At 43.2% G+C, this 72,089-nt stretch overlaps 2 protein-coding genes across 2 annotated transcripts; one reads left to right on the top strand and one right to left on the bottom strand.

The window, feature by feature from the left end:
- Positions 1-26,974: 26,974 nt before the first annotated feature.
- LOC311323061 (pyroglutamylated RF-amide peptide receptor) lies at positions 26,975-37,187 on the top strand (the record flags this gene model as incomplete). The annotated part of the gene is made up of 6 exons (XM_084455201.1): positions 26,975-27,305; positions 33,687-33,845; positions 34,163-34,224; positions 35,644-35,876; positions 36,293-36,390; positions 36,667-37,187. 6 exons carry the CDS (start codon positions 26,975-26,977, stop codon positions 37,185-37,187), a joined length of 1,404 nt encoding a protein of 467 aa, XP_084311327.1.
- Positions 37,188-43,166: 5,979 nt separating this feature from the next.
- On the bottom strand, positions 43,167-68,446 carry tnfrsfa (tumor necrosis factor receptor superfamily, member a). The gene is made up of 10 exons (XM_084449609.1): positions 68,214-68,446; positions 51,843-52,017; positions 49,887-50,018; positions 48,570-48,681; positions 47,916-48,055; positions 47,672-47,773; positions 47,535-47,581; positions 46,956-47,246; positions 46,746-46,782; positions 43,167-45,967 (listed from the first exon to the last, which is right to left on the bottom strand). Exons 1-10 carry the CDS (start codon positions 68,244-68,246, stop codon positions 45,666-45,668), a joined length of 1,371 nt encoding a protein of 456 aa, XP_084305735.1. The 5' UTR covers positions 68,247-68,446; the 3' UTR covers positions 43,167-45,665.
- Between the last annotated feature and the right edge of the window lie 3,643 nt (positions 68,447-72,089).

Below are 72,089 nucleotides of genomic sequence, written 5' to 3'. Positions count from 1 at the left end.
CTGTTGTCATGCCAACAAGTTTTTCCCAAATCTTCTTTTATTCCTGTTCATTTCTTGTGCAATGCCATTTGTAAGAAAGAATCCCTCTCTTATTTTTAGCGAATGCACCTTTACTGGAGGTTTGTTCTGTCCTTGCATCTGCATAATGTTCATGAGATTATATTCCACCACCTTGTGGGAACACATAAGTCCTTTGTAGAGAGTAGAGAGGTGGCATAATGTGTGATATAATATTTGTATATTCAAAGTGAACGATCTTAAGCTAGGATAAAGAGAGTCGTGCCCTTCTATTGAACTTTCTCAGTCAGAGCACAATGAGGCTGTGCTGGCTGGCAGTGTACCTGGGTGCACTGACCCCATTCCCCCCTGCTAAGGGGGATAGGCTGAGGGAGGATAGTTACATGGGACGCTGCAGGGGCCTTCTTCTAAATGGCCGGACACCCCAGGGTTTGGAGACATCTCAGAGGCGAATTGACTACTTATGCAAGTGCTTCAGTAGCAAGTGTGTGTTTGTGGCAGTCTTGCCCAGTCAGAGACACTCTCCTCTCTACTGGGCGTACAGAATCCAGGACGAATGTCCCAGCTTCTCCCACCAGGATTTCTTGGATAAGATCGATAGCTGGTACATCCCATCATCGGTATGCTGAGACATTCCCGATTTGTTTAAATATGTTTTTCCATATTTTTGTCAGCTTTCTGTGTACTTCAACCACTGAATTGCTTGTAACAAAGGAAGCTATGAATGGCCATCTGCTGTGTATCTAAAAATGACTCATTGGTCAAGTGCTCTATGATGACAACAGTGCCACAGTGAGAAACAAGCCAGATGTAGTAATGTTGTCCCCCACTCATGGTACATGTCCCTTTATAATGGAGTGGAAACATGATGTTTTCTTCAGGAATATGAATATGTGAAATATTTTAAGTGTTATTCATTTTATGTGCATAGTATTTAACTCCTGGAGCTCTAAACTCTGTGTGAAAAGTAGACGGGCCCCTGAGCACTTTCTTTATATTCTGAAAATCCAGAAAAACATACAAATAAAATGACTCAATTGTCTGGCAAAGATATGCGAGAAAAACTGAATGCAAGGCTGATAGGATAAATAGATACATAAATGCATACTAATAATCCTCTTAAACTCTTTTTTATTTTATTTTATTTTTTAAATTTCCCTCTACCCAAGGATATAGTTAATCTGCTTCAGCGAGAGAGAAGAACCATAATGACTAGCAGGTGGAACTCAGGCTTATCATGTCCTGTCACACATGTTGTGAGTGGAGAGTTCCTGGATGAAGCTGAGACAGTGGCCATGGACAACATGTATGTCAAGGAAAACCACAAAAAAAGGTCTGGTATAGTTTGGATCGCATACCACCATGTCACCACCACAGGACGGTCCTTCCAGGGAGCTCTGGTGCGAGAGACCACAAGTATCAAAGGCTGGGTGCAGAATACGTTGGCTCAGCTGGAGAAAATGCTGACGGAAAGCTATGCAACTGCCAGGCCTGTAACAATTTTCCCTTGTGGCCAAGAAAATCAAGAGCAAAGATCATATGAAGACCATTCAAAGGATCTAGGCCTTGGAACTCTCAAACAGATTCACAGAAGACTGAAAACACAGCATTTGGAGGCGGTGCCTAAGCAGAAGACAAAATTAATCATGGATGTCTCAGTTCAGATGGTGTTGTCTGGGCCTCATTCATCAGACAAGGGTTTAGCCAGACAACAGGACATTTTCCAACTAGAAACTCTTTATTCTAAAGACTCACCAAATGAGACACCTTTTGAGTTGGAGATAATTGGTGAGAGAACTGACGATTCAAATGACATTCCAGTGCCAGAAATGGACAAAGGTGCCCTCACAGATAACCGTCAAACAGGGCCAGCTGTCTCACACAACAACATGCGCAGGATGTATGGTTTTAAAGGAGCATCTACTGGAGATATCAATGGCTTTAAACTGTCAAAAAAATTAATGGGAGCAGTGAGAGAGAAAAGAGATTTCCTAAGCCAATCGCAACATGAGATGCATCTGCCTCTGGTAAAGAAGAGAAATGGAAAACCAGATGAAGCAGATCTAAAAGAATATTCAGAGCCTTTGCTGATTACTGAACGATTAGAGACCGAAACTACTGAGAAAAGGGAGGAACCATTAAGAGTATATGTAGACAAATACTTGCCTAGCACAAATAGTCTAGAGATTAAGATGAATGAAATGTCGAAGAATCCATCAACAGAGTACAGAGATGAAACCTCACTTATGGCAAAAATCCCAGATAGTGTGACTGAGGAAGTGATATTGACAGCTGATAGAGGGTTAGGGTTATCTTATCAACCACCCCCTGATCGAGTGGTACCAGATAATCCCACAACAGAATCATTAGATGAAACACCGCCTTTTTCTGTGGAGCCAGATAATCCACCAATAGATATGTTAGATGAACCATCCCCTGTCACAGAGGAAACAACAGAACCATTGGAGGAAACACAGTCTCATTCAGAGGAACTAGGCAATTCATCAACAGAATCATTAGATGAACCACAGCCTGTTACAGATGAACCAGAAATTCCACCAGCAGAAACAATTCAAGAACCGCCAACAGTTAAAGAGGAATCAGAAATGATAGATGAACCGCCACTTGTTACAGAAGAATCACAAACTCCAACAACGGAAATGATAGATGAAACACAGCCTGTTACAAAGGAATCTGAAATTCCAGTAACAGAACCATTGGATGAAACATCGCCTATTAAAGAGGAATCAGAAATTCTAACAGCAGACATGATCGAAGAAGCACCACCTGTTACAGAGGAATCAGAAATTCCAACAGAGAGTATACCTGAACCACCACTAACTACAGCGAACGTGAAGATAAGGCCAGATGACAATATATATGAGCTTTCATCAACCATAGTTTCAACACCCAATTGTACAGAGGAAAAAGAGAATGAAGCAACTAGTTTTGGAAAGTCAACATCTCCTGAAGAAAGATTTGAAACGGAACATATCACACCTACTAAAAATATGTACACAGTCACAGTAAGAAGAGATGAGCATACATCTGCAACTGGAACCCCAGCACTGGACAACAGAAAAGAAACAACAAGGGTGACCACTGAGAGAGCAGATGAACATACTGTTACAGAGGAATCAGAAAATCCAACAAGAGAAAGTATAGATGAAACACCACCTGTGAAGACAAAACGAGAGAATGTAAATATATATGAGCTTTCACCAACCACAGTTTCAACACCCACTTGTACAGAGGAAATAGAGAATGAAGCAACTAGTTTTGGAAAGTCAACATCTTCTGAGGAAAGAATAGAAACAGAGAAATCAGAAATTGCAACAACAGAACCATTAGAGGAAACACCACCTGTTGCAGAGGGATCAGAAATTCCAACATCAGAACCATTGGATGAAACACAGCCTGATACAGAGGAATCAAAAATTCAAACAACTGAACCATTGGAGGAAACACAGCCTGCTACAGATGAAGCAGAAATTCCAACAAGAGAATCATTAGAAGAAACACAGCCTGTTACAGAGGAATCAGAAATTCCAAACACAGAACCATTGGAGGAAACACCACCTGTTACAGAGGAATCAGAAATTCCAATAACAGATGCAATAGATGAAATAACGCCCGTTACAGAGCTATCAGCAATTCCAACAACAGAAATTATAGATGAAACACAGCCTGTTACAGATGAAGCAGAATTTCCAACAACAGAAATGATAGATGAAACACCACCTGTGACAAATGAATCAGAAATTCCACCAACAGAACCATTAGATGAAACATTCCCTGTTACAGAGGAATTAGAAATTTCAACAACAGAAATGATAGATGAAACACAGCCTGTTACAGGGGAATCAGGAATTGAAACAACAGAACCACTGGATGAAACACAGCCTTTTACACAGGAATCTGAAGTCCCAACAACAGAACCATTAGAAGAAACACAGCCTGTTACACATGAATCAGAAATTCCAACAACAGAACCACTGGATGAAACACAGCCTGTTACAGAGGAATCAAAAATTCAAACAACAGAACCATTGGAGGAAACAAAGCCTGTTACAAAGGAATCGGGAATTCTAACAACAGAACTATTAGAAGAAACACAGCCTGTTACAGAGGAATCAGAAATTCAAACAACAGAACCATTGGAGGAAACAAAGCCTGTTACAAAGGAATCGGGAATTCTAACAACAGAACTATTAGAAGAAACACAGCCTGTTATAGAGGAATCAGAAATTCCAACTACAGACCAATTGGATGAAACACAGCCTGCTACTGAGGAATCAGAAATTTCAACAACCAAATCATTAGATGAAACACAGCCTGCTACAGAGAAATCTGAAATTCCAACAACAGAACCATTGGATGAAACGCGGCCTGTTACAGAGGAATCTAAAATTCAAACAACAGAACCATTGGAGGAAACACAGCCTGTTACAGAGGAATCAGGAATTCCAACAAATGAAGCAATAGAAGAAACACAGCCTGTTACAGAGCCATCAGAAATTCCAACTACAGAACCATTGGAGTTAACACAGCCTGTTACAGAGGAATCAATAATTCCAACAACAGAACCATTGGAGGAAACACAGCCTGTTACAGATGAAGCAGAAATTCCACCAACAGAACCATTAGATGAAACACAGCCTGTTACAGAGGCATCAGAAATTCCAACTACAGAACCATTGGAGTTAACACAGTCTGTTACAGCGGAATCAGAAATTCCACCAACAGAACCATTGGAGGAAACACAGCCTGTTACAGATGAAGCAGAAATCCCAACAACCGAACCATTAGATGAAACACAGCCTGTTACAGAGGAATCGGAAATTCCAACAACAGAACCATTGGAGGAAACACAGCCTGTTACAGATGAAGCAGAAATCCCAACAACCGAACCATTAGATGAAACACAGCCTGTTACAGAGGCATCAGAAATTCCGACAAAAGAACCATTAGATGAAACACAGCCTGTTACAGAGGAATCGGAAATTCCAACAACAGAACCATTGGAGGAAACACAGCCTGTTACAGATGAAGCAGAAATCCCAACAACCGAACCATTAGATGAAACACAGCCTGTTACAGAGGCATCAGAAATTCCGACAAAAGAACCATTAGATGAAACATCTTCTGTTACAGAGGCATCAGAAATTCCAACAACAGAACCATTGGAGGAAACACAGCCTGTTACAGATGAAGCAGAGATTCCAACAACCGAACCATTGGATGAAACACAGCCTGTTACAGGGGAATCGGAAATACCAACCACAGAAGGATTGGAGTTAACACGGCCTGTTACAAAGGAATCTGAAATTCCAACAACAGAACCATTGGAGGAAACACAGCCTCTTACAGATGAAGCTGAAATTCCAACGACAGAACCATTAGATGTAACACAGCCTGTTACAGAGGCTTCAGAAATTCCAACAACAGAACCATTAGAAGAAACACAGCCTGTTACAGAGGAATCAGAAATTCCAACAACAGAACCAATAGAAGAAACATATTCTGTTACAAAGGAATCAGAAATTCCAACAACAGAACCATTAGAAGAAACACAGCCTGTTACCGAAGAATCAAAAATTCCAACAACAAAACCCTTGGATGAAACCCAGCCTGCTACAGAGGAATCAGAAATTCCAACAACAGAACCATTGGAGGAAACACAGCCTGTTACAGAGGAATCGGAAATTCCAACAACAGAACCAATAGAAGAAACATATTCTGTTACAAAGGCATCAGAAATTCCAACATCAGAACCATTGGATGAAACACAGCCTGCTACAGAGGAATCAAAAATTCAAACAACAGAACCATTGATTGAAACACAGCCTGTTACAGAGGAATCTAAAATTCAAACAACAGAACCCTTGGATGAAACCCAGCCTGTTACAGAGGAATTAGAAATTCCAACTACAGAACCATTGGAGTTAACACAGCCTGTTACAGAAGAATCAAACATTCCAACAACAGAACCATTGGAAGAAACACAGCCTGTTACAGATGAAGCAGAAGTCCCAACAACCGAACCATTAGATGAAACACAGCCTGTTACAGAGGCATCAGAAATTCCAACTACAGAACCATTGGAGTTAACACAGTCTGTTACAGCTGAATCAGAAATTCCACCAACAGAACCATTGGAGGAAACACAGCCTGTCACAGATGAAGCAGAAATCCCAACAACCGAACCATTAGATGAAACACAGCCTGTTACAGATGAAGCTGAAATTCCAACAACAGAACCATTGGAGGAAACACAGCCTGTTACAGATGAAGCAGAAATCTCAACAACCGAACCATTAGATGAAACACAGCCTGTTACAGAGGCATCAGAAATTCCGACAAAAGAACCATTAGATGAAACATCTTCTGTTACAGAGGCATCAGAAATTCCAACAACAGAACCATTGGAGGAAACACAGCCTATTACAGATGAAGCAGAGATTCCAACAACCGAACCATTGGATGAAACACAGCCTGTTACAGGGGAATCGGAAATTCCAACCACAGAAGGATTGGAGTTAACACAGCCTGTTACAAAGGAATCAGAAATTCCAACAACAGAACCATTGGAGGAAACACAGCCTCTTACAGATGAAGCTGAAATTCCAACGACAGAACCATTAGATGAAACACAGCCTGTTACAGAGGGTTCAGAAATTCCAACAACAGAACCATTAGAAGAAACACAGCCTGTTACAGAGGAATCAGAAATTCCAACAACAGAACCAATAGAAGAAACATATTCTGTTACAAAGGCATCAGAAATTCCAACAACAGAACCATTAGAAGAAACAAAGTCTTTTACAGAGATATCAGAAATTCCAACAATAGAACCATTAGAAGAAATACAGCCTGTTACCGAAGAATCAAAAATTCCAACAACAAAACCCTTGGATGAAACCCAGCCTGCTACAGAGGAATCAGAAATTCCAACAACAGGACCATTGGAGGAAACACAGCCTGTTACAGATGAAGCTGAAATTCCAACAACAGAACTATTAGATGAAACACAGCCTGTTACAGAGGAATCGGAAATTCCAACAACAGAATCAATAGAAGAAACATATTCTGTTACAAAGGCATCAGAAATTCCAACAACAGAACCATTAGAAGAAACACAGCCTGTTACAGAGGAACTGGAAATTCCAACAACAGAACCATTAGAAGAAACACAGCCTGTGACAGATGAAGCTGAAATTCCAACAACTGAACCATTAGAAGAAACACAGCCTGTTACACAGGAATCAGAAATTCCAACAACAGAACCATTGGAGGAAACACAGCCTGTTACAGAGGAATCGGAAATTCCAACAACAGAACCAATAGAAGAAACATATTCTGTTACAAAGGCATCAGAAATTCCAACATCAGAACCATTGGATGAAACACAGCCTGCTACAGAGGAATCAAAAATTCAAACAACAGAACCATTGATTGAAACACAGCCTGTTACAGAGGAATCTAAAATTCAAACAACAGAACCCTTGGATGAAACCCAGCCTGTTACAGAGGAATTAGAAATTCCAACTACAGAACCATTGGAGTTAACACAGCCTGTTACAGAAGAATCAAACATTCCAACAACAGAACCATTGGAAGAAACACAGCCTGTTACAGATGAAGCAGAAGTCCCAACAACCGAACCATTAGATGAAACACAGCCTGTTACAGAGGCATCAGAAATTCCAACTACAGAACCATTGGAGTTAACACAGTCTGTTACAGCTGAATCAGAAATTCCACCAACAGAACCATTGGAGGAAACACAGCCTGTCACAGATGAAGCAGAAATCCCAACAACCGAACCATTAGATGAAACACAGCCTGTTACAGATGAAGCTGAAATTCCAACAACAGAACCATTGGAGGAAACACAGCCTGTTACAGATGAAGCAGAAATCTCAACAACCGAACCATTAGATGAAACACAGCCTGTTACAGAGGCATCAGAAATTCCGACAAAAGAACCATTAGATGAAACATCTTCTGTTACAGAGGCATCAGAAATTCCAACAACAGAACCATTGGAGGAAACACAGCCTATTACAGATGAAGCAGAGATTCCAACAACCGAACCATTGGATGAAACACAGCCTGTTACAGGGGAATCGGAAATTCCAACCACAGAAGGATTGGAGTTAACACAGCCTGTTACAAAGGAATCAGAAATTCCAACAACAGAACCATTGGAGGAAACACAGCCTCTTACAGATGAAGCTGAAATTCCAACGACAGAACCATTAGATGAAACACAGCCTGTTACAGAGGGTTCAGAAATTCCAACAACAGAACCATTAGAAGAAACACAGCCTGTTACAGAGGAATCAGAAATTCCAACAACAGAACCAATAGAAGAAACATATTCTGTTACAAAGGCATCAGAAATTCCAACAACAGAACCATTAGAAGAAATAAAGTCTTTTACAGAGATATCAGAAATTCCAACAATAGAACCATTAGAAGAAATACAGCCTGTTACCGAAGAATCAAAAATTCCAACAACAAAACCCTTGGATGAAACCCAGCCTGCTACAGAGGAATCAGAAATTCCAACAACAGGACCATTGGAGGAAACACAGCCTGTTACAGATGAAGCTGAAATTCCAACAACAGAACTATTAGATGAAACACAGCCTGTTACAGAGGAATCGGAAATTCCAACAACAGAATCAATAGAAGAAACATATTCTGTTACAAAGGCATCAGAAATTCCAAAAACAGAACCATTAGAAGAAACACAGCCTGTTACAGAGGAACTGGAAATTCCAACAACAGAACCATTAGAAGAAACACAGCCTGTGACAGATGAAGCTGAAATTCCAACAACTGAACCATTAGAAGAAACACAGCCTGTTACACAGGAATCAGAAATTCCAACAACAGAACCATTGGAGGAAACACAGCCTGTTACAGATGAAGCAGAGATTCCAACAACCAAACCACTGGATCAAACACAGCCTGTTACAGAGGAATCAAAAATTCAAACAACAGAACCATTGGAGGAAACACAGCCTCTTACAGATGAAGCTGAAATTCCAACAACAGAACCCTTAGATGAAACACAGCCTGTTACAGAGGCATCAGAAATTCCAACAACAGAACCATTAGAAGAAACACAGCCTGCTACAGAGGAATCAGAAATTCCAACAACAGAACTATTAGAAGAAACACAGCCTGTTACAGAGGAATCTGAAATTCCAACAACAGAACCATTTGAGGAAACACAGCCTGTTACAGATGAAGCTGAAATTCCAACAACAGAACCATTAGAAGAAACACAGCCTGTTACAGAGGAACTGGAAATTCCAACAACAGAACCATTAGAAGAAACACAGCCTGTGACAGATGAAGCTGAAATTCCAACAACCGAACCATTAGATGAAACACAGCCTGTTACAGATGAAGCTGAAATTCCAACAACAGAACCATTGGAGGAAACACAGCCTGTTACAGATGAAGCAGAAATCTCAACAACCGAACCATTAGATGAAACACAGCCTGTTACAGAGGCATCAGAAATTCCGACAAAAGAACCATTAGATGAAACATCTTCTGTTACAGAGGCATCAGAAATTCCAACAACAGAACCATTGGAGGAAACACAGCCTATTACAGATGAAGCAGAGATTCCAACAACCGAACCATTGGATGAAACACAGCCTGTTACAGGGGAATCGGAAATTCCAACCACAGAAGGATTGGAGTTAACACAGCCTGTTACAAAGGAATCAGAAATTCCAACAACAGAACCATTGGAGGAAACACAGCCTCTTACAGATGAAGCTGAAATTCCAACGACAGAACCATTAGATGAAACACAGCCTGTTACAGAGGGTTCAGAAATTCCAACAACAGAACCATTAGAAGAAACACAGCCTGTTACAGAGGAATCAGAAATTCCAACAACAGAACCAATAGAAGAAACATATTCTGTTACAAAGGCATCAGAAATTCCAACAACAGAACCATTAGAAGAAACAAAGTCTTTTACAGAGATATCAGAAATTCCAACAATAGAACCATTAGAAGAAATACAGCCTGTTACCGAAGAATCAAAAATTCCAACAACAAAACCCTTGGATGAAACCCAGCCTGCTACAGAGGAATCAGAAATTCCAACAACAGGACCATTGGAGGAAACACAGCCTGTTACAGATGAAGCTGAAATTCCAACAACAGAACTATTAGATGAAACACAGCCTGTTACAGAGGAATCGGAAATTCCAACAACAGAATCAATAGAAGAAACATATTCTGTTACAAAGGCATCAGAAATTCCAAAAACAGAACCATTAGAAGAAACACAGCCTGTTACAGAGGAACTGGAAATTCCAACAACAGAACCATTAGAAGAAACACAGCCTGTGACAGATGAAGCTGAAATTCCAACAACTGAACCATTAGAAGAAACACAGCCTGTTACACAGGAATCAGAAATTCCAACAACAGAACCATTGGAGGAAACACAGCCTGTTACAGATGAAGCAGAGATTCCAACAACCAAACCACTGGATCAAACACAGCCTGTTACAGAGGAATCAAAAATTCAAACAACAGAACCATTGGAGGAAACACAGCCTCTTACAGATGAAGCTGAAATTCCAACAACAGAACCCTTAGATGAAACACAGCCTGTTACAGAGGCATCAGAAATTCCAACAACAGAACCATTAGAAGAAACACAGCCTGCTACAGAGGAATCAGAAATTCCAACAACAGAACTATTAGAAGAAACACAGCCTGTTACAGAGGAATCTGAAATTCCAACAACAGAACCATTTGAGGAAACACAGCCTGTTACAGATGAAGCTGAAATTCCAACAACAGAACCATTAGAAGAAACACAGCCTGTTACAGAGGAACTGGAAATTCCAACAACAGAACCATTAGAAGAAACACAGCCTGTGACAGATGAAGATGAAATTCCAACAACAGAACCATTAGATGAAACACAGCCTGTTACAGATGCATCAGAAATTCCAACAACAGAACCATTAGAAGAAACACAGCCTTTTACAGAAGAATCAAAAATTCCAACAACAGAACCAATAGAAGAAACATATTCTGTTACAAAGGCATCAGAAATTCCAACAACAGAACCATTAGAAGAAACACAGCCTGTTACAGAAGAATCAGAAATTCCAACAACAAAACCCTTGGATGAAACCCAGCCTGCTACAGAGGAATCAGAAATTCCAACAACAAAACCACTGGTTGAAACACAGCCTGTTACAGAGGAATCAAAAATTCAAACAACAGAACCATTAGAAGAAACACAGCCTGTTACAGAGGAATCAGAAATTCCAACAACAGAACCATTGGAGGAAACACAGCCTGTTACAGATGAAGCTGAAATTCCAACAACAGAACCATTGGAGGAAACACAGCCTCTTACAGATGAAGCTGAAATTCCAACAACAGAACTATTGGAGGAAACACAGCCTGTTACAGATGGAGCAGAGATTCCAACAACCGAACCATTGGATGAAACACAGCCTGTTACAGTGGAATCGGAAATTCCAACCACAGAACCATTGCAGTTAACACAGCCTGTTACAGATGAAGCTGAAATTCCAACAACAGAACCATTAGATGAAACACAGCCTGTTACAGAGGAATCAGAAATTCCAACAACAGAACCAATAGAAGAAACAGAGCCTCCTACTGAGGAATCAAAAATTCCAACAACAGAACCAATAGATGAAACACAGCCTGTTACAGAAGCATCAGAAATTCCAACAACAGAACCATTAGAAGAAACACAGCCTGTTACAGAGAAATCAGAAGTTCCAACAACAGAACCAATAGAAGAAACACAGCCTCTTACAGAGGAATCAGAAATTCCAACAACAGAACCCTTGGATGAAACACAGCCTGCTAAAGAGGAATCAGAAATTCCAACAACAGAACCATTGGATGAAACACAGCCTGCTACAGAGGAATCAGAAATTCCAACAACTAAATCATTAGATGAAACACAGCCTGTTACAGAGGAATTAGAAATTCAAACTACAGAACCATTGGAGGAAACACAGTCTGCTACAGATAAAGCAGAAATTCAAACTACAGAACCATTAGAAGAAACACAGCCTATAACAGAAGAATCAGAGATTCCAACAACAAAACCCTTGGATGAAACCCAGCCTGCTACAGAGGAATCAGAAATTCCAACAACAGAACCATTGGAGGAAACACAGCCTGTTACAGATAAAGCTGACATTCCAACAACAGAACCATTAGATGAAACACAGCCTGCTACTGAGGAATCAGAAATTCCAACAGAACCATTAGAAGAAACACAGCCTGTTACAGAGGAATCAGAAATTCCAACAACAGAACCAATAGAAGAAACACAGCCTGTTACAGATGAAGCAGAGATTCCAACAACCGAACCATTGGATGAAACACAGCCTGTTACAGATGAAGCAGAGATTCCAACAACAGAACCATTGGAGGAAACACAGCCTGTTACAGATGGAGCAGAGATTCCAACAACTGAACCATTGGATGAAACACAGCCTGTTACAGTGGAATCGGAAATTCCAACCACAGAATCATTGGAGTTAACACAGCCTGTTACAGATGAAGCTGAAATTCCAACAACAGAACCATTAGATGAAACACAGCCTGTTACAGAGGAATCAGAAATTCCAACAACAGAACCAATAGAAGAAACACAGCCTGCTACTGAGGAATCAGAAATTCCAACGACAGAACCATTAGATGAAACACAGCCTGTTACAGAGGCATCAGAAATTCCAACAACAGAACCATTAGAAGAAACACAGCCTGTTACAGAGAAATCAGAAATTCCAACAACAGAACCAATAGAAGAAACACAGCCTCTTACAGAGGAATCAGAAATTCCAACAACAGAACCCTTGGATGAAACACAGCCTGCTACAGAGGAATCAGAATTTCCAACAACAGAACCATTGGATGAAACACAGCCTGCTACAGAGGAATCAGAAATTCCAACAACAGAACCATTAGAAGAAACACAGCCTGTTACAGAGGAATCAGACATTGCAACCGAAACATTGGATGAGAAAAAGCCAGTTACAAAGGAATCAGAAATTCCAACCACAGAATCATTGGAGGAAACACAGTCTGTTACAGAGGAAACAGAAATTCCAACAACAGAACCAATGGATGAAACACCACCTGTTACAGAGGAATCAGAAATTCCAATAACAGATGCAATAGATGAAATAACCACTGTTACAGAGCTATCAGAAGTTCCAACAACAGAAATGATAGATGAAACACAGTCTGTTACAGATGAAGCATTATTTCCAACAACAAAAATGATAGATGAAACACCACCTGTGACAAATGAATCAGAAATTCCACCAACAGAACCATTAGATGAAACATTCCCTGTTACAGAGGATTTAGAAATTCCAACAACAGAAATGATAGATGAAACACAGCCTTTTACAGGGGAATCAGGAATTGAAACAACAGAACCACTGGATGAAACACACACTGTTACACAGGAATCAGAAATTCCAACATCAGAACCATTTGATGAAACAAAGCCTGTTACAGAAGAATCAGAAATTCCAACAACAAAACCCTTGGATGAAACACAGCCTGCTACAGAGGAATCAGAAATTCCAACAACAGAACCATTGGAGGAAACACAGCCTGCTACAGATGAAGCTGACATTCCACCAACTGAACCATTAGATGAAACATCTTCTGTTACAGAGGAATCAGAAATTCCTGCAACAGAACCATTAGAAGAAACACAGACTGTTACAGAGGAATCAGAAATTCCAACAACAGAACCAATAGAAGAAACACAGTCTGCTACTGAGGAATCAGAAATTCCAACATCAGAACCATTGGATGAAACACAGCCTGTTACAGAAGATTCAGAAATTCCAACAACAAAACCTTTGGATGAAACAGAGCCTGTTACAGAGGAATCAGGAATTCAAACAACAGAACCATTAGAAGAAACACATCCTGTTACAGAGGAATCTGAAATTCCAACAACAGAACCAATAGAAGAAACACAGCCTGTTACAGAGGAATCAGAAATTCCAACAACAGAACCATTGGAGGAAACACAGCCTGTTACAGAGGAATCAGGAATTCTTACAACAGAATCATTAGATGAAACGCAGCCTGTTACAGAGGAATCAGAAATACAAACAACAGAACCAATAGAAGAAACACAGCCTGCTACTGAGGAATCAGAAATTCCAACATCAGAACCATTGGATGAAACACAGCCTGCTACAGAGGAATCAGAATTTCCAACAACAGAACCATTGGATGAAACACAGCCTGTTACAGAGGAATCAGACATTGCAACCGAAACATTGGATGAGAAAAAGCCGGTTACAAAGGAATCAGAAATTCCAACCACAGAATCATTGGAGGAAACACAGTCTGTTACAGAGGAAACAGAAATTCCAACAACAGAACCAATGGATGAAACACCACCTGTTACAGAGGAATCAGAAATTCCAATAACAGATGCAATAGATGAAATAACCACTGTTACAGAGCTATCAGAAGTTCCAACAACAGAAATGATAGATGAAACACAGTCTGTTACAGATGAAGCATTATTTCCAACAACAAAAATGATAGATGAAACACCACCTGTGACAAATGAATCAGAAATTCCACCAACAGAACCATTAGATGAAACATTCCCTGTTACAGAGGATTTAGAAATTCCAACAACAGAAATGATAGATGAAACACAGCCTTTTACAGGGGAATCAGGAATTGAAACAACAGAACCACTAAATGAAACACACACTGTTACACAGGAATCAGAAATTCCAACATCAGAACCATTTGATGAAACAAAGCCTGTTACAGAAGAATCAGAAATTCCAACAACAAAACCCTTGGATGAAACACAGCCTGCTACAGAGGAATCAGAAATTCCAACAACAGAACCATTGGAGGAAACACAGCCTGCTACAGATGAAGCTAACATTCCACCAACTGAACCATTAGATGAAACATCTTCTGTTACAGAGGAATCAGAAATTCCTGCAACAGAACCATTAGAAGAAACACAGACTGTTACAGAGGAATCAGAAATTCCAACAACAGAACCAATAGAAGAAACACAGTCTGCTACTGAGGAATCAGAAATTCCAACATCAGAACCATTGGATGAAACACAGCCTGTTACAGAAGATTCAGAAATTCCAACAACAAAACCTTTGGATGAAACAGAGCCTGTTACAGAGGAATCAGGAATTCAAACAACAGAACCAATAGAAGAAACACAGCCTGTTACAGAGGAATCAGAAATTCCAACAACAGAACCATTGGAGGAAACACAGCCTGTTACAGAGGAATCAGGAATTCTTACAACAGAATCATTAGATGAAACGCAGCCTGTTACAGAGGAATCAGAAATACAAACAACAGAACCAATAGAAGAAACACAGCCTGCTACTGAGGAATCAGAAATTCCAACATCAGAACCATTGGATGAAACACAGCCTGCTACAGAGGAATCAGAAATTCGAACAACTGAACCATTAGAGGAAACACAGCCTGTTACAGAGGAATCAGAAATTCCAACAACAGTACCATTGGAGTTAACACAGCCTGTTACAGAGGAATCAGAAATCCCAACAACAGAACCAATAGAAGAAACACAGCCTGCTACTGAGGAATCAGAAATTCCATCATCAGAACCATTGGATGAAACACAGCCTGCTACAGAGGAATCAGTAATTCCAACAACAGAACCAATAGAAGAAACACGGCCTGGTACAGATGAATCAGAAATTCTTACAACAGAACCATTAGATGAAACGCAGCCTGTTACAGAGGAATCAGAAATTCCAACAACAGAACCATTGGAGGAAACATGGCCTGGTACAGAGGAATCAGGAATTCTTACAACAGAACCATTAGATGAAACGCAGCCTGTTACAGAGGAATCGGAAATTTCAACAACAGAACCATTACAAGAAACACAGCCTGTTACAGAGGAATCAGAAATTCCAACAACAAAACCATTAGAAGAAACACAGCCTGTTACAGAGGCATCAAATATTCCAACTACAGAAGCATTGGAATTAACACAGCCTGTTACAGAGGAATCCGAAATTCCAACAACAGTACCATTGGAGTTAACACAGCCTGTTACAGAGGAATCAAAAATTCCAACAACAGAACCAATAGAGGAAACACAGCCTGTTACAGAGGCATCAGAAATTCCAATTACAGAACCATTGGAGTTAACACAGCCTGTTACAGAGGAATCGGAAATTCCAACAACAGAACCATTAGAAGAAACAGAGCCTGCTACCGAGGAATCAGAAATTCCAACTACAGAACCATTGGAGTTAACACAGCCTGTTACAGAGGAATCAGAAGTTCCAACAACAGAACCATTAGAAGAAACACAGCCTGTAACAGAAGAATCAGAAATTCCAACAACAAAACCCTTGGATGAAACCCAGCCTGCTACAGAGGAATCAGAAATTCCAACAACAGAACCAATGGATGAAACACAGCCTGTTACAGAAGAATCAAGAATTCTAACAACAAAACCATTAGAAGAAACACAGCCTGTTACAGTGGAATCAGAAATTCCAACAAAAGAACCATTAGAAGAAACACAGCCTGTTACAGAGGAATCAGACATGCCAACAACAGAACCAATAGAAGAAACACGGCCTGCTACTGAGGAATCAGAAATTCCAACATCAGAACCATTGGAGGAAACACAGCCTGTTACAGAGGAATCAAGAATTCCAACAACAGAACCAATAGAAGAAACACAGCCTGTTACAGAGGCATCAGAAATTCCAACTACAGAACCATTGGAGTTAACACAGCCTGTTACAGAGGAATCGGAAATTCCAACAACAGAACCATTAGAAGAAACACAGCCTGTAACAGAAGAATCAGAACTTCCAACAACAAAACCCTTGGAAGAAACACAGCCTGTTACAGAAGAATCAGAAATTCCAACCACAGAACCATTAGAAGAAACACAGCCTGCTACAGTGGAATCAGAACTTCCAACAACTGAACCATTAGATGAAACACAGCCTGTTACAGAGGAATCAGAACTTCCAACAACTGAACAATTAGATGAAACACAGCCTGTTACAGAACAATCGGAAATTCCAACAACAAAACCATTAGAAGAAACACAGCCTGTTACAGAGGCATCAAATATTCCAACTACAGAACCATTGGAGTTAACACAACCTGTTACAGAGGAATCAGTAATCCCAACAACAAAACCCTTGGATGAAACACAGCCTGTTACAGAAGAATCAGAAATTCCAACAACAAAACCATTAGAAGAAACACAGCCTGCTAAAGAGGAATCAGAAATTCCAACAACTGAACCATTAGATGAAACACAGCCTGTTACAGAAGAATCAGAAATTCCAACAACAGAACCATTAGAAGAAACACAGCCTGTTACAGAGGAATCAGAAATGCCAACAACAGAACCAATGGATGAAACACAGCCTGTTACAGAAGAATCAGGAATTCTAACAACAGAACCATTAGAAGAAACGCAGCCTGTTACAGAGGAATCAGAAATGGCAACAACAGGACCATTAGAAGAAACACAGCCTGTTTCAGAGGAATCAGAAATTTCAACAACAGAACCATTAGAAGAAACACAGCCTGTTACAGAGGAATCAGAAATTCCAACAACAGAACCAATGGATGAAACACAGCCTGTTACAGAAGAATCAGGAATTCTAACAACAGAACCATTAGAAGAAACGCAGCCTGTTACAGAGGAATCAGAAATGGCAACAACAGAACCATTAGAGGAAACACAGCCTGTTACAGAAGAATCCGAAATACCAACAACAGAACCATTAGACGAAACACAGCCTGTTACAGAGGAATCAGAAATGTCAACTACAGAACCATTGGAGTTAACACAGCCTGTTACAGAGGAATCAGAAATGTCAACAACAGAACCATTAGATGAAACACAGCCTGTTACAGAGGAAACAGAAATTCCAACAACCGGACCATTAGATGAAACATCTTCTGATACAGAAGTATCAGAATTTCCAACAACAAAACCCTTGGATGAAACACAGCCTGTTACAGAGGAATCTGAAATTCCAACAACAGAACCAATAGAAGAAACACAGCCTGTTACAGATGAAGCAGAGATTCCAACAACCGAACCATTGGATGAAACGCAGCCTGTTACAGGGGAATCGGAAATTCCAACCACAGAACCATTGGAGTTAACACAGCCTGTTACAGAGGAATCAGAAATTCCAACAACAGAACCATTGCAGGAAACACAGCCTGTTACAGAGGAATCAGAAATTCAAACAACAGAACCATTGCAGGAAACACAGCCTGTTACAGAGGAATCAGAAATTCCAACCACAGAACCATTGCAGGAAACACAGCCTGTTACAGAGGAATCAGAAATTCCAACAACAAAACCATTAGAAGAAACACAGCCTGCTATTGAGAAATCAGAAATTCCAACAACAGAAACTTTAGATGAAACACAGCCTGTTACAGAGGCATCAGAAATTCCAACAACAGAACCAATAGAAGAAACACAGCCTCTTACAGAGGAATCAGAAATTCCAACAACAGAACCATTTGATGAAACACAGCCTGCTACAGAGGAATCAGAAATTCCAACAACAGAACCATTGGATGAAACACAGCCTGCTACAGAGGAATCAGTAATTCCAACCACTAAATCATTAGATGAAACACAGCCTGTTACAGAGGAATCAGAAATTCAAACTTCAGAACCATTGGAGGAAACACAGCCTGCTACAGAGGAATCAGAAATTCGAACAACAGAACCATTTGATGAAACACAGCCTGCTACAGAGGAATCAGAAATTCCAACAACAGAACCATTGGATGAAACACAGCCTGCTACAGAGGAATCAGTAATTCCAACCACTAAATCATTAGATGAAACACAGCCTGTTACAGAGGAATCAGAAATTCAAACTTCAGAACCATTGGAGGAAACACAGCCTGCTACAGAGGAATCAGAAATTCGAACAACAGAACCATTAGAAGAAACACAGCCTGTTACAGAGGAATCAGAAATTCCAACAACAGAACCAATGGATGAAACACAGCCTGTTACAGAAGAATCAGGAATTCTAACAACAGAACCATTAGAAGAAACGCAGCCTGTTACAGAGGAATCAGAAATGGCAACAACAGAACCATTAGAGGAAACACAGCCTGTTACAGAAGAATCAGAAATACCAACAACAGAACCATTAGATGAAACACAGCCTGTTACAGAGGAATCAGAAATGTCAACTACAGAACCATTGGAGTTAACACAGCCTGCTACAGAGGAATCAGAAATTCCAACAACCGGACCATTCGACGAAACATCTTCTGATACAGAAGTATCAGAAATTCCAACAACAAAACCCTTGGATGAAACACAGCCTGTTACAGCGGAATCAGACATGCCAACAACAGAGCGTATACCAGAACCAACACCAACTACAGGGAACGTGAATTCAACACCAAATGACAATATATCTGAGTTTTCACCAACCACAGTTTCAACACCAAATTGTACAGAGGTAACAGAGAATGAAGCAACTAGTTTTGGAAAGTTGACATCTCCTGAACTGAACATCACAAAAGAAACAACGATGATGACCACTGAGAAAACAGATGAATTGACATCCCTTTCAGAAAGACCAGAGACTGAATGTGAGGATGAACAGCAATCTACTACCAGAGACAGAGAAAATATGACGAGTGTCAGCTCACCCATAGAGACAACAGAATGCATCGAGGAGACACATGCAGATACAACAGTTAATCTACCAACAGTAAGTAGAGACACGTCTACATACAGCATTATGAGCCTTCAAAAAAAGGGATATAGTGGCAGTGTAGATGAACATCTAGAAACTGTAGATGAAGACAGTTCTCGAATTACTGGTACGGCAAGTCTTTAGGAAGAATGTACTGATGAAATGGAAAATCCTGTGCCTAGCATTGTCGAGGAACTTTTACCCCACCTCCAACAGAAAACTCAGTTACAGAACATGTAGAAGAAAGAGACAGCCCCCTAATAGAAAATAAACATGAACCACACTTAGAGTTTGGAGACAGAATGCACAGATGAAACTGATTACTTAAATGAGATCAAAGAGGAGAGAAGGAATTTTCGCACACTGTAGTACAGTGAATTGTTTCAGCCAGGGTGGCCTTCATCAGGTGCAATACCAAAACTTTGTACCCTAAATAAATACAGTTTGCAGACATTCCTTCTCTCCTCAGTACTGCAATTTTGTCGAGCACCTGTTGTACTTTTTCTTTGATGTGCATGCATTTCTCTGTTGCTGCTTAAATGAGATCAAACCTACAAAAATAGTCTCTTTTCCACAGACCACACATGGGGCAAATGATCCTGGTTCAGTTCACTGTACTGGCTTGATACATCGCACAGAGACTGGGACAAGGCACTGTGCTGATAAAATGATGTTTGGAGCAGGAAAGAGATCCACGGAGAAGACCAACCCTGGCGAGACTGCGTCTACAACTCCAGACCGAGCACGAAGGTGTAAATCCCACACCTCCAGGTCCCCTGGGACTTCAGCTCCAGACCTAGAATCATTAACCACACGGAAGGACAATAAAGATGATGGAGCTCACACTGAAATCACTACGGCAGATAGAAAGAAGCAAGAGGACCATACAGCAAGTACAAAAGATATCCATTTTTACTACTTTAATGGAAAAATGAAAAGAGTTAGAAACAATGTATATCCTAAGGACTATGAAGGCTCCACAGAAAGAAAGGATGTGTCAGAAGGAAAGGAAAACAATTTGAGTAAAAACATTAATGCTGCTGCCTTAGAGGACAAAAGAGTATTGAAGTCTCATGAAAATGTTAGGAGAAAAAGGCGTGAACCTTTGATATTTATAAATCAGGCCAGTGAGGTCAGAGCAGTTGTTGATGCCGTGTCTCAAGGCGTCTCTATGAAGAAAATGCACAAGGCAAACAAAGCGGAGGATAGAGGGTCAACCAAAGAAACACAACTGAACAGAGACATGGATAGACGTCGAGAGAGAACAGGGTCTAAGTTAGTGCCTGAGCGTCCGACACTAAAGACCACCCTCTGTCATGGGCTCATTCACCATGGGGTGTCCACATTGTACTGCCTATTGAAGACCTTCAGATTTACGGCCCATACACAAGGTGTTTAAGATGGGCATCCTAGTGGGCAGGTGAGCAATTCACAGCAGCCCTCTAAACAAGAGGTCACATCCATCAACACTGCTGAGCCATCACCTCCATCTTTTATACCTTTGAGAAAGTGATATGGATAATGGATATCACAGGAAATCGCAAAGGCATATTCAGACAGGCTACCTGCAACCCAAGGAATTCTGTCTCTAGTACAATGTGTTGTTAAATTGAGAAAGTTGAGAAATGGTATTGAATTCTACCTTCCACTTTAAAAGTACCGGAAAGCTAAACATTCGGGGTGTAACGATACACTCAGCTCATAATACGATATACAATATTGGGTTCACAATATCGATACAATATTATAACTTGAATGATGAATACATGAAAAAAAACTTGCATGATGAATACATGACTGAATTTTTTTTATTTTATTCGAAAGACACAAAATGCAAAACAATACTGTTGTTTGCCCTATTGTTCCTCCATTTTGTAATGTTTCATAACTCGTGATATCAGGACGTAATTGATCTAATACAAGCATTGATCTGCATCTCGTCTTTTTCAGTGCTTTGTTTGAACAGACGAGGGCACGAGTTAGTAGGTGATGGTGGCTCATTTGTAATGATTCCTATAAAAATATTATATTAATAATAATACATTAAATTTGTAAAGTGCTTTTTTGGGTACCCTAAGTTGCTTTACTAAAGTAAAAATATTGCGAGACGATGCATATCATCATGTTTTTATTCATGTTATATTGTGATATTTCGTGACACAACATATTGTTACACCCCTACTAAACATATAAGAAAAAATGAAGAAAGCTATTCTGGAGCTGATTTACCTGGTCAGATATAACAATCCTTTTTATAGAAATATTTGGAGGTTAATGTGTCACAGTAGTCATGTTATGACCTGACAACTACTTGAATCATTTATTGGACTATGCATTTAGTGAGTTACAGGCTGTACTGTATGATTGAGAGAAAATGATTTTGGTCAAGACAGCAATAGAGTGGTGAGGTGAAGTCATCATTTTGGCTTTGAAGTTATCATCAGAAGCAACTAAGGGCCTCAAAATTCACAAAATGAATCTTCAATGATACGTAAAAATGACTATGTACAGTAGGAAGTTTACAGACAGTTTTGACTCGGTGAAGAGTCGGAGATGGTTACATCCTTTTACAGAACCCTCCATGGTATGTTAGTAAAGCACATCAAATGGTGTTTTGCATGAAAATGGTTAAAGGGGTAGTTTGGTATTTAGCATTATAATCCCTGTTATAAAGTTATCTACAATCATACGTATACAACAGTCCATATCCAAATTTTGACAGACTTTGCACTCTTGAGATATTAGTTCTCATTGCTCATGTCACAACCAAGTACACAATGGATCTCTATGGGCATAGAAGAAGTCTTTATTTGTCAAACAGCACACTCTAACACACACACACATGCAATGGGACACGGGAACTGTTATGGAAATTATTCTAATCATAAAAAAAATGAGTAGTCGATATGCCAGGGTTCATCTTTGCAAGTCCAAAACTGGTTACTTTATTCCAAGAGTTCACACGTTTGCAAAACCGGGCTTTCTGGAAGGACACCAGTTACGCTAAAAGCCGTGATTATCCTCAAAACACAGCATTATATCCACTGTGGGTACAACCCATACATGCATATTCAAAACTCCACTAACCAATTATATGAGAGGGTTAGCAAAGAGTAGGGCAGTTCTACAGGTCAACAGCTGACCTCTATGTGAAAACCATTGTTTGTGGCCTTGGGAATCGGCTGCTAGGACAAAGACAAGTCGTAAAAATGGTTGAGATCCCCCTTCCTTATAAACAATGGCTAACCAGAGAAGTTTCACAGTGAAGGAGAGAAAGGTTGTTCATGTAAAAATGTTCTCACAAACTCACATATTCACATAGGCCTACGTTCTGGTTACACTGGTGTCAGACATGAAATGATAAAGATATATTTGTTTTTTTCTACTACAGAACACGCATACACATACACAAACACAAACACACACACAAACACACACACACACACACACGCAGACACACACACACACACACACACACACACACACACACACACACACACACACACACACACACACACACACACACACACATTATGCATTTAGGGTCGCCGATTAAATGCTTCTCTGCGCATAACCCATCCCTTCGTCATTCCCCCAATCAGCCCGGAGCAGACTGTAGACGCGTGCATGAGCCGTGCCCTGGGACCAATCCAAGTGCTCCTGTCTATCTTTGCCAGGGACGGTCAGCGTTAGCGATCTGTTCTTCTGCATGTTTTTCATATTGGGTTCTTTATGAGGGAAACCCTTGCGAACACGGGAAAAACATGCAACCTCCGCACAGAAAGACCGAGGAGATACCCCACGTGGGGTATACCTGACAACCCTGGGGAGAACTCTCCACCCTGCGCTAATAGCATCTCAAGCATTCGGACTTTCTTGCTGTGAGGCGACACTGTGCCGCTGCACTGCTCTATATGCTCAGAGAGAACCATCAGCTGACTATGATGGGTGAATTGTGTAGCCTACAACTTAACTGTGACATGAGCAATGTGAGCATTATTATCTCAAGGATGCACAGTCTGTCAAAATGTTGATATGGACCGTTGTAGCCTAGACTATATGATCGTAAATAACCTTACCTTATAACAGGGTTTATGGGTCCGTGTATGAAGTATAATTCATTGTCAGTTGTTCACGTTGTATAATGAACATTTTCATTTTTCGGGGTATTTCCTAATTTCATGTTCATGCAATTCAGCGCGTAGCGGGTCCGTGTATTAAGTATAATTCATTGTCAGTTGTTCATGTTGTATGTACTGTATTGTATGAACAATCTCATTTTCGGACATTTATGATGCTATATAGGCCTACCAAATTACTCCTTTAACTATGTAACTCTAACGCTAAATGAACCCCTGTAAACCTATTTTTCCTGCTCCTGCATGTCTGCTTTGTGTACAAGGATAAGTGAGCTCTAAAATGTGATGGACATATTTTGACAGTAGCAGTTTGTTATTAAAACATGTTTAATGTGATAGAGTTTCCTTTGGTATTAGTTGGCTAATGTGTACCTTGTGTATACAGCCGGACAACTACAGTAAAGTGTGCATTTAAATAACGCACTATCACAACTGGGTTGAACTCATACGTAGGCTTACGCATTTGTAAGTATGGTGAGAGACGCACAGACCAGACGCACATGCAGACCATAGTGGACCTTGAACGAGGCTGTGGAGCCGAGTGGGTTTTTGGAAATCTCAACTGCAACCATCGCGAACATATATTCCGAAGTCCAGCCGGCGGTAAGCTTCTCCTCTTTAACTAAAATGTGCAGATGTAGTCTGTCGGACCCGATCCGTTTTAATTAGCCTAATTTGTTCGACTGAAGTTGACTTTTCAAAATGCGTTCATGCGTATTATATCCTACTCTATTTTTGCGTAAAATGTGTTCAGTGTAAGTATTTAGAGGTCTATGTAGGCTATATTTCATACGTTTTAAAATGATCTTATAACGCATGGGTAACACCCTCCCCCCAAAAAGTTGCTCAAAGAAGTTAGCCTACGTGATTGCATTGCATGGAGAGCTGCGCTTTTTAAACTTATGAGCCTTGGGATGTTTTGATGTAGCCTAGCTAAATTTCCAATCTACGAGAAACATCATTTGACCTATGATAGGCCTATAGGCTAATCAAACCGAATAAATGCCTATGAGTCAATCACTGATTGGACTAACTGCACGTGAGCTTTCTGGGGAGGAGATCTTTACAAAGAATGAACATCTCAGCATTTGATATAGCAATGACTGACCCGTCCATCATTTGGTTTGTATTATGAGGCGAGCGTGCTGTTCCTGAATAGCCTAACTTCAGGGGTCCATCTGTTGTAATGACTGGTGTGTAAATAACACGTTCTAGGCTACAATACCAATAGGCTACTTTTAACATGTTTATATATATATATATATATATATATATATATATATATATATATATATATAATTTTTATTTTATTTATTTATTTATACAAAACAGCCAGGCATCAAGAAACACATTCGCTTAAGTTATGAGTTGACCACGTTTGTACAAGGCCATTTATGCTGTATGTTAGTAGATTGCTGTATTCATTTAGTAGGCATTTAATATAGTATGTGTTGCTGAGGTAAAACCCCAGACTCACATACCCAGCCCTAATAGCCTCTCATTCATGTTTCTTAAACTTAATTTAAAATCAAAATGGAAAGGCTGCTATAGTTATTATCAAAATGGAATGGTTTTTCATCCTGGCTCGGTCCAGCATAATATTGGTCCACTCTCTTCTCTCCACATGGGTGATCAAACACAAGGCTGGATTCTGCCTCAGGCTCTCATTCTGGTCTCATTACAAGCAGTGCTTTTTGTGGATTCTTAGAAACGCGTTTGACGTCAGGTGGAATGACGGATTGATATGAGGTTTAGAGCACTGCACTGTCCTGTCTTGTCTGTGTAGACCTTGTCTATTGTTGTGATTTAGTGAAGTCTATTTAGTGTTATGCAAATTCCTCGTAAGTGTGAAAACCTACCTGGCAAAAAATAAACCTGATTCTGATTCTGTGGGGGAACAATTAAGCAAAAGTGTACAACTGCAAATCTTTTCCTTTCTTTCTTGTCTTTCTTTCTTTCTTTTCCTCCCATCCATCTGATAAATCTGACCAGGGCCGTCTGACCTTAATCACTGGGAGAGCCACTGGAAAGGGGCTCATGGCAGAACCTGCTGCGATGGAGATTTTTTTTTATTTTTTTATTTTTATTTTTATAACCCACCACCACCCCTTCTCTTTTCTCTTTTTCTCTCTTTTTTTCTCTCTTTATTCATTTATTATTATTTCTCCAATTAATTATTTTAGGGAAGACTATCCAGCATAGACATGGCTGGTGATGACATAAATGACAAACTACACATTAAAATCCACAAATACAGACAAAAAACAACACAAACCAAAAAACAGGGTCAACGATACAATCAAGTGAAATAGCTACTTTAAAACAGCCAACACAAAAATAAACATCAACCACATAAAACAAAACATAATTAAGGAACCACACACACTCACTCGCCACACATTCACATTATTCACGCGATGGAGAGACTTTGAGAAGGACCATAGTGAAAGGACAGTATTGAGAGATAGATGATCAGGACCCATTGGTCACTGGATCCTTGACCCTCCACAGCAATCTCCACAATCAGGGAATCAATAAAGTATTACCTATCTACCGACCCACCCACCCACCTACCTACCTACCTACAGCACAGCCAATCACTGACCTTTTTCTTGGATGAAGCACTGAGAGTCAATACAATAAAAAGGCATTGACTGAGCATTCAAAGCTAGGGAGACCGAATGCAGACTTCACCCACGCAATCCTTCATTTAGCTTACTGTGTGGATACATCGTTTCCATCATATTAAATAAAATGGCAACATTCTCAGAAGGCATTTTATCATATGTGATTGGGCAGCTCTCACAGCGTCTCATCCATTATACTGTATAACTTGATATTTTTTGCTGGATATTTTTCCAAACCCCATCCCTCACATCTGTCCCCCGCCATGACACATTCTCCCCCTTTCTCAGGCCTCACGCCATAACAGCCAGTCTTTCAGCCGCTCTCTCCATTCCGCTCGAGACCCCGGCGGCTCCCTCAAACGCCATGAACCTCACTGCCCACTTGCTGGACCTGTGGCTGAAGGCGTCCAACCTCTCCCGGCGCCAGTTCATCCATCAGTACTCCATCCCCCCGCTGGTGTCGGTGCCCAGGCTGTCCGGACCGCTGCAGCCGCTGTTCGGGGTGCTCTTCCTGCTGATCTTCGGCCTGGCGGTGGTGGGCAACGTGGCGGTCCTGATTCTGCTGTGTAAGAGGAGGGCCCTGCGGCAGCCCAACGCCTTCTTCATCTGCTCCCTGGCGTTCAGCGACCTCCTCATCGCCATCGTCTGTGTCCCCGCCTCGTTGCTGCAACACTTCTTCACCAACTGGCTGGCAGGTAGGTAGGGAGGGGATGATTTGAGGAATTATTTTGTTCAGTCCCTTAACAGAATTTTACACTGACTGAAAAATGTATTTATAGAAATGATGAGCTGTTGAAGAAGAGTTTTTATGTGTGTTTCTTTTACAATAGTTAATTTCAACTTATACTTAGTTCCTCTCATGTTGTCCCTGGTTTTGTATCTTTCTGTCCTAGTTTTGAAAAGATTACCAGGGCCACATAAGTCTGTCTGTGTCTGTAGTGTTGTGTTTAGTCTTCCCTTCTGTTTATTCCGTTTCTTTGTTTTTTGTTTTGTTTTTGTTTGTGGATGTAGCCAACTTTCTTCCTGGTCGTGTTCCCAGCATGCACTGCGACGCGGGCCCAGGTGAAAAAAGCCACTGGTCATGAGTTTAGTCTGCGTGACGCCGCGCTCGCCCCAGTTTAATGTTCTCTGACCCCGTATTGTCGACACACTCTTGACAAGTCAGCCAGAGAAAGCCAGACGAAGAATGTTGAGAACTGGGGCTGTGGTGACCAGCTGGGGTGTGAATGATCTCTCTCTGCGGGCCCTGAGAAATGTTCCTTCTTCTGTTGTTGGTCTGGAAGAATCAAAACCGAAAAATGACGCTTACTTTGTCGAGATGGATCTCTTGAACGACATTTGAGCGTGTGTATTGCAACCCATTACCCAGGTGCTATTCCTCTTATAAAAAAAAAAGTGGCTCCCTCAGTGGTGAACGCTCTGATTAAGTCCCCCCCCCCCTCCATTTTGGCTTCCAAAAGTTCTCCAGACAGACCAAGGAACAAACTTCCTGTCCAGAGTGTTTGATCAGGTCGTGTCTTCTCTCTCTGTGCAGCATTGAGCCTCGAGTGCCCATCACCCCGAGTCCTGTGGTGCACTCGAGCGATGGCATCAGACGCTGACGGATATTGCTTTGATACTGGGGAAAAGCCAGGATGAGAGTGTTCCCTTTGTTCTGTTTGCCGTTCGTGAAAAACAGTGCAGGAGTCCATAGGTTTCAGTCGGACTGAGCTAGTGTTTGGACGCATTGTGCGTGGTAAAAGACACATTTCTGTGAGAAGATCCAGTCCCACCCAGAAGTGTGTTGAAATATGTGTCAGTTCTGTCAACATTCTTATACTGTATGGGCTGTGGTATATGATCGTAAACAGCCTTATAACAGGGCTTACGATGCTAAATACCAAACAACACCCATACCGAGTTAATCAGGTGAAGTGCTCAGTGAGGGGAAAACATTAACAGGGTGTTACATTTGTTGGAGAATGAATAACTTGCTGAGTGCAAGTCCCTGGAGCTCTCCATGTGTATTGGTCTCTAAACCTGACTCTACTTCTCGCTTTTGTACCGACTATAGGAAACTAAATATGTCACCGTTCCAGAGTCCTGTCCATTGCCACGTCTGGAGGACTGTGTGGACACCATGGGTTCCTGTGGGTGGACCTGAGGGTGCCTCTTACACCTTGTGCGTCTGAGCTCTCCGTGTTTGTCGCTCCTGATAGTTTTCTGCAGTATACAGAAAACGACGCCTATACCTTCTCACCACTGGTAAATGTAGTTGTGGGGTGATGTCCTGAACTGTAGGCCTACTGCATATCTGGATGACCAGATGGTATTATTCGTCTGACTGGGAGAGGCACGTGCACACTTTACATGCAGTGGATGGATGGAAACGATAGATAGATTGATTGTGATTGATTGATTGATTGATTGATTGATTGATTGATTCAAATGTCCACAATGTGGAAATTTGTCTTTGGTCTCACATTTCTACAAGAGACAAGGGGAACAGAGTTGACACAAACACACACACACATGATCGTCGAAAAATGTGTGCACAGGAATAACAATGCCAAAAACCCACAACATACAAAAATAAAGTAAATATAAATTCAACTATATATATATGTATATAACTAGGTTCAGCGTTTAGCAGCTGTAGGCGGGTCAGCGGGTAGTGGACAGAGGCAAAAGTGACTGCGGTGTCCGTCTGTCCAGTTTCCATTACCAGGTGTCAATGACGGACATTCCTTAGGCTGTGGGTCCATTAGCACCTTTTGTGTGGTCCGCTGCCTGTCGCTGATACCTTTTCAGTCTGTCAATGCGTTGCTGTGCACTTCGCCTGTGCTTGCTGCCTCCCCATTTTGAGAAAGCATTCAAGTCGGAGGTACCGTAGACGGGTCAAAGACGTGACATGTACATTTGGAGTTCCGAGGCCATCAATTTAACATAAAAAGATATATATTTATACATATTTTAAATATTTAATATTAAATCACTCAACTCTTACTCTTCTTTTGACCCAGAAATATGTGTGTTGCAAAGTATTAAATTAATGGAGCTATTGAGCCCATAAGTGTCAAAATGTTGTTCAATATAACTGTCCCGGACAAAAGTGTAGAAATAAATTAAAATGTAGAAATTCATCTTAAAAATATAAATGAACACCCATGGCATAATTGTGTTAGTGTTTGCAACAATATATGGAACAATTGGCGACATACTTTAACTAAATAATATCATAAAACTAGACTTTTTTTTTCTTTTGTCCTGACTTATCCACTTCATCAATGTAATTCAGTATATCAAAAGGTCAAAAGCTATTTTTAAGTATATTACATGCTGGTAATCATGTGACAGTGTTTTGTCTCTCAAAGAAGAACCGTCAAATGGTCTCATGTGGCTAATTCTGCTCTCTCAGACTCTTGAATTCACTTCAGGGGTTTGGTTGAGCTTCTCAGATCCTCATCATTCTTTTTTGGGCTACAGGGTAACTAGACAGAATAGGCATGTTCCTCGAATTACCCTAAAAAGCATCAATCTCTTTGGAATCTGGAATCTGCATTTGTTTGCTTGCGACAGTGTGTTGGTGTGCATAATTGGGTCCAGCTGCCTCATTATAATAGCTGAAGCGATTGTTCACCCATTATGCTCCGTCATTCACAATGAACTGCCTAGAGCTTTTGTGGAATCCATTTTCAAGGAAATTACACTGACAAGAATCTTGAGGTCTATATGAATATAATGAATATAATAACCAAATCCAACTGAATAACAGTGTAGTGTAGTGACTGTCTTAATTACTCAAACCTGTTCAGTCAATTAATACGATTATTTGCTCATTCATGGACAATGCATCAGCCATATTTAATAGAATTCAGGTATACATTTCAGTTGAATGATGGAAAGTGAAATTATTCAAATCATTAAAAATGAGTAGTCATTATGCAGAGCTGCCAAGCTGGTTGCTTTTATTCCAACAGTTACGAGTTTGCAAAGTCGGGCTGGTTGGTAGGAGACAGAAGTTCCACCAAAAGCCCTGATTATCCTCAAAACACAGCATTATATCCACTGTGGGTACAACCCATACATGCATATGCAAAACTTCACTAACCAATTATATGAGAGGGTTAGCAAAGAGTAGAGCAGTTCTACAGGTCAACAGCTGACCTCTATGTGAAAACCATTGTTTGTGGCCTTGGGAATCGGCTGCTAGGACAAAGACGAGTCATAAAAATGGTTGAGACCCCCTTCCTTATAAACAATGGCTAACCAGAGAAGTTTCACAGTGAAGGAGAGAAAGGTTGTTCATGTAAAAATGTTCTCACAAACTCACATATCCACTTAAATTCTGGTTACAATGATGTCAGACATGAAAAGATAAAGATAGATTTGAAAAAAAAAAAAAGGCAAGATGCGTTTGGCTGGGTTGTTTACCAGAACTAACATGTGGGGGATGAGGAAGTGACACGTGCATCAGCTGTCTCGTGTCCCAAAGAGCCTCTTGATCTCCAAAGAGAGTGGGCAGTCCACCTCTGTGCATTAAAGAGCAAGCAATCACTCAGAATGAGCTCGTTTTTTTTTTTTGTCTTTTGCAAGCCAGTTGCAACAGTACACATGTTGTCCTCCACCCATGATGCAAGTTCCATTGTGGTAATCAAGGAGTGGAAACAAGATATTTTCTTCATGAATATATCAAATGATCTGAGTGTTATTCATTTTACGTGCACAGTATTTAACCCCTGTCTGGCACTGGGGCAAGCACTGACATACATGCTGTACATGCACATGGTTACATTAGCTGCTGAAGATCTTAAGGGGATCTTCATCAAACACAAAGAGGGTTTGCTGCTCTCACTGTTTACTCTGTAATCTCATTATCGGTTGTGTTGATTTCCCTCTGACTCAAGTCTTTCTCATGACAGTGTGGTGTGTGTTCTAAAGCCCAGATCATGTCACCACATCCATTAGTGGACTCATTGGGATTATGCGTCACGCATGTCATTTCCATCTCAATTAGTCTAATTGAGATGGACATTTTTGCTTTTTGCTTGATTGTGGAGGTACACATAGGCCGCATTTACACTGCAGGTCTTGATGCCTCGATCTGATTTTTTGCCCATATCCAATTTTTTTGACCGCCTGCTTACATGTACTTTTTAAAGTGACACATATCAGATACCTGTGCTTACACGTACATACTTGTTTAACATTTGAAATAACCCGCATGCGTACACGAGGGTTTCATTACCTTGGTTACCTAACAACCAGCCGGCTCTTTGCTGGACAGAGACGTGATATTTTGTCAATAACTGGAATTAACTTTATTCACATACATGGAAATGAGTTGATGTTGTGAAGGCATAAAGATGAAATGATAAACTGTCATTCAGCAATTCCACTATAATTAGCCTACTGGTAATAGATATCCGCACTGGCCTGTGAGCTCCCTGAGCTCGGCGGTTTAGCCGCGAACTTCATGCCGCAACAAGAGATCCTGTCTCTGGGTGGACAGCTGTTCAACTCGCCTGGGACCAGGTCCCCTGGAGCTATTTCGCCTGGCTGCCCATCGCGTTGTTGTGAACAGAATGAATACCACCTACTAGCAAACAAAACATGTTGAGTCACAATTATACTGTTAAAACTAAGATGCCTGGCTAAAAAAATATGTTTTCCAATGGATAGATTTGACGAAAATAGATTAATAAGCAAGCCCCTTTTCATTGCTAACTCAGAACACTTCAGGTTTCAATGACGTGCGAATCCTGATTCATATCTGATTTATTTCCACATATGATTGAGGCCTGAAACGGATCTGAGAATATCCGATTCTATATGATTTTTTCCTGCTTACACATGCGTAATACATATCGGATACGTGCCACATAAGAGCAAAAAAATGGAATTGGGTCACTTCAACCAGGCAGCGTAAATGCGGCCATAGAGGTTTCACCCCAACACCATCTGAGCTGCAGCCACATTGATGGGGAGATGTGAACTATTATTAAGGTGGCTTGGGTATTATTGATGGAAGGCTTATGAGCCTGATTCTGAAAGTCAATTTTTTTATAGTGATTTTTTTTTATCATAGGCTACATTAAAAAACAAAACAAAAAAAAAACAATGGTGACCTCTTATCCAAACAACCTAGTGTATATCTAGAATGTATTCTGCTCATGGTAGTGTCATTAAGGGATCATTATTGGACTGACATTCATGTTAATTTAATGAATACAAATAATCAAACAAGGTGGGCTGGCACCTAATAAGGACACAAGAGTGTTGTACAACAGATTCAACATCCAAGAATCAAGATTCAATATCCCTTTTATTGGCTATATATGGTACACACATACTACGAATTTGACTAGGGTTAAGGCATATGCTGTTGCAGACGACATAGGACAGGGTGCAGGACAGGACAGGACAGGGTGCAGGACAGGACAGGACAGGGTGCAGGACAGGACAGGACAGGGTGCAGGACAGGACAGTGCAAAGACATGACAGTGCAAGTGCAGTACAAAACAAAAAACAGTGCACATACAAAATACAGTGCAATACAAAATACCCTATACTGTTTAAAACATCAGGTGGAGTACGGTAAATCAGACAACGCAGGTCGCTCTTTAGGACCTTGCAAGATCAGAAAAACAACAACAAGTGGATTCCAGCGCAGTGGACTCTCTGGATTTTAACAGGAGAGATTGCACTGATTGGAATGGAATGCGCTTCAAAAAGCGCTGAAAATAAGTTCTCTGCCCTCGTATGGGCAGTTTAAAGCCCTCGTTTTGCCTGCCTCCGTTTTTAATGACTGACTGACTACTGATTATGTCACAAGTTGTTCTATTTTATATTCTTTATCTGTACTGGTTTATTGTGTTTAATTTTAAATTATATTGTTATTTGTGATGACATCATATGGTATAACATTGTTTTTATTGTTGTTGCTTGTTTTGTAATCTCAGCTACATTGAAAATGAGGGCCTGGCCCACAATTGTATTCCCAAGAAACTAAATAAAGGTAATGATGATGATGATGATTGCCTTAGCTGATGAACTTAAAGTCACTCACACGCACCCTCTTTCTCTGTGCATTGCAGGGGATTTTTTTTGTAAGTTGGTGCCATTCCTCCAGGTGGCTGCCATAGCAGCCAGCATCCTGACGATGACCTGCATCGCTGTGGAGAGGTTCCAGGGCATCTTCTACCCGCTCCACGTCTTCACCGGGTACTTCCTGTGCCACGCCTGCAAGATGCTTGGTAAGAGGCAGGTTCGCTGTATATAAAGCTTGACGCCAGATAAAGGAGGATAGCACTTGAATTCAAGTACGGGGAAGTGCACTTTGAATTCAAGAACAGGGAAGTGCACTTTGAATTCAAGAACAGGGAAGTGCACTTTGAATTCAAGAACGGGGAAGTGCTTTTACGTTTGCCTCTCATTCACCCATTCACACCTACATTCACCCATTCACACCTACATTCACCCATTCACACCTACATTCACACACCTCAGTCTGCTGCAGCGTGGTAGAACAAATCAAGTCCTATTCTTAATTGGCCCTCTGTCTCCTCTCTAGTGGCTGTATGGCTGTCCGCTCTGGCGATAGCAGCGCCCATGTTGTTTGTGCAGAAAGTGGAGGTAAACACAATTTTTCAGTAAATGTGTGAACTGTCATTACCGTCCTCGCTCATGTCCACTGTGTGAACGCCGTACACTTCGCATCGTTGCTCAAGCTATTGGTCTTGCTTTGCTTTCAATGCCGTCCACTTCCTTCAATGTTATTCAATGTGCTTGCTTTTTAAATGCTCGCTTTGCTAATTTGTACTCTGACCTTACTATTGAACAAGAACTGAGGGGAAATCTGCTTTTTGTCTGCCTCTCCAAAACTGTAATAACTTATCAGGATTTTTATTGTTTAATTACATCAACCTTTATTTAACCGGCCAAGTACAAATTATTATTTAGAATGGCAGTCTGGCAAAAGGCAAAGCCTCTTGAGGGAAATTCAAAAGTTAAAAAGACACACCCACTACTTACATACAGTACAATCTCAACAGGCATAGAGATGTGCAGTCTAGCACACAAGTAGTCTAGCAGACAAGTAGTCTAGCACACAGGCAGTCTAGCACACAGGCAGTCTAGCAGACAGGGTAGTAGACAAGCAGTCTAGCAGACAAGTAGTCTAGCAGACAAGCAGTCTAGCACACAAGTAGTCTAGCACACAAGCAGTCTAGCACACAGGCAGTCTAGCACACAGGCAGTCTAGCACACAAGTAGTCTAGCACACAAGCAGTCTAGCACACAAGCAGTCTAGCACACACGCGTTGGGCCAGTAGCTACTGTAGTAAACAGCAGCATCAGGCAATACAACAGAACAAAAAGTATCATAACACAAGCATTATGACAAACGTGCAGATGAAGGCTGCAACAGCAAGAGAGTAAAAATAGGCATGAGACAGGAAGCAGCCAACAGACGAGGGTCAGGGAATATCAGAGGGACAGGAAACAGCTCGCGTGTCGATGAGAATGTCCAAAATAGTGTCCTTTAAAACTGACTTGTGGTTCAAATTGTCCAGTTTTAGAGTTTTTTAGATTGTTCCAGTCTCTGGCTGCAGAGGCCGGAATGATGACAGACCCAAGTACAGTCTTTGTTTTGGGAACTTTCTAAAGAATATGGCGAGATGGACAGGGGTTAGGTAGCAGGTGTAGTTTGTAACAAGTGACACAGCTAGGGAAAGAGGCTACAGACCAGGGAGGGTTTTGTATACGAGCATGAACCAGTGAATATTTTGGAGCATGAACCAGTGAATATTTTGGAGCATGAACCAGTGAATATTCTGGAGCATGAACCAGTGAATATTCTGACGGGTGTGTAAGGATGGCCAGTTGGAATATAGAGTGCAGTGGTGTGTAGTAGCCATCAAGTCATTTTTCGTGTCTTTGAACGCATGTGCTCATTGGTTACATTTCCTGCAATAGTCATACTCTTGGACAGTATGTATAATGGGGTGAAGACCTTCTGCTAAAATATCTCACACACACACACACACATTACAGGAGAAGTACGACTTCCTCTACGACATCCTCCACACCTGCTGCCTGGAGGTGTGGCCAGCGCCGCAGCAGAGGCGGGCCTACACCACCTGCCTGTCGGTGTTCATCTTCCTGGTCCCCATGGTAACCATGGGCGTCCTATACGGGAAGATCATGTGTGAGCTGTGGGGTGAACACCGTGTCCACGACATCATGTTCCAGACGCTGCCCGGGTCAGAGATCAACAAGATCACCAGGTGGGATCTCCCAATAAGAGCGTCATCGTCATTTTATCTGCAATTGTACTTTTTTCCACAGCCCCGTAATCGTCAGTGTGAATTGTATAGATCCTCTGTCAATATTGGAATACATTTTTCTAGGGTGGGCAGTTACTGTACTGACCATAGCCCCATGATCGCTGCTCAACAGCCGGTCTGTCAGTCTGGACAATCTGTTATGCAATCGCAGTGCGTCATATGCGATAAGTCACCAATCAGTTACCATGTTTGTGCCCAAACATCAATTGTGTGGTTGTGTGTGTGGGTTGCTGTGTGTGTGTGTATGTGTGTATGTGTGTGTGTGAGTGTGTATATATATATATATATATGTGTGTGTGTGTGTGTGTGTGTGTGTGTATATATATGTATGTGTGTGTGTGCGCGCATGTGTGTAGGAGGAAGAAGCGAGCGGTGAGAACAATGGCTACCGTGGTGCTGCTCTTTGCCGTCTGCTGGGCTCCTTTTCACGCAGTGTCTCTGCTCCTGGACTATGGTGAACAAAGACACACAGGCAGCTCCGTCCGCTGCTAAGATGAACAAAACTCAAGACTAGAATGAATGAAGGAATGAAGGAATGAAGGAATGAAGGAATGAATGAATAAATGAATGAATTAATGAATGAAAGAGTGAATGCTTTTATGAACCTCACATTATGTAGGAGATTCCTTTGTAGTCAGGTACTGTAGGTCGCACACCCGTCTTGAATTTGAATGAACTTGAATGTTTCCATCACCTCAGATGTCGTCTGTGGTACTGTCCTCTCTCCCAGGCCAGCTGAAGATGGACCTGGACTCTGAGTTCCTGCTGGTCAACGTGGTGCAGATCCTGGGCTTCAGCAACTCGGTTTGCAACCCTCTGGTCTACGCCGCCCTCAACACCACCTTCAAGAGGGACCTGGTGGCCTTGTTGACCCAGGGCCGGAGGGTCGGCGCCCTCTGGTGGTCCAGAGTGTCGGCCCGGTGTGGGCGAGGGACTCAGGTGGGCATCTCGGCCGTGGAGGGCCACTTCCCCAGCGGCGGGGCGGAGCGATGCCCCGCCCGGAGAGGTCCGCACCAGTGGAGCAGGGTGGCGTGGGAGCCCGAGAACACAGCCCTGCCGGCGGAGGACCGGCGCGGCGGCGTCGGCGGCGGTGGCGCCGCCGCGTCTAAGCACCTGTTCAGCATCAGGCCCAAGAAACCCAGCGGCACCCTTCTCCTCAGCGTCACCGACCCCCTGCACAGCAGCCTGGCCTCGGGAAGCTCCTCCAGAACGGACGCCGTCACCTCGCAGTCCGCCCCCTCCTGCTTCTGAGGGACGCAGAAGCCACCGGAGCTCCGCGCTGAAAGAGGGGAACATTTTAAAACGAGCCGGGATGTAAACAGTAAGCATGTTGTCCCCCCCACCCACGACACATGCTCCTGTGGTAATGAAGGAGTGGAAACGTGAACATGAATATATGAAATGTTTTAAGTGGTATTCATTCAATGTGCTTAGTATTTAACTCACGGAGCTCTTAACTCTGTGAAAAGCAGAAGGGCCCCTGAGTAGCCTACTTTCGTTCATTCGTGGTAATCCCGGAAACATGCACAAACATGCGATGACACAAATTACTCCTCAATAGCTCGGCAAAGACTCAATATGCACCAGTCATTTTTTTGCTCGTGCCGCGGTGACGCTTATCAGATGCAGACTCAGTTATGCGGATCCCGCATCTGTGGAATGTCTGACCGCCTGCTGCTAAATCAAAGAAGTCACTGTAGTGAGATACACGTGTCGCTACTGTTCACGTCCTGAATGTCATTAAGGCCTGTTTGTCATTCCGAGCATCGCTCGTTCCGTCTACAATACGTTGTCCTCCGCGCACGCTCGGCTAACGAGCGTTGAATTCCACAGTACCGCTGTGGGGCGAGCTCCGCAGAGCCTGGATTACGTTTGATATACATCGAGAACATTTAGAACCAGCACCGAAAAAGAGCTACTCCACACCTCAATCTCTGAACTCTGGATTCAGGAAGTAGACGAGCCCCTGAGTAGAATAGACGACAGTTTTTTCTGTTCCTGCATGTGTGAAATGTCTGTGTGCAACTGAAAGGACTCCTGACTCACTTGGAGACATTTTGTTCTGTCTGGAATGCATTGATCAAAGTGTAGTCCGACTCACCGGATGTAGTTTTGGGGGATAAATCTTGTCATCTGAAACTCCTCATGAGCCAATCCGAAATTGTTTTTTTTGAAGTATGTGTTACCTCCTTCCAGACCTGAGCATAGAGAAGAGGCTGTTGTCCAGGTGACTGGGATCCTTCAGGATTTTCCAGGATTTTCCTGGCCCTGGTTCTGTACCGCCTTGCGTAGATGTCCTGCTCCCATACCAGGTGGTGATGTTGCCAGGCAGAATGCTCTCGATAGTGCTCATGTAGAAACTCCTGAGGATCTTGGGAGACCCTCTGAATGTCCCCAGACGTCTGAGGTGGAACAACCTCCCCAGACAGCAATCCGATCAGGGCCATATACGGACCAGATCTGGCCCATATACGGCCCAGATCCGCTTGCTATCTGGGTCTGCCTTGACTTCCTCACCAGCGTGTCCGTGTTTGTAGCTCATGTCAGATCCTTGGTGATCTGGACACCAAGATACTTGTCCGCCCTCTCCACATGGATTCCATCCATGTTTAGATGGTTGTAGATTGTAGATCCTCTCCTGTTTCCCCCCCCCATAATCCACTGTCATCTCCTTCATTTTACGGACATTCATATGACTATCTTAGTCTACCTCCTCCACGTAGGCCTCCTTGTCATTGTTGGAGATCAGGCCTACTACAGCTGTGTTATCAGTGAACTTGACGACGCAGTTGGAATCGTAGGTGGCTATGCTGTCATGTACAGCAGTGGGTGAAAAATAAACTCCTCACAAAGTCTTTAACAGTCTTTAGACGACTGGATGTTCGATCCTAAATGTGGTAGATATGTGAAAAAGAGAACAGGCAGCACTCCAAGTTCGTTAGTTTACTTCATTTGCCACACTGACATTTTGGGCAGTCTCCTTCCTTAGTGTGTATAATGGCAATGTAATGAGTTCACACAGGTGCGGTAATTACTGGCACTGTTATCAACAACAGGTGTATCCAATCATTCAATTACAATTACAATTTACAAGAGTAACTGAGATGATGAATGTTGAAGGCTTAGTCCGCTATTTCAACTTGCATTGCTTTGCCATTTTAGATGATGTTGCTCCTCTGAAAACCTGAACTGTCCTCTCTGCCAATTCATCCCCTTGACTAAACGATGACTCGCTGCTTCAGGTGCAAATGTCAGAGAGTATCAGTGCCTGTGGGACTCCACCAAGCTCCAGGTTCATTGCATCTATCTCAAAGAGCTTTTAACTGAAATCAGTAGTATGGTCCGGGATGCGAGAGACCTACTTTGCCATATCTCATCTCCACTAGTAGGCGAAATCCCCAAATCCAATTGGACACCATTAGTAACAGCGTCTATCTGGCGCCTCCTGCCACAGCAATTTTCTCAGATAAGGACTGCAGCACTTTTCTGTCATTTTTGGGGGATAAGGTGGCTGATGTTAGGTCGATCATCTGCCCAACCCGGCAGCCAATTTCGAGCCGTTTATCTCCCTGCAAGACCGATCTAGTTAACTCCATGAAACCATCTTCCTCTCACCTAGACATTTTACCAACATCCATGCTGAGCGAGGTACTGAGACCCATAGGCCCGTGTCTTGTCGATATCATGAAAAATAGAGGTCCCGCCACTCACGTTTTAGTAGAAAAATAATTTTAATTAGGACAATGTGGACAGTGGACGTTTCGGGATTTATGCATTCCTCAGCATGTGGGGAAGGCATACAGTAAATGCCGAAACATCCACTGTCCACATTGTCCTAATTAAAATTATTTTTCTACTAAAACGTGAGTGCCCGGACCTCCATTTTTCACCTGTCTCAGTAAGTCATCCCTGGACCGTCTACAGTTGATCCAAAATGCCTCGGCCAGTCTTTTGACCAGGTCCATGAGGCCATGTAATATCACTCCTATATTAACCTCCTTACACTGGCTTCCTGATAGTTTTAGGACCCAATTCAAGGTCCTTGTGATCACATATAGAGCCTTCGGTGGCCAGGCACCTGCATATATTAGTGACCTACTCGCCCCATATGTTGCCTGCAGGTCACTGAGGTCATCCGATCAGGGCCTATTGGTTGTCCGCCGCCCTAGGCTCAAGACAAAAGGCGACCGAGCCTTTGAATCTCGTGCCTAATCTGTGGAATGCCCTTTCACAGGATTTAAGAACTTTGGCCTCTGTGGACATTTTTAAAAGGCAGCTAAAGACCCATCTATTTAGACAGGCATTTGCCTAGCCGTGTGTGTCTGTATTTCTATGTGTATGTGCTGTCTCTGTAATTTTATTGTACTTTTTATTAGACTTATAACTGTATATCTCAAAATTGCTGTCTCTGTATTTTTTTGTACTTTTATCTGATGTTTTCAGTCTGTTTTAAATACTGTGAGGCACTTTGTGACTGTGTGTCTGTGAGTGTTGTTATACCAAATACAATTTGCTTACTCTTACTCACTTACCTACCTACTTAGTTCTCACTCCATGGGTTGAATTCAGGTGTAGCCTAGCAATGAGATTGGCAATGATCTGAATATTGTAATTTCAGGGTTGAAATGTTTCTAATTTTTACATGTTGGTGTTCTATTCGACGGTGTATCCAGTTTGAGACATGGTTTATTGAGACTTATTTCTGAAAGTATGTGAAATGTGTTTTCAATAGCCTAAATCTTTTTGGATTGCCATGTCAATTAAAGTACTACATATATGATATGGTTCGACTTGTTGATACAGTAGATACATGTAGATATGATTTCTTTTGTTAAACTTCATCTTATATCTTATAAGCAGACCCTGTCTCAGCCATTTCAGCCCAGAAGTGACGGATAGCCTCTGGTTCATCGTTGCACATTGCCCTCTAGTGTCCATTGGAATGAAGTGCATCTTATAGAATCACCCATTGACAACTGCTGCAGACCTGCGAGACTGTAGTTCAGGGATAGTCAATTAGACTCAAAAGTGGGCCATGTAATTAAAATATCAACATGTAGCATTCTTTTGTAAAACTATACATTGCAAATCACTTGATGATCTTTATTTTCAATTGTTGGTAATTGGTGAAAATGTAATAATCTATGACGCATTTCATGATGGTATTGACTGAGTGGTATATTGACCAGTTAAAGTAAGCTATGTGAGCCTTTCATGAAATAAATATGACTGTCTCACGTGATTATTCTTGTTCTCTGTCCGGTATTTCTGGTCTCGGTGGCCCCTGGAATCTTACTAGCCTGCCTGATTCCTACATAGGACATGCTAACATAAATTTAGCTCTCAGCTGGGTATCTGAAAAGAGAAATTGTGCACCCTCCATGTTTTATTTACGGTTGTCATGGAAATTTCGCTCATTAATACATTCCTTCAGAATAAAAGTCTCACGGAAAGCCTTTGGAGGCATATTTTGTGATGAAAGATAGAGGTCATAATTTATTGACCACTCTAGGTTTTTATTAATGAATCGATGGTGGGCCAGCTAAATTACTGTAATGAAATGTAATGTAGGTTTTCTTTACATGCTACTGACAATTGCCTTCCAAAATGATGTGTGAATATAACCTCATTCACCACCACAACCACCACCACTAGCCCCTTCATAAGGCGTGTACACACAATATTTGATGAACCACGCTGTATTTGGAACACATTTAATTCTAAGTCACTACAGTATATGAACGATTGAGATCTGACAGCTCTATGGTTATAGATCAAAGAAGGGTTCAACGCTGATCTCTATGAATGTTCTTCCTGACCTCTCCTGCTGTCCGGCTCTGTTACCTCCCTCTTCCTCATCGATCTCGTTCTCTTCCTCACCAGTTCCAGGATCTGCTGGTACTGTTGGGTCTCAGTGGAGGCGTGTCGTCTGAGTTGCACGTGTCTCCGTCCTCGTAGCCGGGCCCAGCACCTCCCCAGAGCCCCACAGACCCTCCAGGGGACCCATTTAAACCACTGGCTAAGCCCCGCCCCCATGGCCCCGTGGCGAGGTGTTCTCTCCACTAGGCCGGCCTTCTCAGGCGGAAGGTATCCACTAGGCGTGGGGGTATCCTCTGGATCCAGGCCGTACGGCTGCTGTGGAGGCTGGTTCTGCGTGTCCAGGGGATGGACTGGTCCAGATTTGTGGGTTTGCTCGTCCTCCTGTTTGACCTGGAGGGTTTGCGATGGCTCAGCTTCTCTCATTGGCTCTACGGCGCTCTGCGTTCTCTCTGTGTGTGTCCTGACCTCAATGACAATAACATAGAGATCATCTGTGGTATCCAGTCTCAGGCTTCCTAGACTGTTCTCGTCTTCAACTAGGACGAGAGGAACCCTCTGACGGTGGGGGCCAGCTGGATGAGAGGCTCTTCGATCGGGCTCCCGACCCTCAACCTGCTCCTGTTGGTTCCGGGTTCGCGGCCTAGATCGGGTCCTCTGCAATGGGTCGCGTCTCCTGTCCACACGGACCCCCCTCTCCTCCTCCATGCGACGGGCCCTTCTCCGCTGGCGCTCCCGGAAGCGGACCACCCTCATGGCGTTGTTTAAGGTGATACCCGTTAGCTGCCCCAGCTGACGAGCGGTGCAGCGGTTCAGGTCAAACGGCCCGGCGCTCCTCACCATTCTAACACCAGAGCTGCAGGAATGAGAGGACTGACGCTCCACACAGCTCAGGAGGACTCCCCCATTATGACATCACACAGCCCTAGGCTAGAACAGCATTATCGATTATGATGTCACTGAAGAGCAGCAAATGTTCCATAGCTTGACATCAAGTAGAATGTTGATGTTCCAGTCTAGTGGACTAGCCTGTCTCATTAATGTGACCTTACACTAGGGTTCTACCATTGAAAAGTATATTTAAGCAATAGGTCACGACAGGCCGTGGTATGGTTATATCACAGCTAGTAAGGGGCTTTGTTCGGCCTGACGTGAAGTGGAAGTAGTCACACAAATATTCAATAATACATTTATATTATTTATTTTGTTAGAACTTTATAGTTATGTCATAGAATTTGCTGAAATGAAGATTTTTCTATGAAATCATTCTGTCCCCATAGCACATGCCTCGGGCTTCTTCTCACAACACTCTGGATGACTGGGCTGCTTCACAAGCGCCCCACTGAAATCACTTGTGTAATAAGAGACAAATAAATAATTGTACAAAACCTTTATTTCAAATGGCATAAAACAAATACACATTGGCTTTTCCATATTTGCATCAGAAATCCATAAACAAGCAAACAATTGTCTAAGGGAGAAAATGACATCAATAAAGAAAAGAATGCAAGAATGTAAGGCCTTTACATAGGATACAAACAAGAAAGCCATAAAGTGAAATGCTCAGAGGGATGAGAGATTTGCAGTTCATGTATGAGTCAAAAAAAAAAAACAGGAAATAAAGGCACAATCTCCTCAAATCAACTGCCATGAGAAAACCATGCGAAAACAGACATTCACCACGAAGCCAATACTCAGCTATACTTGTCATACTTCACATAAAAGACAAACGGACAGTTTCAAAGTGAAAGTTGTGTTGTAAAGGACATGTTAAGTGTTACAAAGCTATAGAAAAATAAGGTCCTTAGAAATTGATGCAGGCTGCTTTTTTCATTGTCGGTCAATAGATGGCAGCGCCCGCACTGCAGCCTTTAGCTATAAAATAGAATTCTTTCCTCTTTACATAATAGTGCTCACTTCCCTGCTGAAAAAGGGCTAGTTTTATATGTCTAACATCAAATGCTAGTATTTAGGACTGCTACCAATTTACCACCTAGGTTGGTATGTTTGTTTTACACTTCATTCTGTTCCTTCTGCTTTAAAGTTTATTCTTTTGTTAATAAAACCATATATTTACACATATTTTGAGAAGCATGTCTTGCCTTCAAGAAATGTTTACACAAAGGACGCTAGGTAAAACAAAATTGGACTTTTAATATCCAGAAAAGGTTTCCTTCATCTTGTCAGAGCCTAACCAAGGAGAAAACAACATGATAGCGTACCTGTATTCCATGTCATTGTTGACACATGTAGAGGGGGCCACTCTCTTATCAGCTGACTTCAGAGACCTGCACTCTTAGGACTGTGAGAACTGTCTCCACCCCCCCGAAAAAAATCAACGGACACTTGCCCAGTTTAGCATCGCGACAGCCTCAACTCTGTGGTGACTCAGATCAGTCTGTTTGTTCATGAAACTCATAGCGAAGAAATGGCACCTGTAACTATACTCATGGTCTCCATGTACTATTGTAACGCGCTGAACATAACCATTGATCAGTGCTCCAGGCAGGATAGGGTTAACTTGAAAATTGCAGTTTCAGCCTGAAACGATTTGATCTCAGTATTTTCGCCCTGTGGCTAAAATGTAGTCACAACAGACAATCTGCACTATTTTGTTTTCCAGGGCTGTACTTGTAATGGCATAAATAATTACACATACTTATCATCCATTAGAATAAATATGTAAATAAATAAAACAACGGAACCTTGAGGCTCCGAGTGTTTTGAGGAAGTGTTCAGGAAATATCTGACAAACCCTTTAACAGAACACTCTTTCTTGAAGAAAAGCTACTGAAAACTCCTTAGAAAATGTCTGGGATGAGCATTAACACTGAACATAAAGAAAAGACCTAAGAAGTTAGTCTACAAATGTTAGCCTCTTCTGTGCAGTGAAAAACATTCTTAGCTTACATGGCCAGATCTGACAACTAAACAGTAACGGACCTTATTAAACGTGTCAATATGAAAATGGATGTCCATCCATGTTGGACTATGGCAAAAAAAAAAAGAGGTAATAAACGTTCATTAAAACCTATCAGCCTGCATTTTAAACTACCATACATATGGTCCACGTTTTCCTGTCAGTATCAATCACAGTGTGCCTATGGCCTATGTACTGCATCTCAACCTGTAGTTTCAAACAGTTACCTGTAGCTCTAAAAACTACATGTGCCAGAGGCCAGTGCATCAGGTAGACGCATGCATTATCCGTGACACAGCTAATGCCACTCCTACAAACCAGTGTATGTCCCTATCCAAGGGGACAGTATAGGCTCTCAAGCCTGGTGCTCAGAGCAGGGCTAAGGACCAGATAAGCTATAGACCCGCCCACGCTCTGATATCTTGCCAACCGAGGCAAAGGCCCAAGGCCAAATGGCTATAAGCCGACGAGTCTGACGCCATCTTGAAAGATGAAGTCAACCCAACTCTGACTCCTCCATTTTTAAACTTTATTTATTTCTTCGTTTTTTTTTAAGCTATCAACGTATAAGCTATAAAGGGCAAACACGTGACCCTTTAGGCTCGTAGAACGGAAAGCGTTAACATTGATAATAACCAATGCTTTTGTTTTTCTTCATAAAAAGAAGAAAAATCCTATGGAGGATACGGCCGGGCTAGACGGAGTGAACCCCGACATGGAGGGGGACCCCGTCCACCTCGCACGAGTCCTCCACATTTTTATGTGTTACAGTTTCTTTTCGAAGGTACTGGCCCACCCAGGCCAAAAACACCACCTGGCTAGCTGAGACGAATACACCCGGCTGCTTCAGCCCGTGAAAGACAAACGCCATCGTTTATAAACCGCGTAAAAACAATGTCAACGTGTTTCAGTTTGATCTTCTTCATGAGTTCTTTGCTGTTCCGCCTCCCGGGAAGCCCCCCCCCCTCTCCACCTCACCGGGGGAGGGTTGGTCAGGGGGTGTCGGCGTGCTTGTAGAAGCCTCGGCGGACGGCCTCCACGGCGATGCTCTCGGCCGAGCGTCTCTGGTCCAGCGCCAGCAGGGCCCGGAGCAGCGCGTTGAAGTCCGCCTTCAAGCCCTCCCTCTGCATCCAGTTCTTCAGCAGCTCGTACACCTTGTCGCCAGGGGGGGCGTTCTCCGCCATGCGGATGTGGTTGTCGCTCACGCCGATGGACCGGAAGAACTTGTTGTGGATCCGCACGTCCAGGTGCTCGTCGAAGAGGTCGAAGCTGGCCTTTAAAGATTTTTCCTCGCCTGAGGAGAGAGAAAAAAAAAAGGACGATTCCAAAGATGACTGGATCTGCGAGATACGCCTACAGGGAAATACTGGATTACTGCTTGTTAGATTTCATACACGGAAAACAACACTCCCCAACCGTTATCTTGCATCTTTGGAATGTTATCTTTGTCAGAAACTCTGGCTTTCTGTTCCCGCTATGTGTTTTCTCCGTCACATTTTACCCATTTGTGTTCCTCACAATACAGCTCTCTGTCGGCATCCGACATGAAAATTGCCGCTAACCTTGTAGCGCCTGAGAATTGACTCGTATAAAGCAGTTAACCGCTGAATACAGAGCTAACTAGGTTAAGCGAGCCTACATAAATAAGCACGCTCCACGCACACCTCCTCGGGGACAGAGACAAACAAAGTACTTTCAGTGCAAGGGGTCCAAACTAAGCTGAACTATAATACTTCTCCCACCTAATTCGACTCACACACGCTCGTTCCCACACGACCCCCTCAGGGGGGCGAAGGACTGACTGTCATGGGATCGCTCCATGCTTCGGATAAGGTTGCCGGGGTTACGTACTCTACGCTACTATGGACCGTTCCAACCTTGGATTCGGCGAGGGCAGCGGTACGGCAGCCTCTGTTTTGCACGTCGTGATGGATGTGTTTTACGGAGAGGGAATGTGTGATGCACGGCGTCTGCGTTGTGTGAAACCTCTCCCGGGCTAATAGCCCCCCACCCTCCCGTCCCTCCTTGACCCCCCCCCCCCACCCCGTCGCCCCCAGGGCTGGGAAACCTACCTAGCAGGGGCACCAGTCGGCTCTGCAGAGGATCATCCTGGTCAATGACAGGGAGAGAAAAACAGCTTTAACGACCAAAGAGCATTCCTCTTCCCTCTTCTCTACTCCATCCACCCCCCCCCAACATCCCGATAACTTTCCCCTTCCCTCCATCCCCCCCTCGCACCTAAATAACCCTCCCCTCCCCCCCCTCTCGGTCCCCGTCCTCACCCCAGAGACGGGCTGCAGTCTGGGGCTGGTGGCGGGGCTGTGCCGGGGGGAGCCCCCCGAGCCGGAGGAGGCGCCGGTGGGCAGGGCGGACAGGCTGGTCTGGGAGGAGCTGGTGGTGTTGGGCAGGCTGTCCCCCAGGCCGCGGTCCTCGTCCTCCAGGGGGGGGGAGGCCTTGCTCAGGCCCGCCTGGGTCTCCTGCAGCAGGGGGCGGGACTCCGGGCGCGCCTCCTCACCCTCCAGGCCTGCGTTCTGGCTGTTCTGCCTCTCCTCCGCCGTGGGGCCGCTCTCGTCCTGGAGGGGGGGGACGGGGACGGGGGGGACAGGGGGACGCTCGCGTCACACGTTTCTCAATACCTTCGGTACGGAACGGGACATTGGCTTATGAAATAAAATTAAAATTAAAATGAAATACCTGGTCTAAAAATAGTGATTTACGCATTAATAAATGACCACTATCACTCAATAGTTCAGCGTACACTAATTAATTCATAAGAAATGACAGTGATTTATATTGACGATAAGAATACACAAATATGGCACCGATGACCTGGTTTAGATTCTGGAGCAGCGGTCACTTACGATGGGAATCTTGACGATCTCGCTGGAGTCACACTGGCTCTCGGAACCTGAAAGAAACGAACGGCGTCGGCGTTAGGGAAAAGCACGTCTTCGTTACGGAGTGTGGAAAGACGCGCCGCGTTTTTTTTCGCACTCACATGGCCTCTCGCACGAGCGCTGCATGATCACAAACCACCACACGGCCGAGCCGGCGAGGATGAGGAGCGCGAGGAGGGGGAAGATCACTGATAGGACGATAGCTACGTGGGGAGAAATACCAAGGCCAAATGAATAGGAGATGGCGGACACAGAATTCGATGATTTTATAATTCAAAGCGTCGATCGCGGTCGTGTCGATCGGCCCTTTGACCGTCTGGTGTTTGAACGTGACAGCTGACGTACCTATGAGTCCTGGGGAGCTGGGGGCCGGGGTGGGGAGGGGGGGTTCCTGGAGCGTGGGGGAGGGGGGGAGGTCCTGTTTCCGACACACCGTGTTGGAGATGGGGGTGCACTTCTTCACCTCCTCCTCTCCTGCTTTACACCTGGGGGAGAAATCGAAATTTTGAAGTGGAAATGTATTTCGGTCTGCGTTCTTAAATAACAGAAATATATCCGTGAGTACGAATTTAAATTCGTACACACTCACATAGATACATACATAAAAGAAAAGAAATACTTCAAATAACGCAGTCGAAAACAAGATGTCTGCCGTCGGAAACAGGTGTAGGCTGAAGCTATATCCTTATTACAACTCGTCTTAAATGCCTTCAGAAGGTAACAACAAACTTAAAAGACAGAGACAAAGACAACATCAAAGAAAAAACAAACAAATACAACAAAACAACATAAACAAAAAGGAAAAAAAACTTGATTCGCCTAACTGTGTGTGCGAATAGCATCGCGCCAATTTAGTCCTGACCCGGGTCACGTGGGAAGCACTGGCGTCGTCCGTTTTGTCCCCGACCGACATCATTACTGAAGTTAGGTCATTTAGTATTTAGTACTAATGTGATATCCGGAGAAAAGTACCACTCTATTTGCACAGAGAACACTCACTTGGCACATCTCTTGCAGACCTCGCAGGCCTGCTCTGGCACGCAGAACGAGCCGCTCCGACACTGGCACTGGGTGTCTGTTGTCGTGCTGCAGTCAACCGTCCGGATCTGGTCTGTGGGACGGGGACAAAGACGGGGACGGGGACACAGAGACGAGGAGCGTTATTACTACCAACCGGCCAACGGAGAAATAGAACGGGAGTACGAATAGAAACAGAATAGAACAGTATTCTGTCGTAACCCACGATGTGGGTCAAACAGTCTTCTGCCAAGCCGGGCTAGAAATAGCACTCGTTACATTCATTATCTGTGCGTCACTGTACGGTTTAAACTACGCTCATAATATCACAAACAACATTCCCAGATCGGAGCGAAAATGTGGGAAATGTGCTGCGAAGGGACATGCCATCTTAACTAGGCCTAGTTAAGCCGTGCAGTTTGCTTATTATTTCCCCCATAAAAGTGTTTGAGATCAAAATGTTCATATTCTTTCCCATGTGATGTTTACAGAGTTACAGAATGCATATTCTAGCACCGGGGTAGAAGTCCGTTTCTCAACACCTCAATGACTAAGCACAAAACGTGTCCTTCCCATGTAACAGTAGTCCCTCTATGAGGCTGAGCCTTTCACGGCACACAAAGACACACAGAACAGGAGACAATAAAACACAACCACACCCAGCCAAGCAAGGTAGGACACACACGCACGCACCCACACACACGCGGACGTGCACACGAGCTGACAAATACGCACACACTCACCCACACATGCACGCACACACACACAAAATCAGCCAAATCTCCAGAGACTGGTAACACACACTCGCATTCAGTGTATGAAACAAAACAACAAAGACACGCCCTCCTATGCCATGTAACACCACAAGATCAGGTTCTCGTGTACTGCTTTAGAAAAGGCTACCACATATCCTGGCCTCGCCTGAACAAAAGTCTGTCTAATACCAGCTGAACGCCATCGCTTCATTAAAAGTGATGGCTCCATCACCTCCATTTTGTTGTTATATAAAACTATAAAATATCATCAGACAAAGGGGGCAGACAATACTGATTGTTCAAAGCTGACTGTCCGGAGTTAATGTACCGTATCTGTAATGTGAACTGGAAAATGGGTATTTTCTATTGAAACAATCTTATTGAAACACAAACTCTCATGAAATCGATGTTGCTTCAGTTCGTCCATGCGTCACATCTACATTAGAGTCTAGGTTTCTCTTATTGTCAGAGAAAACGACTACATACAACGGATGAGGCCTGCTGAGTGGAAAGCCTACAGCCTAGAGCAAGAGGACTTCATTACCCATGCGGCAGTGCGTGCAGGGCAGGCAGCGGTACATCCCGTTGGAGTGCTCCGTGTAGGTGAGGCCATGATCGCAGGGAAGACAAACCCCCTGCTCTAGGTCCCTCTCACAGGGTTTCTGCACATAGGTACCTAGGAAAACACACAAACAAATAAATATCAATACATCACATTAAGCTTTGCATAGGGATGTAACAATAACTGGTAAAATGATAGCTTAATAAAATGGTTGATTAAATTAATTGCGATAAAATTATTATTAAAACCATGTTTGATTACAGTGCTTTGAAAAAGTCAAAATACGGTCCAGCATCAACCAAAGTTAGAAACAGTATCTGAGTTTAATTATTTGAATGTTTATGCACAAAAACAAAAAGTGAATAGTGCTGCTAATTTTGTTTGTTTTCAATAAAAAACTCAAATTATTTCAGTGTATCAGTAGTATCTGAAAATTTTCAGCACATTTTAAAAATACTGTGATAATACTGATAACCGTGATAAGCATTAATACTGATAATCGTGATATGACATTTTCATAGCGTTATATCTCTAGCCTCTGCATACCACCACCATCTTGGATAGAGAGTAAAGCCTGCTATAGAATTAAGAAACCAATTCAATGGAGAATCTCCAGTGACATTTATCTTTGGCTGAATCTGTGTCAGGGAAACTGGGCCTGGGTTGAACCTCATAAAGAGTAGCGGAGCACGAACTGGATTCATAACTGACTCGGCCTCTCATCCGGGCTGTTAGTCAAGCTTATTTTTTCACCCACTGTCCATGCGTGCGACACGTGGGTCACCTGACTCTCATGTGTTTAGGGTGGTCCTACAGTGGTTTGGACAGGGGCGGCTGTAGCTCAGTTGGTAGAGCGGGTCGTTCAATGATCGAAGGGTCAGCGGTTCGAATCCCAGCTCCGACTGTCCACATGTCGAAGTGTCCTTGAGCAAGACACCTAACCCCAAATTGCTCCCAATGAGCAGGTTAGCACCTTGCATGGCAGCTACCGCCATTGGTGTGTGAATGTGTGTGTGAATGGGTGAATGAGAGGCCATTGTAAAGCGCTTTGAGTGCCGCTAAGGTGGAAAAGCGCTATATAAGTGCAGTCCGTTTACCATTTAGGACATGGTGGTGGGAGAGAGAGAGAGAAGGACCAGAACTAGTAGTGCTATTTTATACTACAAGTCTAATTGAACGCATGACCTTGTTGCCCGTGTCATATTTCTGTGAAGCCATCTACAGTACTAGACCATCTCGGTCTATTTTATATTCAACTGACGTTTTCGTTGACACAACCTACACAATGAGAGAATGTTTGGATGTGTGCTGTTATCGTTTAACTGTGTTGGTTTTAATTTAACTTCTGACATTCCTTTTAAACCTCCACACCTTCCCTCAAGAGGCCCCTTCACCAGGCAGCTATTGTAAATAAGAAATTGTTCTTAATGGCTTTGCCCGGTTAAATAAAGGTTAAATAAAAAATAGCAAAAGAGAACATGCAGTGTATGGATTTTCTTTTCAGGACACTTGTAGAAATGTCATATCACAGCAGATTTCAGATCGCAGCAGCTATGCGCTGAGCTCATTAACAGTCTTGGCACTAGCGGTGAAGTAGACCCATTTTAACAGCCCCGTTTTGGCTTGTAACACCACTTTTAAAGAAAAACCTGGCTTTCATTGTGGGCTTGGGTTCTCTCCTCTCATAGTTGGCATCGGTTGGATTCTATAAGAGACCCTGTTAATGCCAAACTTGAAGAGCACCTTTATTAGTGAATTCATTAACACAGTCAAGGTTCCCCTCCCTCTAGGACCTGTTTTTAAGACCTGGATCCAGCTAGGGTTCTAGCTAGCTTCTGGTACGGCGTTCCTGACACAGCTGGGTTTACAGGCTCATAAGGCCTGGTTCCAGCTCGGGTGATGGGTTCTAGTGCTGGTTCTGGTTCTGCTCCTGCTTACCGGCCTGGCAGTTGAGGCAGCAGAGGCCCTGGTGGAGGTACTGTTGGTTCTCCACGCAGGTCCGGTGTCTGCGGACCAACGTCTGGTTCCGGTAGTCATCGCCGGCCCACTGCGACGCCACACTCAGCTCCGCAGAACAGCTCTCGGGCCACGGGGAAAGCAGGACCACCAGAACCTGCAGAGAGAGAGAGAGAGAGAGAGAGAGAGATGGAGAGAGAGAGAGAGAGAGAGATGGAGGGTAGAAGAGGAGGATGAGGGGGGAAGGAGTGATGGAGTAGAAAAGGTGGAGCAGGGATATAAAGTGAGGAGAACGAGAAAGATACATTACTTCAGTGTACTCAGTACACACACACACACACACACACACACACACACACACACACGGAGAGAGAGAGATAGAGATAGAGAGAGTGAAGAGAGTGGCGAGTCTGATGTTCTCATTAGAAGCCTTATGTGAGCAATCTAGGCTCTAATTTGTACCATCTGATCTGAACATCTGCAGTAGGAAGCCAATAAGGAGCGCAGTCAAGGCAATGCTGCAACACACACTCAATAAGACCCGCACTGTGTACAGCCGGCCTGCACACCCTCGAGTTTACCCAGAGCCAAACTCTGGAAGCTGACAATAGCCCGTTTGAACAGATTTGCACTGAATGGTGAAGTTTGAAATTACTACTGAGGGTCTAAGTGAGGATCCAAAGAACTTTTTACAGACAATGAAACGGGTACAAGGGAGTCCATAGAAACACCACCAAAGTGTCGAGGTGAAACGCAACCCTTTTTACTTACTCAGGGAAATAAAAGACAATGGGCTTGATAAGGTGTCTTAGCTTACGCTAGCACACAGCGGCCGTATCGAGTGTGAGTCCAGTAATCCATTCATGTGCTTGTATGGGAGGAGGCCGGGGATGAATACAGCGGAGCACTTTAGTGTGGCCCCCAGGCGCTGGTGTTTATTCACACGCTTTTCACCGTGTCATTGTGAGACGGCCCCATTCACGGGCGAACAACGCGCTTTAGTGCCTCTACTTCAAATGACCCACATTTTTAAACCCCGGCCCTTTGACCGGCCGGACATGCGACACCGCCACGAAGCTCCTCAAACGCAACGCGACACCTCCGCTGTAAATGAGCGGCCTAGTTTGAGAGGTTTTGTCTCTCCTGCTGTACCCCCGCCCTGGCCCCCACCCGTCCCACCCACCCAGCACAGGCTGAAAGAGAGAGAGAAGAGATAGAGAGAGGGGTGGGGCACACCGAGGCTGAGAGAGAGAGAAGGAGAGAGACAGAGAGAGGCAGTCAGGAGGGTTGAGATTGACTCCTGCTGCTAGGTTCCTGCAGGACTAGTCTCGCTGGATGGGAGCCATGCCTTGTTGTTCGCAAGGAGTTTCCTGGCCGGCGCAGAGCTGAGCTGAGCAGCAGACGAGTCTCTCTCTCGCTCTCTCTTCCTCTCCTTCCCTCTCTCTCTCTCTCTCTCCCTCGCTCTCCCCCTCTCCCTCTCTCTCCCTCTCTCTCCCTCTCTCTCCCTCTCTCTCCCTCTCTCTCCCTCTGCTCACGTCAGACTTTCCACAGACAGGGGGAGGCAGAGCAGAGGGGCCGTCGGCCGGCCGAGCACTCACAATCACACCATTTACATTTATCCAAACACACTGACAGAGGGAGAGAGAGAGAGAGAGAGAGAGAGGGAGAGGGAGAGAGAGAGAGAGAGAGAGAGAGAGAGAGAGAGAGAGGGAAAAAAGGAGACGGAGGAATGGAGAGACATGGAGAGAGATGAAAAGAAAGCCTCTAACGGCTTGCGAGATTATGAAGAGGGAGGAAGAGACGGGTGTGTGTGTGTGTGTGTGTGCGTGCGAGAGGGTGGAGAAGGGGGGCCGGGGGGACAGAGTGTGGAAGAAAGGCCGTGTGAAAAAGCAGAGAGAAAAAGAGAGAGAGAGAGAGAGAGAGAGAGAGAGAGAGAGAGCGCAAGAATGCCCTGTGCATTGTGAGAAAGGAGCAGAGGGGGAGAAATGGCCAGCAGAGAAGAGGGAGCAGCTTCCACAGGAGGCCCTTCGGAGAAAAAAAAAACGTAAAAAACCATGACGAATCCGGCAGACCGTCCAAAGAGCAGAGAGTCCGCCATCTTCTGTCTCGCTCGGGCGGGTTGCCACGGTAACGTGCCCCCAATCAAAGACCAGGTGTCCCAACGCGGCTTTGGATGCAAGAGATACAGAGCGAGGGATGACATCATTTCCTGTCTCGGGAGCATTCCAGGGCCTGTGAATCACTAGATTCCTCCATGCGGCCGTCCTCACAGACAAACCTGTTCTTCTCACTAGTTTACAGGCGCCACACAGGCACAGCGACAGTTAAATATTTCATGGTGGAATTTTTTCCACTGACTACGGCATTAAGAAAGGGAGACTGACATTTTGAAAGTGACTATTTTTTGCTGCAGATTTATCTTCACAAGCATCTATGCATCAGTGGATTATGGTATTATTAATATGTAAATGGGTTATAGGGCTGCATAATTAATTATGTATTCATCGTGATTACTATATCGCGGTAAATCGCTAATGGCTGCAATTAATGCATTCCTTTGAGGTGCATTCAAAATCACACCCAGGTGGTGAAGTAGGCGGTGCAGGCGTATGAGCAATCTCTACTGCCCTCTGCTGGTGTGCAACGGTATTGGATACTCCTGATTGGCTATGAACGGACACACACAGACAGATGGACGGTGACACGTCACATAGAAGCAGCTGCACTGCTTAAAAATGACGAATGCCTGGTTTTAAACATCTCTACTCATGAAGCATGTGAGCAGTGAACACGGCAAATCACAGAAGTTTGCACTGAGTGCGTTGGGACATGCTGACCAATCACAGGTACTCACGCTGTCTGACTAATCACAGGCGTTCCCTTGAGTGCGCTGTGGGCAACCTCGCTGAGGTTGAAAGATACCATCTACAGCTTATTCAAACTGATAGTCAGCTGACGTTTCGGATGGTTGAGTATAAACCAACATTTAGAGAATAGATAAACATGGCAGCAAAGTTTCCATGATCATTGGGCTGGCTACTACTAACTGAGGTAGGCTATGCTAGGCAGGTACTAGGGAGCAGCCCTATGTTATGATCATTGGGCTGGCTACTACTAACTTAGGTAGGCTATGCTAGGCAGGTACTAGGGGGTCAGCCCTATGTTATGATCATTGGGCTGGCTACTACTAACTTAGGTAGGCTATGCTAGGCAGGTACTAGTGGATCAGCCCTATGTTATGATCATTGGGCTGGCTACTACTAACTTAGGTAGGCTATGCTAGGCAGGTACTAGGGGGTCAGCCCTATGTTATGATCATTGGGCTAGGTATTACTAACTTAGGTAGGCTATGCTAGGCAGGTACTAGGGGGTCAGCCCTATGTTATGATCATTGGGCTAGGTATTACTAACTTAGGTAGGCTATGCTAGGCAGGTACTAGGCGGTCAGCCCTATGTTATGATCATTGGGCTAGGTATTACTAACTTAGGTAGGCTATGCTAGGCAGGTACTAGGGGGTCAGCCCTATGTTATGATCATTGGGCTAGCTACTACTAACTTAGGTAGGCTATGCTAGGCAGGTAGGTCTACTAGGGGGTCAGCCCTATGTTATGATCATTGTGCTAGCTACTACTAACTTAGGTAGGCTATGCTAGGCAGGTACTAGGGGGTCAGCCCTATGTTATGATCATTGGGCTAGCTATTACTAACTTAGGTAGGCTATGCTAGGCAGGTACTAGGGGGTCAGCCCTATGTTATGATCATTGGGCTAGGTATTATTAACTTAGGTAGGCTATGCTAGGCAGGTACTAGGGGGTCATCCCTATGTTATGATCATTGGGCTAGCTATTACTAACTTAGGTAGGCTATGCTAGGCAGGTACTAGGGGGTCAGCCCTATGTTATGATCATTGGGCTAGCTACTAATAACTAGGCTATGCTTGGCAGGTACTAGGGAGCAGCCCTGTTCCCTCAGATCAGTACCTCCGCCAATGAGGTCATGTTTTTTTCACCCCTGTCCGTTTGTTCATATCTGTCTGTTTGTCTGTTATCGGATATTGCTAGCGCGATCCAATAGGGGCTGTGACAATGGGCTTCACACTTCAATGGGATCTACACAGAACTTTGTAGAAAAGTTGGTCATGGGCCAGGGAAGAACTGATTAAATTGTTACTCCAAAGTGGCCAAAAGAGGGCGTGGACTACATTGTGCATTGTGCGTGCATTAGGTCCACACATTCATTCACGCACCACCACAAAACTTTGACAAAAAGTTTGTCATGGGGCAAACAACAACCGATTTACTTCCACTCTGATTGACCAAGAGGGGCATCGCAGTGGGCGTGGTCTATCACAAAAAGTTGCATAACATTACATTTACTACATTACTACATTTATTCATAACACCACAAAACTTTGATGAAATGTTTGTCACGGGACAATGGACAAGTGAATAACTTCACGCCAATCAGTGGTCAGCATCCCCAAATCATGCCCAGAAATAAGCTGAAGTTGTATGACAGGGTTAAATCCAGGACCTTGTAGTACACCAATTGGCCAAAAGAGCATGTAGCAGTGGGCGTGGCCCTGCAACACTTGCCAGGCTGCATCCTTGGCGGAGGCCTGCACGCTACGGAGCCCATTTTCTAGTTCTAAATGGTCGAAACTCTTTCTGAAAAAAAGATAGGCTAACCCTTGTATGAGTTAGTAAGTCATTCACTGTAACGACTCTCTATTTTTATAAACAATGTTCATTCAGCTAACATTAGTGTAATGTAATGTTGTGGTCAACTTAAAAAAAACATAAGAAAAAAAGATAATTTATAAAATATGCTAATTTCAGAAGACATGTATTTCAGAAGGCACATTCATTGCAAACAAATCAAATCAAACTGTGTATAGTGCATTCCATATACAAAGGCAACACTATGCCCTATATAAATAAAGTTCGATTTGAGTTGTTTGCAATAATATGTCTTCTGAAATGAATGTGTCTTCAGAAATGATCAACACTCTGTTCTACCTCCTGGTTACAACTGTGTGAAGTGATGCATTTAACCCAAAAATATAACATCATGAGGGAACATAGGACTGAGGGAACATAGAACTGAGGGAACATAGAACTGAGGGAACATAGAACTGAGGGAACATAGGACTGAGGGAACATAGAACTGAGGGAACATAGGACTGAGGGAACATAGAACTGAGGGAACACAGACACTCCTGGTACTAGTTACTAGCTAGCTATATTGCTAAAGTTAGCCATCATATTAGATTCCGTTTCTGTGGTGCAAAACCTAAAAATCAGATAGCCATGTAGCTAGACTAAATTCGCCAACACAATCGTTAGCGCTACTTCCAACATGAATCTTTCACTGTGTGATAAGGGAGCTCAGCTGTCAGTAACAGTACAGTCTTGGCTTGGTGAGTTTCTCTCTGTCTCTCCCCTTCCCTAGTCAGGAATAAATGTAGCAAGCTTGCTCGATTTGCCGCTAGCTTGTTGCTCGAGTTGGATGTTGTCTGAAAACAGGCTAGTTAGGTTATATGATAAGTGTGCCCTACGAGTGAGGGAGAGCTATACAAATACATTTGATTTGACCTAGATTTCCTATCCGAGAACGAATTGAAATTAACTATTAATATATATTGGATGAACACACACAACCTTTTATCCATTCAAGCATATACATGCCAACTATTAATATATTAAATTGCCTAAACACACATAACCTTTTATCCATTCAAGCATATTTTATCCATTCAAGCATATAAATGACAATTATTAATATTATATTGCCTAAACAAACTCAACCTTTTATCCATTCAAGCATATGTTTGTTTCTTTTTGTACCTGGACTGCACCCTGGGCTGATGCAACAGTTGGTTGGGGGGCGCATTATAAATAAAAATAACATAACATATAAATGCTTTAAAAAATGCTAAAACGGCTTTAAATGTCAAGCACAATTCTTAAGGTGGAAATCTGCGTTAGGTTGTTCATGATGGGGGTAATTATGAATAGATTTTAATGCAGATTTTAGTGCAAAAATCTGTCAGTGGACTTGAATCACAAACATTGTGCAAACACGCCGATGCTATAGCCTAGCGCTGTGTTCCAAATGGTATGGAGCTAGCCTCCACCACATGTTCACACAGCACACAACTACATCAACAAACACTTTGACCAGCCACAGTGTGGTGGGGTTACCCTGTCAGAGCAGACCAGAGGGGTGGTTCTAACCTCAGACCTCCAAAGCCACAATCCCTCCCTCCTGGCCGCCCCCCCAGCTCTGCACCAGTGGTACAGTCCACTTCCTCAGAGTGAGTGGACTGTGGGCCCTTGTGCAACAGTGTGCTACTGTCCCGGTAATGTGTGTACACACGCCCGGTCTGTATTGTGTTCTGTGAGGACCCCGGGAAGAGCAGCCTGACTGCTGCTGATGTTGTAGTTAATGAGAATGAATTCATCAATATAATCAAATGACAGAGAGGCTGTGTGTGTCCCAATAGGCGTAGCTCTCTCCCCCACTTCCTCTCATTGCCCTGGGTACTTCCAAATTGCCCTGGCTGGTAAACGTTGCCATGTACACTGACTGAGATAGCATTTATTATGACTGGCAGGATATCCTCTCAGTTGACAGGGTTATCAATGAACCATTTAGAACAGTGCAATCATCCCCAAGTGTGTTACAGTGGGCTACATTATTGCAGTGGAGGAGAAGGTCACACACACACACACACACACACACAAGCGCGCGCGCGGCCAGGAGGGGGCCGAGGGAGGTAGTTTATTTTATACAGGACAGATGATTTCAATCATAGCCATCTGATAAGGGGCAGCACGCTGCCCTTTTCCAGACCAGGTCCCTGGGCCCGCGCTGCCTGTCATGCGTCTCCTATTAGACAGGCCCTGTTCCCCCCTCCGCTATCTGAGAGGGACAGGGCTGATACTGCAGGGAGAGGATACAGTACACCCATCCGCTGGGATAACATGCCCGCGCACGCACGCACACACACACGCGTACACACACACACACACACAGCCAGGAGGGAAAAGGCCCCATCCAGCCAGCCGTGGATGTGCTGAGGAAAGTATGGCGAAGTCGATATAAAGTAAAGAGCCTGAGGGAAGTTTAGAAATATGTCGGAATTCATGTCAAAAACAATGCCCCACTTTAAGGTTGTGTTTTGCCAGCATGTTTTAGACATACACGATTCCCACTACAGCAACTATGAGCCGACGTGTACAGGAAGCTCTGCTATATCGTTCAGAGCTGCTTTCTCCAACAAAATAGAGACTCGGTGTTCTAGAACCCTATAGGGTTGCATAGGGGCGGAACATTTACGGTAAATTTCAGGAAACTTTCTGGAAATTTTCCATGGGAAGTTAAGCTCGGGAATTTTGGAAATGTTGACCTTTTTTTTAGGCTATAACAGCTTTTTCTAAAAAAAAAATAATTTGATTTTATATACTTATTTTAGGATTTTATCCCGTTTTCATCCAATTTGGAAGTCAATTGATCCTGACCTGGTGCCCAGTTACCCCCTACTAAGTATTGAGGATTTGTCACACAACCCGGCCGATCGGCAATGTGAAAGGGAGAGACGACTCCTTGACTATCTCAGCTCACAACCATAATTCCAACATGAGAAAAAAATAGGCTCCTCCCTCTGGGATCCGGCCATACTTGGATCTGGCGAGACCGCCGGTCCCCGATGGGCAACTGCACCAGAACACGATGCATTGGACCTACACCACCGCGTACCCCTATAACAGGGAACTTAAATGTAGCCTAATTGGGGAAAAAACATAAAATGCAATTCTAGATCTTGCAGCATGAAACAACTGATTTAATGCAAATTCAGTTGAATTTCAACCCTGTACTGTGCATTCTTCACAGCTAACTCACATGCACAGCTAATTCCTAGCATCCTGCACACTAAGAGGGCTGTAGAATCCTTTCAAGTTCTAATCACAAATAGATTAAACAAAAATGTCATTTAAAAAATTTGTATAAGAAATGTTTGCCTGCATGTCTGCTTATGACAAAACAAAATGTTTATATTTATGTCTACATAACCTTATCTTACATAACCCCCAAATTCCCAGTTAATTCCCATAAATTCCTGTTAATTCCCTTGGACCCCTATGAAAGTTATTTTTATCCATATTCTTTTTTCTCAGTTGATTTTTTTCAGGATTCTTTTTTTTTTGGTTACGTTTTCACATCATATGTAAACAAGTGTAGATTGATGCCCACGGAGCAGCCAACCGCCACAACTAATGCTTTGTTTGGAAGTGTATGTCTCATGGGGCTTTCCCATTTAACTGTAGTTGATGTGTATTTAATGTAAAACTAGATGAGGTCACTCAGACAGTGCATACCTCCTCCCATGATGCATGTTGCACACATACAGCTCAAATCAGCTCGTCATTGATAAGCAGTTGGTACTTAAATTTGAAGTTCCCGTGGGGATTACTGAAGTGCAACTAGTATTGTCTCTGCAGGAAAAGCCCACACCAAGGTAGGGATGCACCAATTGCACTTTTCTTGGCCGATTCCGATTTCCGATTTTAAAAAGTCTGACCTGCCGGTTCCTGACGATCTTTCTAAGAACTATAATTGACAGCATACAAATATGTAATTTTTATTTAATGGAAAACTTAATAATAAAATATTGACTATTAATTAAATAACATTTTCTCCAAAACTGCAAGGTAAGCCTCTCTTTGACCCTATCGCTGTTGATTGACGATAACAGCACGCAAGGGATACATCCACCTCAATATTGAGAGCATGTGCATTTGCCTCTCCATATAAAACATGAAAGAAACAGGTGACTTTCATTTTGAAAAACCGCAAACGAGCAATAGTGAATAGTGATAGCGAAAATTAATCAACATGCGTGCATCTGCGAGTTAATGTTCCATAGGTGAATCAGGCAGGTTACCCAACCTCACCTACTCCAAACTACACCAAGAAGGCAACCAAACTTTTGAGCATGTCATTCTCACCATTCAGTCTCCTTGTGTGTGTGTGTGTGTGTGTGTGTGTGTGAGTGAGAGAGACAGGCACAGGCTGAGTGAGGGAGATGGTCTTTGCTGATAATTAGTGAAAATGCTTCTTAGACATCTTACTGCAAGTTAGAAACAGAACGTTTATAGTGTATCCTAAATAAATAGAAAATCCATTTTCAACACTGAATCGGGTATATGAAACGGATCGGCCAGTCGCTGATTTTCGGCTGATAGAATTGATAGCAGACAGACAGCAGTAATCAAGCCGCTAGATACGACAGGACTGATAGCAGTAGCCTAACTAGGGATACACCGATATAAAAATCTTGTCTGATACCGATAACAGATATCAATATTGCTGTTATGGCCGATAACCGATATTTACTGATGTTGATATGTTCTTTATAAAGCAAGTTTCTATGATAATCAAATTTTGTACATACTGAAAAACACAAGTAAACTCTGTCTCTATTTCCAAAACATTTGGACAATTCGATAAATCATAGGTTTACACATTATTTCCTCTCAAAAACAACACACAACAGCAGCTAGACAGAAATAATTGTTCACATCTGCCCTGTTTTGCACATCGGACAGATATCGATATATTAAAAAATGCCTAACATCGACCGATACAGATATGATTGCCGATATATCGTGCACCCCTAGCAGTAACCTAGCCGCTAGATACGACAGGACTGATAGCAGTAACCTAGCTAGCTACGAGCATAACTAGCAGTTGATCTACGCCATCGTGCCATAAAACAAGTCCAAAATGAATGGAGATGAATGGGCGGCTGTGTGGGGGCGGGTCTGTGGCGTCCCCCTCGGGTCGGAGCCGGCAGGGGGCGGTTTGGTGCCCTCCTGGCTCTCCCCTCGCACCCCCCAGTCCAAACCCTGTGTCTCTAGCGCTCCCCACACAGAGAACTGGCTTCACTCAAAGTTTGGTTTTAATTCGTGGATTAAATTCATTTAATTTCGGCTCCGAAATTGAATGGGCTCCAAGGTGGCTCATGCTACACCCCTCCACCAAGTTTCATGAAAATCGGTCTGGTAGTTTTGGCCTAATCCTGCTAACAAACCAACAAATGAACACACGCCACCGAAAACATTACCTTCTGCCCTGTGCTGTCGCTGGGGCGGAGGTAATAAATGAATACTAGGGAGAAATAGCGAACATGTTGCTGACATTGAAGATGCAGCAAATAAGAGGGCACTTGGACCACATTTATACTAATAGCCTACAGTGTCACTGGAAAAGGGCAAAACTTTCGCTGCAGTTGGTGAGAAAAATATGATTGACCCATATGACCCAAGGAATTAACAATCAGACTTTGCAGATCCCAGAGAACATTGTATGACGTATCGGTTCAGAATGACTTGCGGGATCATACTGAAGAGCCTAGCCTACTTCCTTGCAAATTCTTGGAGTGTTCCTCAACTTCCTCAGCCTACTGCACAGGAGCGTGACTTAACGTTGATGAGTGACTGACTGACTGAGTTAGTGACTGACTGACTGAGTTAGTGACTGACTGACTGTTCTGACTGACTGAGTTAGTGACTGACTGTTCTGACTGACTGACTGACTGACTGACTGGCTGGCTGACTGACTGACTGACTGACTGACTGGCTGACTGGCTGACTGGCTGGCTGACTGACTGGCTGACTGACTGGCTGTCCTGACTTCTGTCGTATGCCAAATGAAAACAAGTTTAAAACCTGCTAGTGTTCCAAGAGGTCTAAAGCCTCTAGGACTTATCTGTCAAAGCCTGGGAAAGCATTCCATTTCTCTTTCAATGTTACACGCACTGCTCTGCTCGAGTCAGACAGCCCATTTGACAAAGCTTTTAATCCCAATCTTGCTCTTCAAGACTACTTTACATCCTTTACCATTGTAATAACCCTCACAAGTAACATCCACAGCACACTTGAGAATCAACCACAGATGTATCCTTCTTTTCTTCTGCAGGAGAAAGGGGACATGCTCCAGCTAAATCACTTCCAGTAATAAATTAGCCTGACATTTTGTATATAGTCTGCATATTTCCTCTGTGTGTTCGGGGGCCTGGGGAACTGTACATCACTGCTTGCATCGTTAAGACCAGGACACTCCCCAACAACTGCGTTCTGCATCCAACACACACACACACACACACACACACACACCGAGACTGACGTGCGTAGCAAAACCACATAACCAACAGAGACGTTGACATTACCAGGCGGGCACGTTGCGAACGAGCCCCGGCCTACACATAAAACCGCATGACACACCGAAACACTTATCCCCCCACGCAGATACGAGCGTTCACGCCTCGCCTAGGAACACACACACGCATACACACACGCGCGGAAGAGTGTGGTATCAGCGTGTGAAACCCCGACACCCCCTCCTCTCAGGCGGGGAGAGCAGGAAGCGCGAGACAATGCGGAGGCTTCATACGGAGTTCAGCTCCATGCGTCTCCCTCCGCCACCAGGCTGAGAGCAAGCCTGCCGACGGCCCGGGCCCAGCCCCGCAACGGACCATATCCGCTCCACGGGGTATTTATAACTCAGGGAAGCCACGGCTCCTCGACACACACACACACACACACACACACACACACACACACACACACACACACACACACACACACACACACACACACACACACACACACACACACACACACACACACACACACACACACACACACACACACACACACACACACACACACACACACACACAACCACGCGTGCGAGCGCAACACAAACGTGATTTCCTCAGGGGGGTAGGCTGCAGTGATTTGAAGCTGAACAGCGTGTGACAGTGGGAGTTGGCAGGTTATGCTGCTTTCACCTTCACACCGGAGACAACATCAACGACAATAGTTTGTGACGTGAGTTATAGCCGGTTTCCTGTTCAAAGCCGCACGCTCGAGGTTGATGAAATGACTGACAATGAGGCAAAGAATGACCGTATTACATATGACTTATGACCTCGGTGATGAGTCACAAAGCACTGCTGAAAGTTTAAGAGGTTTGATAGAGACCGAACAGCTGTTGCACACAGTTGGCCGCATACTTTCCAGCACGCACTATGAGGTAGATGGTGGCCTGTACAGGACATTGTTGAGGTCAGGGTACAACAGGGTTGACAACAACAGTAGGCCTGTGTGAGAAACACCTTTTCTCATCCAGCCACTTCACAAAGAGTTGTCGACTGCATGTGAAACTCGCAGCAACCAGACCTAAATGCACCTTCAGTGACTCGCACAGTGCACACTAATGTTAATCAAAGTGATAAACCCATATGTACCTAATTTACCAGTTACAACAGACTTGGAAACAAACAATACATAAGGTAGCGATTGAAAGGCTGTGTCAAAGAGTGGGAAAGGGAGAGCGAGAAAGAAAGAGTGCGAGACAGAGAGAGAGGGAGAGAGAGACTGGGGACAGAGAGAGAGGTTGAGAGAGAGTATTGACAGAGGTAGAGAGGTTGAGAGAGAGAGGATTGAGAGAGGTAGAGAGAGGTTGAGAGAGAGAGGATTGAGGGAGGGTTGAGAGAGAGTGTTGAGAGAGGATGACAGAGAGCAAAAGGGGGAGAGAGGGAGAGAAAGAGAGAGAGGGAGAAAGGGAGAGATAGAGAGAGAGAGAGAGAGAGAGAGAGACGTGTGACTCTCAGGGTAAAGTCTCTTCAGAAATCCATTACCTTGTCCCAAAGACAGTCACATTAACTCCATTAGAGGGTGTATCTGAATAAAATGTCCCTTTGATGTGCTGGGATTTCAGAGCTTCCTCCATAAACACATCACAGCAAAAATTCAGAAAATGTTCCCGGTCCGGCATCTCTACCAGAGCTAAGTGGCCATCTTGAAATGTGATTTATGTCTATGTAAACAAAATCCCACCCTATGAACAAAGGTTGGAGCTCTTTAAAGATGTTCTAACTTTTAAGCGCTATCTAGCCTAAGATCTAGGGGTGTGGAAATGCACTGAGGAAGAAACAATCTTTGAGACAGAGGTGGGGTGTGGAAATGCACTGATGGAGAAACAATCTTTGAGACAGAGGTATGTCACACAACAGTGTTGCAGCTGTCAGTCGACATCTGTACATGCAAGTACATCTTCATTTTCAGCTACTATTACACAAGTTATTAGATTCATACAGGAGTCATGCTATATTTTGTTTTCTCGTACAATAGTTAAGGTATAGCTGGAGTGAGGATAGCAGGTCAGTGAGCTGTCTGTATCTGTGTACTTGTCTCTGTGTATTTGTAGTGTATGTTATGTAATGTCTTTAGATTGCTAGTCTTGCACTTTGCCTTCAGCACTAGATCATGCTCTTAGTCACTTGTTTTAGAAAGAAGATGCACTTGTGAGTTCTGGCAAGTAGTAGTACACTGGCTTTTCCTACGTTAAATGCAATTATTGTTAGTCGCTATGGATAAAAGCGTCTGCTAAATGACTAATGTTATGTAATGTTTTGTCTGTATGTCTTTATAATTTTGTATTTGTGTTTATAAGACCCCCTCGGAAATTAGATACTACATCTCAAGGGGCTATCCTTTCAATAAATTCAAATGTACATTTTTGCTAACTAGAAGTGACAGTGCCACGCTTGCTTAATATAGGTTCTGGCCCTAACCTCATTCCATGTCCAAAACAGTAGAATGACAAATGATTTCTGCAATTGACCCTGGTGTGCTTTACCTAACCAGCCAACTTTATTTTACTTAGACTTGTCTTGAGATGTTTGCTTCTACTGCCTAGAACGCAATATATTAACCTCAATGGGATTCCCGGAAAGGAGCTGACAATTCAAATAACCTTACACACAATAGACACATTTTACTTCATCAAAAACGTCATGCATAAAACAGTCTTATGTATGTTAAGGGCTTTCATATAGGGACCAAGACCAGACTTGACATAACCTGTCATCAAGTGCTTGACACTGCTCTGGTTGAGTGGGTGTGATAAACAGAGCCTATGTGAGGTTCAACTGCTTCTGCCAAATTCTGAAAGAGGCCATCATTAAGAACAGGAGAGGGACCTTTATGGCCCCAGGGTGTCTATGCAAAACAGCAAATAAACACCCATGAGGAAATTGGTTACTGCCTCACAAAATAGGTTTGGACAGTACAGTCTACTTAACCATCAATGTTGAACTCATGAGACATATTCTGAGGTCTCCATTTTAATGGTTGTTTAAATTTTATTCATACAGGATGGACATGACCTTTCTAAATAAGAAAAGACAACAGTTTCTCTGTAGGGCTCTATCATCCCTCAGCCCAATATCTCAGCCACCATGCTGTCATGTATCTCTCCCACATGCTTCCTGTAGCGCTCCGAGGTTGAATATAACAACCGATGACAACAGACACTCATGACCTGACCACCCGCCAAACGACCTGCCTGATAGAGAAGAGGCTTGCGCTGGGTTGCATCATGCAGCCTTCAAGTGACTTCTGCTCTCTCACACAACGGGCTAGTGTGAAAGCGCCGAGCGGGGCCAAGTGACCCGACCGACCCGCGGACTCCGCGGCCCGACTTCCCCCCCAGAGGTTCACGTCGGTCCTCGGTCCGATCCGCAGAGATAGCGGGAGGGCTGTTTCCTGTGTGAGCCCACGCCCCGCGGTACAGTAAGCAACCGCAGATAACATCGCTCGGTGTAAATGAGCGTGGGTGCACGGCGGCGCTCTGAACTACGCCGATAGGATGTCACTCATATCTGTCGATCTGTGTACTCCACACAGGAAGTTTACCGAAGGGCTGACACGTAGCCTCCTCTGGACCTAGCTCGCTGCCGAGGCCATTAGCAGGGTGGAAGTTCAATCCCAGACTTTGCGGTCCCATAGCAACAGGCGCCATATTGAAGACTCCAGAACTTTCTGTGGTTTACAGAAGAGATAAGCTAAACAAAGGGGTTTTAAGGCACCATGTTCACCCCCACAGAAGAGCAGTTTTGAAGCAGGGCAACCATGTATGGATAAAAAAAACAGATCTGATGGCGACAACAATCTCAACAATTGGAGAAGAGATACAGTCAAAAGATTAAGTATTTCCTGTGCACACTGACCACAAATGCCAGTCTGCCCAATTATTTCATTTCACAAAACCCACAAATTACCTATCCATAGATTTCACTCAAACCCACAAAGTACCTATCTATAGATTTCACTCAAATTACAATAGTTGATGGTAGTCTCTTGTAAGTCTAAATACCTGCGCGGTTTACTTTCTCATAGGTCTTGTGTCAAATCAGAGGGCCTTTTATACAAGGTGAAGTGTTTCAAGCTTGACTGTGAGCACATTTATAGTGTCAGGGCCTGGCACTGCATGTCTGGAAAAAACAACAGGCCAGCACTGAATGGCCCTCTCTGTGTGGAATAAACTTTATATTGGCACTGCAAGTGACTGCACACTGAGATTCACAACTAAATGTGTGGTTTAGACCTTAGGTCTGTGACAGTTGGAATTCCTCTTTCTAATGGGAATTATTCCCAGACTGGGAATAACACAATAATCAAACACTTGCTCACTGCCAAGCATTCACTCCCTGCAGCTGAACCAACTCTGGCAGAATGTTTGTTCATGTTTGCCTGCGTGTTTTCTAAAGCCATCATGGCATACAAATATGACAAGCATATTATAAAGGCTAAAAGTGATATTACCGGTCAGCATAGCCACAGATAACAAGTAGCCTATTATTTGACACAATATTGCAGTCAAGTTGGTACACTGATGAAGTGGGATCATGTCCAACAGCAGATGGTGACTGTTGTCAGGGGGGAAGGGTCGGCATTGTATCCTACAACACATGTACAGTAGGCTACAGTACAACCCCATATACTCTATAAGAGGGCCTCTTTGGCGAAACCTAATGTTTACCCTTCAACAAAAGTTTAATATTTCAGAGGCGACAATATAATGGCTTAAACTACAGCCATCCAAAACAATATTAAGCTCCATGAAAACATCAACAAGTTAGGCTCGCCTCGTCCTGAAATGTCATGGACTCGAAGGCTGAGATTGCAACCCGATGAGCAGCGGCAACAACTTGTTCCAGACTGGTCTTACCCGTTTTTGAACATTTGTGAGTTTAATATAGCCTGTCTGTAGCTACGATGTAACCAACACCAGATACAACGTTACTCTGATTCATTTAAATTATTTAGTAGCTACAGTAAACTACAGTAACTTCGATCACAGGGCATGCATTCACTTAATTTCGGGATTTGAAGGGAGATGATCCGTCTTCTTAGGACATCATATATTTAGAATAAGCTACTGATGTATCACATATAAGAATCAAACATAGTTCACAACACGAGAAGCTGTTTTCTTACCGAACATTTAATGAGCACCAGACCGTAGTTCATCCTGGAACTAAGCGCCGTGAGCGCTGCGACAATTCCTCAACTTCAACTTCAGTCTAGAGATCCCAAAGATTCGCCCAAAACTTTTACAGGCAAAAATAAAACATTCTACATGAGAAAGAAAAAACCCCACTCTTGAATCGTCCGTTAGCCAGTTCTTTCCATAAATGCGCAATTCTGAAGCGGTGTTTGTACTGCGAGTGCTCACTGGAACGGCAGACACGCCAATGGAGCGTTTTCCCTGAAAGTGAGATCGAGTCATTGACGTCAGCTAAGGAGCCAATCGTGGAGCACTAGGAATGGGATGGGGGGAGGGGAGGGGGGTTAGTGTAAAAAAAAAAATGGTGTGCTTGTAACGCTGACGATAAAAACAACATCCACAACAACTCTCATCTCAACAACCCAAGTTATCAACACAGTCTAAATGTAGCAAAGCCTTTGCTGAGTTTAATGATTGTTGTGCCATAGATCGATAACAAGATTGTGCACGAGAAGAGGGGCATACTGTACAATACTACTGGGCCTCCTGCCACAAACACTCCTGTATGTTGGGAAGAACATGTGACTGACTAGCATCTTGTGCTGTGTTCTCTATCTATAGAGAACACAAAATATCAATCAATCAATCAATCAAAGCTTTATATATATGTATAAATATACATATATTTATGTATAGCGCATTTCATACCCAGAGGCAACACAATGCGCTTTACAGAGAACTATGTAGGCTAGTCTAAACAGTAGTAAATATGAACTGTAGTACAATATGCCCAGGGGGTCTCCATGCCCCTTTAAATCACAGAATCCTCCATAGATCTACAGATCCAATGGCTTTTCCTTACGCGTCAAGAGCATTATCGTGCAATCAGCAACACATGACTGTCAGAGAACGAACAGGGGTCACAGTAAATTGTTAAATGCTGTACATGTAACGCCCCCGTGATAGCTAGGGGTCTTTTCATCGAGCAGTGAGTTCATTCAGTTCAACTCGGTTGCACTCACCCACCTGAACTCACTCCACACATCACAACCACCCCCCGGCTGGTCAAGATGAGCCCAACTGTGTATCCGGGTCACGGCACCACTGTCACTAGGTTTCACTCAATCGCTTCCACCCTCACTTTACTCACGCTGGGTTCGATCTCAGATCCTCTGACATACACACATGACAACCTTAGATAAACACCACTTCAGTAGCCAGCTACCATCCCATATTAAAGACATTGTCATGACTAAAATACTTTTTAGCCTGAAGACAAACTTTTTAAAAGAGACAGACAGACAGACAGACAGACAGACAGACAGACAGACAGATAGATAGATAGATAGATAGATAGACAGACAGACAGACAGACAGACAGACAGACAGACAGACAGACAGACAGACAGATAGATAGATAGATAGATAGATAGATAGATAGATAGATACTTTAATGATCCCCCTAGAGGAAATTTGACATTTCAGCAGTGGGAAAATTACAGCCAAGGTTGGAAATGCCGATAAAGAATATGCATAGTAGCAATAATAAGCATAAAGAAGAAGAAGAACAACAAGCACTATATACATCCATCCATACAGCAGTGAGAATGTGACTGATGAGCTGTGGAACCATTTGGAAAGCAGTGTCTGTTGTATGTATGTATGTATGTATGTATGTATGTATGTATGTATGTATGTATGTATGTATGTATGTATGTATGTATGTATGTATGTATGTATGTATGTATGTATGTGTGTGTATGTATGTATGTATGTATGTATGTATGTATGTATGTATGTATGTATGTGTGTGTGTGTGTGTGTATGTATGTATGTATGTATGTATGTGTGTATGTATGTGTGTATGTATGTATGTATGTATGTATGTGTGTGTATGTATGTATGTATGTATGTATGTATGTATGTATGTATGTATGTATGTATGTATGTATGTGTGTATGTATGTATGTATGTATGTATGTATGTATGTATGTATGTATGTATGTATGTACTGTATGTATGTATGTATGTATGTATGTATGTATGTATGTATGTATGTATGTATGTATGTATGTATGTATGTATGTATGTACGTGTATGTATGTATGTATGTATGTATGTATGTGTGTATGTATGTATGTATGTATGTGTGTATGTATGTGTGTATGTATGTATGTATGTATGTATGTGTGTGTGTATGTGTGTGTGTGTGTGTGTGTGTGTATGTATGTATGTATGTATGTGTGTATGTATGTATGTATGTATGTATGTATGTATGTATGTGTGTATGTATGTGTGTATGTATGTATGTATGTATGTATGTATGTATGTATGTATGTATGTATGTGTGTATGTATGTGTGTATGTATGTATGTATGTATGTATGTGTGTGTGTATGTGTGTGTGTGTGTGTGTATGTATGTATGTATGTATGTATGTATGTGTGTATGTATGTATGTATGTATGTATGTATGTATGTGTGTATGTATGTATGTATGTATGTATGTATGTATGTATGTATGTATGTATGTATGTATGTATGTATGTATGTATGTGTGTGTGTATGTATGTGTGTATGTATGTATGTATGCATGTATGCATGTATGTATGTATGTATGTATGTATGTATGTATGTATGTATGTATGTATGTATGTGTGTGTGTATGTATGTATGTATGTATCTATGCATGTATGTATGTATGTACGGTAGTAGAGTCTTAAGTGTCTTTAGTGTCTTACGTATTTATATGCGAATGTATTGGGAATGTATGAGTTTTATGTTTTAGTGCGTTGTGGCCTGTGCAGACCATTGCTGTAACAGATGAGGACGACAGTGGAAATAAGTGGACTTTAGGTGTGAATTCCTCAACAACGTGAGACATGCTTGTGGCCAAGTGGGCTTTTTAAACCTGTGTATTTTAACATCTGTTCAATAAATGCTTTCATTCATTCATACGCCACTGAAAAGCTATAGCGATTCAATAGCCCGGGGTGTGCAGTAGGCTATTTACACCAAGGAGTGAGTTTAACCAATTAACTCGGTTATATGCACATCGAGATCTCCTATTCTGTCGCTCTGTAAAACGATTCTCGCTGGTTACATCTGACCATCAGAGATGACCTCTGTTGTGAATAGAAACACCAAAGAAAAGCACTCATGTGCCACTGTGAGAGTTGTGGGAAACCATCAAAAACCCAGAAGGCTTGACTCATCATTTAGGCTTGTGGCTTGCCATTGAAAAGGCTAATCCTAGGAGGATTAAAGTGAGCTCAGTCTTCACATGCTGTAGCAATGCCGTTTACTCACACCAAGCCGCTTTATTTGAGGTAATTAAATCCTGTTTGAATTGGAAACATCTACAGCTTCCATGTGACCGTGGCAGCAGAATGGGCAGGGGGAGCGAGTGAGGGGAGAAAGGCTAGTCTCATTCCTCAAAGTTATTTTGAACTACAGTTTGAAAGCAGAATGAACAGAATGGGCCAGGCCAAGAATCTTTAACTTTTTTTGGCAAATAGGTTCAAGTCGAAGAACAGCTGCATCCTCACTGAAAAATGTGAAGGAGAAAAATCTAAACATGTTTCAGCTTCACTATCTAGGAAATCTTCACTGTTCCTTCCACTGGGATCACTTCCTGTGTTCCTCCTTGTGAGCTCATTTGACTACGTGCTCGAAAACAGGAAGTAGATGATAGGCCTGTTCACAAGCATATCCTGACCGCGGCTGAGCCTCACAAGCCTTTCCATGAGTCCTTGTGTCCTCTCTCCTTGCCTCCTTCTCCGAAAGCTACGGAGGACACGACGGGGAACCTGGGTTCAGAAGGTGATGAGGTCAGAGGATGTGAGGAATCAAGCTTAGACTTCCTTCC

Source organism: Borostomias antarcticus (assembly GCF_949987555.1).
Source record: "Borostomias antarcticus genome assembly, chromosome: 2".
NCBI lineage: Eukaryota > Metazoa > Chordata > Actinopteri > Stomiiformes > Stomiidae > Borostomias > Borostomias antarcticus.
This window is presented reverse-complemented; position numbering and strand designations above follow the sequence as displayed.

Excerpts from the sequence above, each read along its gene's own strand:
- tnfrsfa (XM_084449609.1), bottom strand. The coding sequence starts at position 68,246 with ATGAACTACGGTCTGGTGCTCATTAAATGTTCG. Across the intron at positions 50,019-51,842 it reads CTGCCTCAACTGCCAGGCCG|GTACCTATGTGCAGAAACCC; the intron begins GTAAGCAGGAGC and ends GTGTTTTCCTAG. Across the intron at positions 47,774-47,915 it reads CAGCTCCCCAGGACTCATAG|CTATCGTCCTATCAGTGATC; the intron begins GTACGTCAGCTG and ends CTCCCCACGTAG.